General features: G+C 39.4%; 1 protein-coding gene across 4 annotated transcripts; it reads left to right on the forward strand.

The window, feature by feature from the left end:
• Nucleotides 1–2,274: 2,274 nt before the first annotated feature.
• Nucleotides 2,275–48,157, forward strand: uacab (uveal autoantigen with coiled-coil domains and ankyrin repeats b). 4 transcript variants are annotated; one of them, XM_020641206.3, is made up of 19 exons: nt 2,275–2,471; nt 27,762–27,892; nt 32,357–32,445; nt 33,457–33,521; nt 35,031–35,088; nt 35,339–35,409; nt 35,687–35,793; nt 36,599–36,780; nt 37,664–37,701; nt 38,160–38,216; nt 38,481–38,588; nt 39,075–39,107; nt 40,242–40,334; nt 41,008–41,038; nt 41,142–41,191; nt 41,407–44,118; nt 44,353–44,505; nt 44,943–45,008; nt 45,480–48,157. In XM_020641206.3, exons 1-19 carry the CDS (start codon nt 2,424–2,426, stop codon nt 45,549–45,551), a joined length of 4,164 nt encoding a protein of 1,387 aa, XP_020496862.2. In that variant the 5' UTR covers nt 2,275–2,423; the 3' UTR covers nt 45,552–48,157. The 4 variants fall into 4 exon arrangements, with proteins under 4 accessions (XP_020496862.2, XP_065808826.1, XP_065808829.1 ...); XM_065952754.1 differs by lacking the exon at nt 2,275–2,471 and adding an exon at nt 26,292–27,070; XM_065952757.1 differs by lacking the exons at nt 2,275–2,471; nt 40,242–40,334 and adding an exon at nt 26,292–27,070.
• Nucleotides 48,158–72,089: the final 23,932 nt, after the last annotated feature.

The following is a 72,089-nucleotide window of genomic DNA, read 5'->3' on the forward strand; positions in this document are numbered from 1 at the left end:
AGGGAGTTATGACACTCGGCAGCTTTACTGCAGTTTACGTGTTAAGACGGTTTAGATAGAGCGGGGCTCTCAGTGTTATGTGACCCGTGTGTTGGGCTGAATAAAGCGAGGTGTTCAAAGATGTCGAGTCCTGTGAGTCTGTGAATACAACAGTACCTCTCCACATACTGTCACTAGGATTATAATTGATTGATTACAATTTATTGACAATTTAAAAAACATTTCACTTTCACATCTATCTATCTATCTATCTATCTATCTATCTATCTATCTATCCATCCATCCATGTGAACAGGGAGTGGTTAGAACAAAGGCACTATATAAGTGCAGTCCATGTACCACCTCCTCTCTATTCACCATCTTTTCTTTCTAGGGTATCATTTATATATATATATTATATATTTGTTCTGTCTGCATTAATTTTATTTACATTTGAATTTAATTGTGACTACATGTGATATTGAGAACAACAGGAAAACAGTCAAATGTATCTGCAGACATAATGACCAAATTATGTTTAGTCTTTAAAATAAACAACATAACAATTTTGTTTTGTATTTGATATACTCCTTTAAAATGTCTCTGTTCAGTATTTTAAGCTTGGCTGGTGACAAAAACCACCAAATACGATAAATAAACCCAACATAGTAATATATAATTCTATACAATGATTGGTTTGAATGTTTACAAGGATATTTAGAACATATTACATTAAGGTATGAAATTCTGCTCTGGTTGTAAATAACATCTTTTGAGTTGTCTGTGCAGTTTAATGTCATTATGTTTCACAATGATTATTTCTTTTCTGTGTTCTTCTGAACTGACGTCAAATGGAAGGATAAAGAAGTTCAAGGAGAGATCACAGAAAACGCTGAGTCGGAGAATTGTAAAATGTCTTGATGTCCTTGAACACATCACGCACATTCTTCCTTTTAACTTTTTATCTGCTGGTCTTTATCAGTTTGGTATTGTGTGATAAAGGTGGTGGTTTGCAACATGCTTTTGTTGGTAGAAGTGAATATTGAACTGTACAGCCTTTATTGTCAATATTTCTAAACTAAACTAAGAGGGATTTTTTTCTCAGAAAATATTGTACAACTTCTTTCCTGAAGATAAAAGTAGGGTGTGTGAAGAAGTAGATGGCTATTCGATATTTCAGATATTTAATCAATGCAGTGAATGTAGATAAATGATAAATGTTAAGTTATGTAAACCAACAGTTTTTTATATTTAGATGCTGATGAATATGACTGCATATTAAAGGTATTGGATATAGACAGTAAGGAGAGCTTATCATCTGCTTCCCTCTGAATAAAGTAGTATTGGCTCTGCGTAAAAACAGGCTGTTAAATATCAAGAATGTAAAATTCATGAATGTAGAAAATTAATGTCAGTGCTCCCTTATGAATCATTCACATATAGCAATACATGCTGAATCATTTCTTAAATAAATGCACAAGCTTTTCTTTTTAATGTAAACCTGATAATTAGAATAATAACAGTTATTGGTGGCTTTTGGATTTGGATCAGGATTGTATGTTAATAGAATCATTTCTGCAGGTACATCACTAAGTTCACTACACACTGTTAATGAGGGACATGTGATTGTCAAAAGAGTACAAAGTAGAGCAATATAACATGGAAATGTAGCTGTGTGTTGATTATTCTTCTGGCATTCAAGCTGTACGATCCCATATATTCATGAATTACAATAATGTGTAAAGGCAGCGACACTGAAACTGTTAAAAGGGACAAGACAGTGAGGAACTCTAATTAAAGGATTCACAAAGCTAACATGTAAATAACAGGACTAAGTTAGGCTACCTCATGTCATATCATGCCATGTCAACACGTGAAGTCCACGGTACAGGGAACTTGTTCCGTGACGCATGTCAGAAAGAAAACCAACCAACAGTTTAGCTTTTTAAGATAATTTAGTGAAGGCTAAATTACAGGTTATTACAGAAGCCAAAATAAGGCGTTTTTACATTAAACACTTGGGATAGAAAGATGTGTAGCACTTTGTTCACAGACTTGTAGGAAATGAATCCAGGTGTTCTCGGTCTTCAGGTAGCCTAAGCCTGACGTCACGCCAGGTTTTTCCTTCCCTGTCCCAGCATGTCTCCAACTTCTCCCCGCGACCGCCTGGACAAGGAAGTCCCGCCCTCAAACGTTGCCGATTGGATCAAAAATTGAACAGGCCGCGAAGTCTTCGGTTTGACTGGCTTCTACAAGTGTCAATCAAAATGCGAGCAGTGTTTTGCGGTTAGGCGTCAGGTGAAACTCGCTCTGGGAGGAAAAAAAAAGGGGATAGATGAAAACTTACTACGTCGAACTTTCTGGAAAGTTTTTTTTTTTATATACTATTTATGATTTTAATCACCAAAGGAAACTTTTAAAACCACAGACCAACATTTAACAAGATGAAGAGCCTCAAGTATCGATTGAAAAAGCACGAAGTTACGATCACAGTAAGTTTTTTTTTTTTTTTTTTTTTGACAAAGTTTAGCTAATTTCCCCGTCTCTTGCTATTGAAATAACTGCGAGTAACGACATTAGTAATGGTAAGCCCATTCGTTGTGTTTTAACATTGCGGAGGTTCTTGTTAGAAAACCCTGACCTCCTGTCCTTAACAACCACATTAAAGGCGGTCATGTTCCCGCTGAGGCTGCTGCTGTTGTGTGGCTGGAAAAAAAACACACCGCCAGCAAGTTAGGCACCTGCACCTCTGCGCTGGATGTGGCCCAGCAAAGTTACCTACTACACAGCATGCTTTTTTTTGTTTGTTTCACGTTTCCATGGCAGGGTCTAAATCTATATCAGCTGGCCGTGTTATTGTTCTTCCTAAAGCGCGGTCGGGAGGAAAGCAAAATCAGTGCCAGCAGTGTCTGTCTCCTGATTGTAGCGAGGTGGGACAACCATGCTTCCTAAAACACGGACCGAGGTTTTGTTTACGTGTTGTAAAGATCCGAGAGGTTTCGTCTGCAAATGAGCTGCTCACCTCTGGGAAGAGGCTCAGTTGCTATTCATTTGGTAGACTACTCATAGCTAAAAAACAAACAAAAAAAAAAACGTGTGGAGTCTAATACAACAGTTGGAGGATAATGTTTCAGGGAGGGTGCATGCGTTATTGCTTACTCTGAAGGCATTACTCTGAATTGTCAAAATGATGTGAAAAAAAATACATTTACATTTTTCCAGGAGCCCAAAATGTGTCTTGAGATTTCCTCTCCCCCCCCCCCCCCACTGCAGAACAGTCCAAACCCAAAGACTCAACATTAATCTACTGAATGGCAAAGACAAGGAGCAAATCCTACTGAATCTTAAAACGATCCTTAAATGTTATTGGTGAATTTTAGATTGTGAGATGAATTTTGACTGCACTTGTTTTATAAGTTATTCAATATATGTTAAAAAAACATGTTTCTGTTGTTTTCACAGCACCATAACAAACTATAGGATAGTTTCATGATTTGCCTTAACATTAATTGGTGCATCATTTGTGTTAGGGAATGACTTAGACTAATACAACAGCTATTGAAATGCTTACTGATTCATTTTCTACGACTGGTGTTTATAATGGTTAATGTTTGTGTTTTAGATCAGTTTAAAGCAACAGTACTGAACTTTTCCATCTTAAAATGTCAAAGGCGATCTAGTACAACAACTTTCAACAGGCAGAATAGCGTCTCTCCCATGTCCACAGATCGATTGTTGCTTACAGCGCTGTAGAAGTTTGGCAGCAGGCTATGGTTCTCTCACAAGAAGTTCATATAGCTTTACATTTACTAGCCAGTTTGCTCATCTCAGTACTCTTTGATACCATAGCTAAAGCTAAGAGCTAAGCTGAGGCTTAGAGATGGAAGAAAACGGTGACGGATGAAGCCGGAAGAGAAAAAGAGAGCGTGACTGAGTCCCTGCATATATTATTCATAACAGATTGCAATGTAATGTTAGGCTGTATTGGTATCGGTGTCATCGTTGTCTCATGTTTAGCAGCTTTACCGGGTGCAGAAAGTCATCTCACACAAGTTATGTCTCAGGCTCAACAACGGGCTGTAGAGAAGAGTCATATTTGTGCAAAATCTGGTAATATGACTGTATACCTTGTCAATCAACATGGGTCTTTGGCATCTCACAACACAGCCCGTCTGCTTGTCAACACATTTCCGGTTTGTCCATAGCCCTGCCTAATTATGCACCGTAACTAAGCTCAGCCATATCAGATCTTTGCACATTCATATTGATTCCGCTATGGCGTGATATTAGTGTCCCTGTCTGTGCATTCACATTGTGTTTCGGCATTGCTGAAGCATGGCTCAGCAGGAGCTCCACATACACGCCTAGTCAGACTTGCACGCACACACAGCGCTGTGCACTTCCACTGGCTCGGCTCAACACCGTCTCGCCTCTCTTACTACCTCAGAAGACGCTACGGAGGGTTGATCACTTCGTCTTCTGCGTCTTTATTAACGTAATGTCACAAATCAGCTGATGATCTATATCGCCTACAAAGAGAACGTCTTCATACCCTAACTTCCTAAACCACGGCTAATTTAAAGCAGTTTATTGCTTACTTCTCATTGATTTCTAACACACCAGTACGTGCTTTATGCCACTCGCTGGCTCAAAGTGCAGTGACTCCGCCCACCGTGATGTCATGTGTGTTCCCTTTTATTCAGCCTAATACTTAAGATAATCACAGGGCAGGACGTGGCTAAATGGAGAAGGTGTCTTTTGTTTCTTGCTCTTTAGAATGGTAATAAACACCACGCCTTTCACACAGTGAGGTGTCCGAGTGTCACTAGTTTACACCACCTTAGCTGTCTACAAATGTTGCTTTTATTTATGCATCGACAAGCCTGGCATACAACATATTTACTTAGGTATAACAGAAAAGGGCAAGCCTAAGGTTCCCTGTGTTCTAACAACCCTATATTATATAGAGGTAGGTCTTAGGTCTCAATTAGCTTTTGAGGCTGTAGAGCACCATGGATACACTTTGAGTCCCTGCAGGAATGTTACATTTTTTTTTCTGTCTAAGTTAAGAGTGCATACTTAACACCCAAGAGTACTGATTAAACAACACAATACACAATACTGTTTCGAATATTCTTCAGGTCAATGCATTTAAACTATGTTCAGCAAACTCATTGTGGACCTTAATATTGTATTATTTATTCAAAATCTATGAATCTGGCCTTTGAACTTTCCTGAATAGACAGGCATTACAATTCTGCACAGTTCAACATGCAGTGGGTGTTTGGCACTGCACTCTGTTCTCCGCTCCCAGCAATTACCATGAGAAAGGCACAAAGCCAGAGGAACTGTGTGCGGTAAACTATCTGGCCCTTTTCATAGAGAGCCTTTCAGGAGTGAAATTGTATTGTATCTGCATTGATAGTCGCCTCACCCCTACGGCAAGAAGCAGAGACAACCATTCGAATTTCAGGCTGTTGTTGTGCCCTGTGGCAATCTCTGTGCAACTTTCTTTTGTAAAAGTTGCACCAGGAGAGTCTGGAGGAGAGCTGTGAGGAGACAGACAAGACATTTACACAGGTCTGAGTGATGATCCCCACTACATTCCACTGTGCAGGCAGATACCAAATGAAAAGCAGACGGATGGTAGTGCCTTTACGGACACACCAATGTAGGTCACTGCTCATTTATAAAGTAAAAGGTAAAGGCAGATCGATCCTTTTTATAACATTTGAGATCATCAACGCTGCTTCAGTCCTAACTGAAACTGTTGTTTTTAGAAAACAAATCACAGCGTCACAGTGTTTTATTAGAAGATTGAGTCCTAGTTTTGAGCTTTAGATTCATGCCCTTCTCATTGGTATAAATGCCCTGTAGGCAAACTCACTCACTCTTCCTGAGCGGGTAACTGACTCATAATCAAGAAAAATAAACCAGCATTTTTCAAGCAAGGGAAAGGAGAGCGGGAATAATATATGTAAACAAGGTTTAGCTGTCCATAGAAAACAAATCTGCTGAGGAAACGGTATCCTCCTCCACTCTAATAAATGTATTATCTTATCTCCTCAAGCAAGAATTCATTGATTTATTTTTACATTTTTAAGCAAATAATCCATAAACTGACTGTGACATTTTCTGTGTTATCACATGCTGTCATTATTTTTCCAACTATGATAACCATAAAAGTTATTGGCACACGCTTATTTCAGCCAAGGAATGTTAAATAAGCTTGCCAAACAATTTAAGGTATCTGAAAAACAAAGCTGAACGCTTAGAAACCAGGAAACAAAATGCCAGGGCTTTTTTATTCCCTCAACAACAGCAAGGATGGAGTGTTGGCTCGGGTTTGCACCAGGCAGGGCTCCAGTTTTTGTTAAAGTCTTATGTAGCAATTATTTATTCTCTGAAGACTGATTAATGAAAAGGCATATCATTACTGACAATGTCATGATTAATTATGTACAAACAAAGAAGGTTTCATACTAGTTTTTTAAATTAGACAGAGAAAGTATGACTGAACAGCAACTTGTGATTATTTAGTGTTGTATATTTTTAATAGGCCAATACCTTTTGGCCTAACAATAAAGCGGTCCTGCTCTAATTGTTGAGCAACTTGCTGATGATATCTAAATGTATCACATTTCCTCAAAATTTGGTTCATTTTAGTGTAAAGGCCCCAGTTTAGCTCAGGGGATAGAGCCTGCGCCCAAACAATGCGTGGAGGCTTCAGTCCTCACAGGGGTTGACATGCAGCAAAGTCAGACTGAGTCCCCTCGGATTGAGTCTGACTTTTCTGCATGTAAACCCCTACTCTCTGCTCCCAATATTTCCTGTCTCTCTGTCCTGTCAATAAAGGCAGAAATGGTCCAAAATAATAGCAATGAATAAATAAATTGTCAAATTAGTTTTAAAAATAGATAACATGTTTACAGGAAATTACTCTAGTATATTGGCAGCTTGGTTTGATAATTATATTGTTATCAGTATTTATTTTAATTTATCCTTTTCATAGCTTACTCTAGTTATCTAACAGATTTTCAGTGAAATTTTTCAGTTTTTTACAATTCACTGTTGAGTCATACACCACATCTGCCCCAAACAGTTGGGATTCACATATTGTATTTGAAATGTATTATCATGGCAACAGTAGATGCTTTGAGCATCAACCACTGGAGATTCCTTTATCTTTTCTAAACTGGCCAAAAATGTAAATTAAGAAACAAGGCTTTCATTTTAAGCGTTATTATTTATTTGTTGTTGTAGATTTTGGCAACAAATTCCAAGAATGTGATCATTCTATTGTTTGAATTGAAATTGGCATATGTCAGGCTGTTGCTTATCAACAGGAAAGACGTTATTAAAAGACGTAATTGAATATGCCTAAATGTCTTTTCAAGATATCCTCTACACGAATACAATCTGATGTTTTATGTCTGGACTGACATAATTCCAACACCTTAGCTGGACATAAACCCAGATTTCTAAAGGAAATATGCAAAAAAAATGTTTCCACTTCAGCAAAACTTGGCTCTAATACAGAGTTTGTATCTAGAGAGGGGAGAGGACAGGCGAGCTATGGGAGGAAAATGTGAGCAACTGGATTTCCTGGTTAGTATTGGGATTCATCTGAGCTGTCACAGTCACAGTTTGTTGTCACAACAAACATCTGTCCTGTCATACAGGGACTCCACTTTTTTGTACGTGAGGCTCAAGCAGCAAGCTCCAAAGTTGAAAAATGAAGCCATTGCCGAAGGGTAAAAACCTGCAGTTCATTGAGTCTTGTCAAGTGTATAGGCTGGTTGCAGAAGCACCCGAAGTCACATTCACACCCAATAAAAATACCTGTTTTTACAGCAGAAATATAAATGTTAACAGTCAGATGAAATTGGTCTGATTAGATCATGGCTTCACACACTGTACTGGGGGTAATTTATTAATCAGGCGCTTGGCAGACATGACATATGGTTGCTGCAGTGTAGCTGTTTGTCTGGATGTTTTAAACTCGTTTCAGCTCCAACTCTTCGCCTGTTGTTAGGTTGACTAAAAGTAAGGTTGAGACAGAATTTCCAGCATCCACATGCTTCAATATCTGCTTTACAAACAAATGGGTGACCTCAGTGTGACTGTCCATGTCCATGTTTTTTCATGTGATGTGTCTTTCTCAGAAAGCTCTTTTGCTCCATGGGCCTGACAGACCTCAATGAAAAGAAAACAGGTCTGGATTTGCAAGGCTCATCCTCTGTTAATTGATATCTATTTTTATGTGGCTCTCAAAATCCATCTCTCAAGAGTTTACTTAATACATCGGTAATGGGAACAGGAACAAGGAGTTCTGTCTTTTAATGTTCAGCAACAATTCCCTGTAGTATTGATTCACTGTTCATGTCTGTTGTGATAGTGTATTTTAAATTTCACATTTAATCAGATATCTCAGATTTACAGGGCACGGTTGGCCTAGCAGTCGGGTCCAGCCCCGGGTGTGGAGGCCTAGGTCCTCTGGCGGGCGGCCCAGGTTCAGGTCCGGCCTGTGGATTCTTTCCAGTGTGTCGTTCCCAGCTCTCTCCCGCCAGTTTCCCGCTATGTCCACTTTCCTATCAAATGGAGGCAGAAAGCCCAAAAATAAATCTTTAGATGTATGTAATGTGGCCATGGATCAAGAAAAAGTGATCCATTGCAGGGTTTAGATGCTGGTGTGACTCTAAACATTTCCATTTGAGGGCAGTGATTAAATATTTTGTTAGGAGTCGAGAGGTGACTTTGTTTGATAAAAAGAAAAAATCTGATTAGAAAAAAACAGACTGGCTGAATCTAAAGAACGGCAAGTGAATGCTTAGCCCCTTCTTCTGGTGTTGTTGGCACATTGTATAGACTAGTGATTGGCTCTTTGTTTTGTTAAACTGGTGGGTGCATGCACATGGGCACACATGCACTTGCAGCAGACAGACCATGTGATCTAAATTGTGCCTCTGGTTTTTAGCTTCTTAACAGAATGGTGACAGTGTCAACACAGTTTTTTTTTAATAGTTCAGGTACTTTGTCAAAATGTAAAAAGAATAAACTGAACAGTTTTTTTTAAACGCTCAGTAATAAAAAAAGTATGAAAATATTAACACTTCCCAAACAGCTCTTTTTTAAATTTAGAAATGCACTCAACACATTGTTAGGCCTGTCACAGTACATTTTAATTTGTAACACCAATGAAACTCTTTACACAGGAAAACGTTTGAGTCATTTTTAAATGTGACGTGGATTATGCGAGTTGAAATGAAAGTCATCGGGTGCCACACCTCTTAAGACCACAGACATTCAGCGATAATCATCACAGACATGTTGAAGTTTGTGCTTCACTCCCTGTAATGCAAACAAATCTCATTTATGCAGGCTGATTATTTGGATCTTTGATCCCAGATTAAATATAATCTGATTATGGTCAACGGTCAGAGCAGTTAATTCATCCAATAAAGAAGTTTTAATGTTTCTTTACTGACTCATTCTTTTAGTTGTGTCGTTTTTAGAGTGATTTGTGGTAAAAGATGCCTCTCCAAGTTACATAACTCAGTTTACCCCTTGTTTTAATCCACAACCTGATCTTTGATGTGATACTTTGCCATTGTGATGTTGCAAATACTGTTTGCTCTGAGCTGATCACTGTGGCTTTAAGTTATGATAATGTTTCAGACTGAAGAAGTAAAAGATCCTTCCAATTGCTGCTAATGGCACAGGACGTTTTTTTTTTTTTGTAGCAGCTAGAGTCAACTTGCAGAATATTTTCTGCTTTTCGCCCTGCAATTTGTAATTTTCAGAGGATTAAGAATAAATAATGTATTTATGTTGCTGTGAAAGATGTGTCATAAATGACACAAAACTTGCTCACATGCTTTTTCACATTTCTGTCTTATTAGAGTGCATGTAACAGAGCTGTTGTGGGGAAACAATTATTAACAGTTTCATTTTCTGTAACTCAAGTTCTTATTGTTTGATTTCTGTTGTTGCATACTTTCAGAAAGCTAGGAGTTAGGAAGAAGCATTATTGGATTAACAGTATTGCTTGCAGCTTTAAACTTTAAACTCTGCCTTTGAAGTAAACAGGGATCTAATTTCTTGCTAAGGGGCACTTCAGCAGGAAGGACTGTTTGGAGCTAGATCCCTCTGGTTTCATTAAATACCTTGAACCTCACCTTATTATGTATATCACTAGTTATGTCTTTGACTAGGATTTATGTATTAGAGCCTGATTCTTCAACTGATCATCAAATGTTTTTGTTGTTGTTTTTTGCGCTCGTTTATCCATATTTCTCATTTGAGTTTAACCACATCATTTAGCTAATTTGCCCTCTAGATTTGGAATAACAATGTATTCTATGATAAGACGTCATCCATCATTTTTCTCACTCATTAAGGCTGCATTAAGGTGACCATATAATGATAATGCCCTTGCACAACAAAGAAGACACACCCACTTACGGCCCAGTGTGTGCAGATTCAACCACCACAGCAGCAACGATCTACCTATCTATCAGACCACCGATAAACAGACAATGTCATTTGGAGAATTACTGAACTCTCCTGATCATAATAATCCACCGACTACAGGTCCCCATGATTCAATCCAGTAAAAGATTTAATACATTACACATTACAAACACATTACATCCATAAAGATCCGCAGATTGCGTCAAGAAACTCAGCTGTTTTGCTGACCTCTTGCTCAAACCTCATAACAGCCAATATGATATGTTCTGACCAATTGCACACGACTGTGCCGATGACTGACATCTCTTGCAGCCCATGAAATTCTCTAAACATGGATAGGCTGCTTTAATCAATACTTCAGGGTGATTTCTTCATGCATACACTAAGCAGATTGATTCAAAGTGCGAGTGGTTTTCAGAACTGAATTGAAAATATGAATAAAGTGATATTCAAACCAAGATAGGCGTATGAGCCATGACTTATTTGGAGAAACAGGCAACTCTGTGTATAATAATTATCTTTGTGCTCGACTGTGAGACTGGCAGTCGACAGAGGCTCTGTATTCCACAATGGGTCACCCCTCTTAGTTGCACACCGGAGATTTAACTTTGAAAGTCCTGTAGACATCACCTTACAAATCTTAGTAATTTTTTTAATATTTCTTAACTTGATGAAGGGATTAAATCAATTGATGTCTCCCAGTTAAGATCGAAACAAGCTAAATGTGACAGTTCAGATCGAAGCCCCTGTAACACTGTAAAATAATTGCTGATTTTTAAAGCGATACTGCTTTATTTCACATTTTATTTAATCATTTCTGATTATGTTGGATAATGAATAGTGCATGATAATAACAGATTGAGTGAAATTAGATTTGCCATTTTGAGTTCCTACGAGAGTCACTGAGAAATGTTTTTTTTTTTTTCACAGCTACATTTAGGGCTTCTATCATATTGACTTTAAATAAATGAAGTTACAGTCTCAAAATGTGTGAAGTTAAATTTTAGTCAGATTAACCAACCATACTATTACACTAAGGCCTCTAGTTTTTTAAGGTCATTTACAGGACAGTCTTCAAACTTGCAACATTATCGCATTTTATGTTCTGATAAATATTCATACTCAACAACATGTAAAAGTGAATGTAATCATATTTTGCCATACTGTCCGGCCCTGTAAGGGTGTGCCATTGGAAATATTGTTTTGCTGGGCTGCAGCCTGCACTCCATCAGCATATTCTGTGATTGAACCTTTTTTTTTTACTGCTACAGCTGTTATGGTTTAACAACTCCTATTTTTATGTATTTTGTTCTGTTCTCGTTCCCCCTATATATTTTAAAAGTATTTCAGGAAACCTTAGACAGAGAGGCTCAGACTTGTAAGTGTTCTCCTGTTTTGCATGCTTAGTTTGAAAGCAGTCTCAACAAAAAAAAAAAAAAAAACTCATCGTCAAAACAGGTAATTTAGTTTTGCAAAACCTTCATCAGAGAAGGGTTCATACTCATCTAATGAGCAGCTTCCCTCAGACAAAGACGCAGCACAATGCAATGAAAGGGGTGAATCAAAGATAAAGCATTCATTAAAGTATTTGCTGCCTCTCCAGTGTTGACAACATGTATACATACACTTAACTCGATTGTATTAGTGTACGTGTCTCACATCTTACATGGCAGCAAGGCTCTTTATTCATGTGTAACTGAACTGAAACTATTTACTTCTGTATCATCAACTTGTATGAGGTCTGCTTTTGGAGTAGAAATGAACTCACTTTAATGTGTGAGTAAAGTTTGGTGAATGCCTTCATATTTTCCTGCATCTTGGTCCTCATGAAGCCACCCCTCCCCAACCCACACCCCCCCCCCCCCCCCCCCAGGTGTGGAGGAGCTGATGATTGCAGGGGAGGTTAGAGGAACCACATAGAGTTTGACTGTATCGTTTGGAGGTTGAACTCAACTCTGATTTCAGTGTTCTTTTAAAGGAGGGTGGGAATGGGACTCTGAAGCCGCTAAGCACTTATCTCTGCTGTAAGAATTGTGTTGTTGCTTTCAGTGACTCGGTTTTGAAGTAGCAGAAATATTTTTAGGAATTTACCTTACAAAAATATGTTTTTAAAGTGTCTCAGTTTTTGAAAGTGTTGCAATCAACATCATTCATTTTATATAAGAAAGAAAATCTACTTTTTAAAGCTGATTTAAAGACCTCTTTTCCCTTCCAAATTTGTACAAAAAGAAAACCTTTTGTGTAAGATCAATCTTGTTTTTTGAATAACACGACAACAGGAGCTTGCCACAGTTGTGGGTCTCAGGTGTACTCAGACACATTTTGAAAATAAATGTTTTTCAGCTGTTCGCCTTTTTCAAGCTGGTGATGAGTCTTAAGGGCCCTGAGCACCTACTGAACACAATCACCTTGAAACTAACTGCAGAAAGTTTAGTTTGTTCCGACCGGTTGAAAATAAATGTTATTCAGCCTGTTGATGTTTGTTGTTGTCTGAATGCTCTATTGTTGTTAGCTTTCTGAACTGATATGTCTGAACTGTGTATGATCCATTCAAAGCCCTGAACAATAGTTTGCAAGTTATACAACAAATATATATGGTTGTTTTTTTGTTTTGACAAATGCTAACCCCTGCCATTTCCTGTACTGCCCTTGCACCTCAAATGCCACAGGCTTTTAATAATCCCCATTGAGTTGATAAACAGACAACTAGTTGGAACGCCTGTTTTATTCACTTACATTTATATGCATTCTTCATTAAAATGATTTAAGACACTATATATTAATACTGGGCATTTCAAGCAGAAAGCCATTTCAAATTGAGTATTTCTGACATCCTCAATCATATTCAGAATGCTCCAAACTGTGCAAAACTGCAACTTATTTGGTTGGCACAGGAACAGCCGCCAGAAATTATAGTTTACATGCGTCATCAGAAATTGAACCATTACGATAACAAGATTTTCTGATCTTTCAACTGCCTATAATCACATGATGGGGGTTATAAGGCTCAGGGGGCCTTTGTGGCTCTATGGAGAGATTTGTAATTGTCTCCTGCTGCAATTTCAACCCTGGGAGAGAACTCCTATTGCTTTCAATTTTCTGATGAATTGTGTTAAAAAATTGTGCAGAGGCACAATAAAGGATATTCAGTTTATTCTTCCAGCAAGTAGATGTGAAGGCAGCAAACTTCTTGTATCTCTAAAGATGTGAATCAGAATGAATTATTCAAATGTGCATTATTCATTTGCTGATTTAATGATAATTAACACTAGTCCAGAGTTATAATTTGTACTTTGCAGTCTCCTACCTATGGGGAAACCTTCTAAAGATGCTAAGGAGTCTTCCGGGCACTGAGCACCTACTGAACATGAACTAAAAACTTTCATCAGCAAGCTTAGGCTTTAATTCGGAAGGACCCAGCAGGCGTTCTTATTCTTTTGATGATGGTGGTTAAAAGAGTCAGGGTTTATAAAAACCTCTTTCCTCCTGTCTCTCTCCTTTTAAAAATGAGTTTTGTTTACTCTGTGGGTTTCAGTTGGTATTGACTGAATGTTTTTGGTTGTAAAATCTCCCCTGACAATCCTGTCAAATTAAATTACTGGTCTGTCTTTTGTCTTGTCTGGAAAATGTTATTCTTGCTGAACAATGAAGCAAAGATTGCAGTCGCACATGAATGAAGTGGATGTCAAACTTCACAATTTTCTATTTGAAAACATTTTTCCATTGATTTACAGCAGTGAGCTGAAGTGTTGCTGTACTTGATTTTAAAATTGCTCTGTTTTGTCATACTTAATAGCATGGGAGCTAAAGATTTTATTCATGTCTTTTTATCAAGACATAATCACCATGTAGTCTTTTAAAGGACTTCATGGTGGACTTCAGTCCTATGTAGTTAACCTCTGCTGAATTTCGTCACCTGAAAAGCCCCCCTGCAACCCCCGCAGGAGCCCTCCATTAGAAAACAAGTCCTCTTCTCTTACAACAAAAAGGTAGAAAAAAATTTGTATTTATAAAATAAAAAGGACAAATATAAAAATATGAATGGCTCAAAAGATCCTAGAAGGCTTAGCAGTCACTTTTCCATAGCTTGATGGTTTTGTCGTTTTCTAATGCCGCAGTTCAAACTCTGGTTGACTACATACAAGATGCATACCAACGTATAACTTGAGAACAATTTATTGAGGGTTTATAACATGCTCCTTCAGGTGAGCCTGTGGATTGCATTGACTGAAATTGTAGCTGTAACGTTATTAACACCTGAAGTAAAAAGCAATTACTGGCTTGTGAGTAGGCTGAGATGGTGATTAATGTTATTAACGAGATTTGAGAATTCTGCTAGAGGCTCTTTGAGGCGATATTTATGATACCACACAAAAAAAACAAGAAAACCAAGAGACATTTTGTTGAATGTCCAAAAAAAGGTCCTCTGGGTAGCATAATTGTGCTCCATGAAGCTTGCTTATGTGGTTCAATGTTTGATTTACAACTGTTGGATGCCTTTTGGGTTTCCCATTCTAACCAATGACAGAAAGGCTTCACCTTAATTTGTGTTTACCAGAGTGTAGCGTATTCTTGCATAATACAACAATATAAAAATAGTTCAAAGAATCCAGTTCACTCTGGGGGATTCAAATTTTTGCCAGTGACATGAATGTCATGTATGATGCTAATTTGTGTTAATTTGCATATTTACTCAAATTAGCACAATTGTAGCTCTACATTTGAAGGGTGGACATTTGTGGGTCATGTAGCTGCGATTTACTTTAGTTTGGTCTCTTTTTTTAAAATCCCTGTGGTAGGGCTGGGGAATTAATCTAGTTTCAATTTCAAACGACTTTGTCTTCCCACTATAATGAAAACAAGATAATCGAGATTAAAGCATAACTGTGCTGCATGCTGTGTTGAACTTGTTTTGTCATGTGTGGTTAATGTGTTTGTTGTTGGGTTTGGCATTTCTCTGTAATGAAGGAATTTGATGAGATTAAATCTGCATGTTAAAATAGTTTTTGATTGTTTCTTTGATTAAGTTGACAATTTGGTCACCAGAAGTCGTTTAGGGGACCATACTACAGTATACAGCCTACTTATATGGCAGTATGGTTAGCAGTAGCTGATATCTTCGTTCGAGGCAAGGTTTGACTGAGATCTTACTAATAACAAGCGAGTTCTGCATTGCTGTAATATTGCAGATCCCTATTTGTTAACGTTGGTATTAATGTATATTCACTGTAGGAGGCCAGCTCTCAGACAGGATCGACAGCAGTTTGTTTTAGGCTGGATGTTGTGGTGGTTGTAGAGAGTGGGTGGTAGCGTGACGGTCTGTGTTTTTAGGATTAGTGTCTGGCTCCATGGGGGCAGCGGGCAGCCATGAGGTCATCTCAGGGGTGTTATCAGTCTGTGTTCCCATGCTTCACCCGTGACGGTCCCCATGGAGCAGAGAGCTGACTCTGTGGGAGAGCCACGCAGGGGAGATCATGTGTGTCTGTTTGTATCTTTGTTTGTTGAGTGAGTACAGGAGTCTTAGTTCAGATTGTAGGCTGTTTATGTATCATATGAATTTTGTGTATGTTGGGTTTGTGAGGAAGAGATTACCAATGTTGAGGGAGTTAAGCATCTGAGAGGGGGGGGAGATTATTAACTGACTTTGGGTGGGCTGCAGCTGACCTCCCCACACACACACACACACACACACACACACACACACACACACACACACACACACACACACACACACACACACACACACACACACACACACACACACACACACACACACACACACACACACACACAGTCATGCATGCTGGGCAACAGGAGCACAATGATTCTGCTGATGGGGGACAAACTGCTGTGAAATGGCTCAGACTAAGCCTTGTCATGCTGTGCTTTATGTGGGTTTTTTATATTTCTGTCTCCATGCAGATTAAACAGGTGTCTCTGCTTTATCAGAAAGTTAATGCAGTGACATTTGGTAAGTTTATTTCACTCTGTTATGATAGAACAGACAGCGTGAGAAAGGAAGGGGTTGCGCTAATTCTTTTCGTCTTCAACTCCACAGCTGGGTTCAATGCAGTTCACAGGTTACCACTGGTCAAGTGGAAATCTTTCAGGCTTTCGTCTCTTTAAGACTTTTCATTTACTATTGGTTGAGAAATTGCCATATCAAGCTATGTCCCATGAGTCAGTGAGAGCTGGGTAATTAACGTTCAATGTTGTCAGCTGAAACGAACCGCTTTAACGTCACTTTTAATTTCCCCGTTACACCTGGCAAGAACAAAAACACCCCCATTCTGGTCTACGCTATACTTTTCCTGGCAATGACAGCCTAATTTGACCGACAAGTGTGGGTTTAAGAACTTTTTGGCAGCCTTTAATAAAATTACACCTTGCATAGATGTAACTGCTATTACATGATGTAAAAATTAGAGCAAATTGGCAGTGACTGGTGTTCATTTATTTCATATAAGAGCTGGGCTTTATAGTCTCTGACATGAATTGTGTTGTATTGTGTAAAAAATAACATCTTAAACATTGCTGCTTTGGATTTGTCTGTGAGTTCCTGTTTTTGACTGATTGTTATCAACTTTATGGAGCTTGTTACAATCTTTTTTTTTTCATCACCTATCACACAAGTGTTTATTTTGGTTATGAAGCTGCAGAACAGCCATCGTCAACACTTAAGGGAAGTCGAAGCATGAGCAGTTTTCTTATTTCTGCTGTATTAGAGTCCCCCCGTGTTTTCCCAATGACAACCACTCTCACCATGTAACTGCAAGTGCAACAAAAGTCCTACAGGCAAAAAAAAACGCTATAAGAATAAATGATTTATGTAACTCACTCAAAAGATGTGGAGGAACCAGGCATTTGAGATGACAGAGTTTATTTTATTGTTAGTTATTTTGTAAAACAAAAAAAAAGATAAAGGAAAAGCTTGAATGCCTGCATTTTATTGCATTGCAAAGATTTTCAGTTGTCAAGCATATACCTACACTGGATTGATTCTAATATGTTAATTGTATTTAGTGTGCACTGAGAAGCTATCACCCAGTAAAATAGAAGATCTGATTTGGACCCTGTTTTCTGAGAAACTTGCGTTTAACTTTTAAGTGACTCGGATTGAAAGAAACTTGATTGGAACCAGGAAAGATCTGCTTAGTCACAAATTGGTCATTGTAAAGAAAAGGAGGTGGGAGCATTTGACTTTAGGGACAAGTTACTACCTGCTCTGTGACTACCTGCTCCTTATCTCACATGACGGGAGTCTTGTTGTTTTCAGGAGTTGGATCGCCTTTCTGGATTCTCTATAGCAGCTCAAATATCATTCACTACACTAGCATTATGTTTTAAAGCTATTACAGACATCAATTCATTTAGATGGTTTTAGTGCACTTATCAGATGTTTGGTGGGATCAAGCATCAACCTCTGGTGGTGAAAAATTAAGCCAATGTGGAAGTGCAAAAAATCTGCAGTTCTTTTGAGTGTCCCCTTGAGGCTTGCTCTTAAGGCCCTGGAAGTCATATTATTCAACATTTAAAATGCCTATTTTGAAAGCGAAAATAATCACGTTTACAGCCTGGTACAAAAAATAAACAGTTTGTTTTGAAAAGCTCATGCCTTTTTATTGGTTCACACCATTCTAGGGCTGGGTCTTGTCCAGAAATGTACCCTGATCATTCATTACAGTACCCTCTGATAATCGTTAAACAATAATGTGTGCATTATTTGTACTGGCTCCAAAAGTTATTTTACAGATGTTGTTTAGTCGAGTAGGGCCTCTGTACAACCCGACTCACAGGATTACAGTATACACAGTCTCCCCAAAGGAGTTGGGCTTCATCACATAAAACTCTGCTTCAAAAACCTATGCTGTCACTGAGACTACGTCCATGTTTTATACTTTCTATGGCTGGGATGAGTTTTTTGACTGCAGAGTGTTACATAAATTGGCTTTAGGAAAACCTTTTAAAATCTCTAACTGAAACAATGTGTTGTCACATAACAGATAAAAGTTTAACATAGCATTAAGCAACTATTGTTTAATAAATTCTACAAAACAATGTGGAATAGCTTTCAGTATATGCATGAGTACATTTGACCATCCCTGCAGATACATTCCTCGCCTTGCCTGTGTGTGATGACTTGTAGGTGCTGGCCAAGGCATCATCACCATGCATAAACACGGGTGGTAGACTCTGTAATTTTTCAGTTTGTTTCTGTTTCTCATTCCCTCCGGTGTGCATTCCCCTGTTGTTATTCATGGCACATAAATGCTGATGGGTGTTTTTGTAAATATAGTCGCTCTTTACCAAAATTACTAGCTTGTTAATTTACTGCAGTGTTTCTGCATTAGGTGACTTCAGTAGCTCTTTATTGGAAATCATTTAATAGCCCTACGGCTTCTGTCTGCCCTTTGTTTTTCTCTGTTATCGCCACATCATCACACCAGCTGGAATAATATCTCCATTCCACTAAAGCCCATTCCCCTGCATGTTTTGAATTCCCCTGCTTCAGGACATTGTTATTTCAATGATGGCTATTACCATGTGTCAGCTAGGCTGCTGACATTTTAACAGGAAATAGGATTTTTTAACTTCTTTTGCGAAAGCTCTGCAGAACCTGTGCCTTCATGGTCATTCCTGGAATTTTGGACCTGTTGCTTTTAACTTAATTATTTTCTGACATAAGCAAAATGTGACTTTTATTCTATGATACACTCTTTTTAAGGTAGTGCTGTCTATCCTTAATTTATAATATATACATTAATATTTAAGAATACCAGATGTTTTAATTGGCACATTTACCCTAAATATTAATAACAATGTGCCTATACATTAAATAAACAGCCTTTATCATTTCTACTTGGCTTTGTGGTTGTAAACATTCTTTCAAATAGCCTACATATCAGTATTGCCAACTGGTAAACATCGGAAATAACCAACAAATGAGAGCTGTCTTGCTTAGTAACTTTTATGCCTAAAGCTCTGGCTACATTGGACATGAGATGTTTGTGGAGTGGATGTGCAGCAGAATGGATCTTACTTATTAGCTACCTGTAGCACACATACAGCATGGAGTTGTGCAAAGGCATAGCATGTTGTGAGCTTCTGCTTCAGGAACCATCTTTTTATTTTATTTCATTTTGATCATTCATATGTTATTCAGTCTGCTGTTGCAAAGGACACAGGTGGCAAGAAACAATAAATACTGAAATACTGAAAGAAATATACGCCTCAAGCAAAACAGCCCACTAGCTGGAGTCATTTCCTGTTGAAAATAGTTTGAAGATATACACTGGATTTGTTGGCTGAGTGGCTTTAAGTGGTGATTATGCATTGTTTGTCTCATGATAGTTTCATTGATTGTAGTGGAAGTTCCAGCAGCTTCCTTGAAATGTGCTTAAATTACATGTTCAGTGATCCAAAGTGTTCTGGACAATGAAACTGTAGAACAATTTTAGCATTTCTGCTGTGATGTTTTTTTTCCCTACAATTTAATTTATAGCCATCCCCTAAAAGTCACTCAAGCAGCTCTTTTGGACAAAGTGTCTGCTAACTGAACCTGTACCAGTGTCACATTGTTTTTCTAAGGGTCTGCAGGCACAATAGCCAATAAGTGAATTGAGCAAATATCAACATGTGATGATGCGATTAATGAACATATTTTTTTCAGACACTAACAACTCCAAGTGCACCATTTTGACGTCTGTTTTATGAATAACACATTTGTCCTCCGAGAGCTGTCTTGCAGAAACTCTTTTATGTCCTTCCTGTTTATAGTGATCAGTTGAGCCTTTCCTGGGGAGTTGGCAGGGGCAAAGTTCACGTGGTTTGAGCAACTGGAGAGCTGTTCTGCTGCCTTGGCAGCGGGTGTCAGAAGTAAGAGAAAATAGCAAGGAAAAGCTTTGCCCTCTGGGTCATAGGTCATCTAAAATGATGTGACCCAGCAGCTGGAAGGGCTGGTTTCTTTAATTTTGGATCTATGGGGAATACAAGGTGAGACTCTCACTTGGGGGGTCGCCACAAAACTCCAAATTATTCATGTTTCCTTTTTGGATTGGATTTGTTGCAGTTTCAGAAGGCTCAGGCTTGAATTAAAATGACCATAAAACAGAACTGTGATTGCAGCTTTCTCAGTTTGTGGGGTTTCAACTGCTGTAGACAGATTTATACTAAGCCTGCATGATATGGTAAAAATATGCTTTGTACAATTATCCTGAGGGTATGTAATAGCTCGCTTAAGCTTCATCTGACTGCATCAAAACAGTGTGAAAACATGGTGTTATGCACAGGCCTCAAATGAATAGGTAAAATATATATATATATATATATATATATATATATATATATGCACACTGAAAGAGAAACATTGTTTTTTATTAAAATAATTACATTTTCATTGGTATTGATTCAGACTTTTGCTGTGTTCGCAATAACGATGAAATTGTGAATCATTGCGCCGCCTTTATTTACACTCTGCATTTACCTACACAGTTATATTAAGAAACATAGAAATGTTCTTGTATCCTACCACATTGTTTATTTTTCATCCTCTTGACGGTAGTTTCATATTGACAGAGCTATTGGGCAAAAGAAAGAATAAGATTTGATAAAGAAAGTTTCTCTTCCTCTTTGTGCCAGAATACAAAGAAACTTGAGTAAGACCTGTTATTTTTGTCTTCACCACCAGAGGGCGTTTGTGTCTAATGGTCTTCCTGCATCTAGCCCACACTCTGCCCAGCGAGAGTGGTCCTGTGTTTAGAAGCTAGTCCCCAGATATGCAACGAGTGCCTGTGTACATACCAAAAACAGAGTGTCTCTATCTAATGGACACCTGGCCTGAACCATCAGTAAAGGCTCGGCTCGCTCTGAGTGGGACTTTCACTCTGAAGCGTCGAGTTACCTGTTCCATAGTGACAGACAGACCGCAATCACACTGATTCTTGTCACTCCCTCACCTCTTTTACATTTTCATTCACCTCACATATTCTCTGTTTTTCTCTCCTCCTCCGCCCTCTCTGTCTCTGAGGGGTTTCGGTTACACTCTACATGCCCAGACAGTTGCACCAATGCATGTGCAGGTCTGTGGTCGTAGATTAGAGGTGTGTGTGTGTGTGTGTGTGTGTGTGTGTGTGTGTGTGTGTGTGTGTGTGTGTGTGTGTGTGTGTGTGTGTGTGTGTGTGTGTGTGTGTGTGTGTGTGTGTGTGTGTGTGTGTGTGTGTGTGTGTGTGTGTGTGTGTGTGTGTGTGTGTGTGTGTGTGTGTGTGTGTGTGTGTGTGTGTGTGTGTGTGTGTGTGTGTGTGTGTGTGTGTGTGTGTGTGTGTGTGTGTGTGTGTGTGTGTGTGTGTGTGTGTGGTGAGGGTGTAAAACTGCTAGTGCTAATATGATTCCTAGAACTACCTTGATGATTGTGAAAGAGTGGCAGCAGGAATGAGGGAGTTGCATGTTTTAATCAATCAGTGGTTATTTTAGGAATGCTTCGCTCAGACAGTGACAGTCTTTTATAGGAAATCTTGCCTTCATGTTCACACTCACACACTGCATGCAGCTATTTTAGTGTCACAAAGAGCTATCTCTGAGGACAAATGATAAAAATAAACACTGATGTGAAAAAATGTAGTAACAACTTTGTGTTTAAGCTCTTCTGAGTGTATATTGACTGAGGCTATCTACTCAGTCATCCATTCACTTATTTAGCTAGCATTGGTATGTTAACCTCATAACACTCACAACAGGATGGTTCATCCTGATGAGCAAATGTAGTTATTCAGATAATGTGTGATTAGACACGATAATCATCGCAAAATATTATGAAATCAAATAGCGCTGTACAGATAAGCTGCATGAGTCGTGTTGTTACCAATTTCTCGCAAGTTTTGAAATTATTAGATTTTCTGTTGTTTGTCATGAAATGTATCGAAGGGAGAAGGGCTGCTACCTATAAACTGATTATTTGAAACAGTCATTGAAAAGATCTAAAATTGGCTCGCCCTTTGTTAGTCTAATATCTGACCTTCAGATTTAAGCTGCATGATTATACACAGAGCAGTGCAGGCTGAACAATTCAAAGGTTGAATTATATACTTTTGTTTCTTTGATTTTTTTTTTTTGATTGTCACAGGACTTTGTTCATATTTGAAGTGGAGCTGCCACTAGCCTGAATGTATTTCTTCAGCTTGTTTTGAAGTAAGGATTCCTTGTTGTCATTCACAGCAAACAGAGCTGATATTTTAAACATTATAAACACTGAGTAAAGCACTTTCAGGAGAGATATTTGTGTTTCTTCAACACTCTTTGGAGAGCTTTGGTGGGTTTGAGCCTTGTTTAATTTAGCTCACTAGCTGGTCTGAATCTTTTTATCTTGTGATGTTAGCTAGTTTAAAAAACAACAGTGATGTGATTTTAAAGACTAAAAAGGTATTCACCTGGAAATGCTTCATGATCTTCTGACAGACGGCACTCTTAAAAGCTCACATGGGGTGAAATTTGAAGGTAAATCATGACACTCATCTCATGTAGACTTAAAAAATGACAAAACAATTAAAACCCAGATGCACTTCGTTTTGGAGGAACACGTAGAATACAAAGGAGAAATCCTTCCTGCATATTATCCTGTATGCTCTTTTGTAAAGCGTCTCCAGACAATTATGCAAATAAATATTGATTGATTGACTTCTAGTAAGTGCTAATTAGCAAATATTCATATGGGAGGACGATCATGGTTATCATCATATGTGCCACTCACTACTATCACTCACAAGATGTCAAAGGTTTCCTTTACATGTCAGATTGTATTCTCACAGACTTGTCTTACGATCATGTCTCCACACAGTCATAATCTTATGAAAGCCCATCAGTGACTGAAGCTTGGCTTTTGACACGACTATCACTTCACATATTGGTGTATAGTTTTATGTTTATGTGTTGGCACCAGTCTGTTATCAGATGACCAGTCGGGTATTTTCTGCTGCTGATTTCATCTGTGAGGACATTACACGCATTAACGACCCATTAGTCTCGCCAGGGGCAGAGACAGGCAGGAAACTGAGGCGTTGGAATGAATTACAGCCTCTTGACAGCTGTGGAAAACCTGAGTTGAAGATGACAAAGTCTTTAGCCTTAGTATTCTTAGTATTTTCAGACCCAGAATAATCTGCGTGGACAGGTAGAGGTCTGACATGGCTCATCCAGTGTCAGGTGATGTTTTGTCCACAAGATCACTGTGCTAAAATGGAAGCTTTAGGTGTTTGTTTATGTGTTTGTTTCAGTTGCACACAACACGGTTTGGCATCAACATCACTGTGTACCTATACTGTATATGGTCATGTTGTTGAGGATACAGTGCATGAGGAGAGCTGGGTACTTCAAGGTAGTCTGTATGCATTTTAGTACCAATAACCTTACACAAATTGAGTACATTGAAAATTGTGTATTTTTTTTAGCAGTTATTGATCTTTCTCCTTATTGTAACCATATTAAGGCTTGAATAAAAAAATGGAAATGAATCCTGACCACCATTAAATAATAGTAAAACCAGAAAACAACTGCTTTCTATTGAATAGCCATGAAACTTTCATGTATTTTTAAGGAAAAATTGGTAAATCTGGCAATTCATCTAGAACATTCTTAATGTTCTTAACCTTTTTTCCTTGGTGCCCCCCCTACCTGTAACTTTGAAAAGCTCTGAACCCTCCAGGACTTCCACGAAAACAGTGATACATTGCTTTTTTTATAGTTTCCATTGATATAATCCTGTCATGATATGCAAATTTGTTCTAACCAAAACACCATTGCATACATTTCCCAGTTATGTTTTAACATGGTTCTTTCTGATACATGCAAGCTAAACAGAGCCTCACCCCATCCCACACATACACACACACACACACACACACACACACAAAAAAAAAAACAGGCCTTTGGAACCTAAGCACCATCACTTTCACAATTTAATATCAGCATTTCTATCAACCTTAGTTACACTATGTGTTTGGTGCAAACTTAGCATGCCGACAACACCCTACACGATTATTATAGCAATCCTAGGAAAAATTCTTGTTTAAAAAGGGGGGAGGGGCACCTAAAAGCATGGCTGTAAACTCTAACTTCTTGGGTCTATAGACCTCTAAGGGAGTCTGGCTTTTCCAGTGTTTCTGTTTGGAAAAAGAATCAAAAGATGCACATCTGATGAACATTAACAATTATATCTCTGACATGATTTGATCAGTGTACAAGGACACGACAGCGACCTGCCGAGGGACTGCAGATGTAAACTAGCTCTAAGCTAACTTTCATAAAATGCATCAAATGGCAAGATTTGTGTTTAATATTGTATATTGGTCCCTTTACAAATAAAACGGTTAAATAAAAATGTCTGTATCTGCCTTTGAAATGAGTAAATATACAATAAAGAAACATCTGATATTTAAAACCATTATTGCTTTTTAAAACATGGATCAAATACAGGAACATTTAAAGATAAATGTTTGATTCATTTTCAACATCCAGATAAAATAAACACTCCTCTAGCTAAATGTTGTTGAGCTCAGCCATTTATTCCAAACCTCAGACATATTCAGATGCCAAAAAGTTGTTGTCTTTTTTTCAGCAGGGTGCAATTCCATCGTATGAAATTAAAGATGGGAGATATCTTTGCATCATATTGACGTCATGATATGAAACTAGATATCGTCATGAGTTCTGGTCGTTAACTTTCCTCCTCGTAAAGGGTGCAGGATAGTCAAGTGAATTCATCTAGACCATTTAACTTTCAAATAGCCATCACATCCATAAAATATCCCCATTAACCTTATATTCAAAACCATGTATCTTTTAAAAAGGAGTATATAATCAAAATGATTTAAAAACATCAAGTTGTACCTGAAAACCAGTGTATGTACTTTGTTTTATTGGTATTGACCAGTAGTTGACTCTTTCAGTGACTCGCTTACAGCCCTATCATTAACTAGTACATTAACAGACTCCCTAACAAATACACACACACACACACACACACACACACACACACACACACACACACACACACACACACACGCACCAGAGTACCCGTGTGAGATATTTACGTGACCTATGTACAGTATGCTCTGTGGCTAGGTGCCATTTTGGCGCCTTTGTCTCTATGCAAGGCTGAGCAGCTTTCGTAAGTTGACACCTACTTCTTCATATGACATGTCATGTGGACGAGGTCTTTTTGCATGTTTGTGGATATCAGTTCTGCTCTGTTAACGCCAGTCAGGCATTGGCCTGTAACACAAGGCCACAAGAAGCTGATGCCGTGTGTAAATAAAACGGTTCCTTGGATAGCTTTCTCTGCATCTTCTTCTTGACATCTTTCAGCCAGTCAAAGTGAAAGTTCTGCGGTGTTTACAGTCTGGGGATTAGAGGAAGTGTAGTTTTGTGGGGTCGCAGTCTCAGACAGGTGGTTGTAAAAAGGCTGACTTTAACCTTGCTACCACACTGCGAGGATCAGGAGGCTTTGGAGCCACACCACTCTCTTTTAGATGGATGGTTTTACAGCAGCTCTTAACCCAGTGTCCTATGAGGGTCAGAGCCAAGACCACTTCAAATGTGCAAAGCATAATCCCCCCTGACATTAATATTTTCAGATGGAGGCGAGCAGGGAGCACGGTGGGGGGTGGCAATGTAAGCAAGGTCTTTTTGGCTGGCCTTGTTTCATGCTGGCAGTGCCGATAGACACTAAAGCCATTACTCATGGTGCAGGCATGTGCAGAATGTATTCTTAGCCCCTGTCTTCCTATCAGTCACTACATAAAGGTTGGAGGGTCAAAAAATAAAGAGGTAACCAGTCTGCAGTGCTGTCTGCACCACTGCTGTTTACCGGGGAGGGGGTGATATTTTAAACCTGGGAGAGCTCACATATTTACCCCGCTGAGCCTGACTGGCTTGCCATTTGGTGGGGTGAAGACACTGGAGACCACTCATAAAGGACAGAAGAGGCAAAGAGAGAAGTTCCTTAGTTACTGCTCTACTGTGCAGAGAAGAAAAGGAAGAGTATCGCAACAAAAGAAGATTTTGTTTAAAAAGAAGGTTTGAGGATAAAAGCGAGAACAGAAGGGAAGACACTTGGGGGAAGCAGGAGGTAGCCAGGCTGAGCTGACTTTTCCTCCAGAGGAGGAGTTGCAGTTGCCGGCCAGGGCAGGTCCCAAGGCTGGCAGGGCTGGCCCAACTGCTTCTCCACCTCCAATCCTTCCTCCTCTTCCTCCTCCTTCCTCTCCCTTTAACCGTCACTAAACTGCTGTGCAGTGATGAACTTCAAGGCAGAGCCTATGAGCAACTCAGGAATGCTTAGAAAATCCTGCCAAATGAACTTTTCTGCCTTGAGGGAAGGAAACTCCAGAGGTTGATCCTTAAGAGGACCTACAGTGCAGTTTGGACTGTCGCCCTTTTGTCTCCATCTTGTGTTGCACTCACTGGCTGAGAGCACCAAGAGACTTAGGACATTTTTTTGTAAACTTTTCTTCTCTTTTTTTTTGTGGCTTTTTAAAACGAAATCATGGCAACCTTTTCAGTAGCACGGTGCAAGGACCAGCTGCACTCACCCAAGATGAGCCGCTGGCTGAAATGCACTTCCATGCACTTTGTAGGTATTCTTTGTAACTTATATTATTCATCCAAAGCTTGTCTGGTGGTTACTGATCCTTCTTTTTTTTTGGTTTTCATCTTAAATTGCAAGTACATGAAATCTATTTTATAGCAAAGTGGCAAAACAGTGTTGGAATTTTTTCTGAACCTCTTCAGGCTAACAATTATCATCCTTTTAGTGACTCATTAAGGGCTCCATAATTACCTTATATTTAACATATTGTCTGTTATGTACATGTACAGTTTATGTATGGTGTAATTATTATTTTAGCATTTTTTTTTCTTTTAGCTTCCTGCTCGTGTTCTTACAAATGTCCTGTATGTCCAAAGCTGTTATAACAAGTTGTGCCCATGTGATTTGTTTAAATGTTTTTCTTTGAAATCTTGAATTTTCTGTTTCCATACTTGGTAGTCATCACTCATGGGGGGACAGTGGGTTTAGTAAAACTGCAGTGCAGCACATTCTTGGCACATGCTGCCCTATCTGAGGTATGTTATTGTATTAGAAAAAGAACATTTGCGTTGCCATTAGGTCTGTTCTGTTCATGTCAAACATGAACTTTGTGCTGCAAATTGCAAATTGTATTATAGGTTTTACTCTCTGCTGAAGAAACACCTGCTTAGCTGGACTGGAAATTTTAGGAAATACTGTCACTGTATGTCTAATGGTTTACTTTTGTCTTTGTCAGAACACAGACTGGAACAAGTATGACGACCGGCTGATGAAGGCGGTGGAACGTAGCGAGGTGGACAAGGTTGCTGCTGTTCTTAGCAAGAAGGGCATCATCCCCACCAAGCTCGACGTAGAAGGACGTTCTGCGTGAGTAAACTATGACGTACACACATTACACACCAGTTTGTTGATGCTGCTATTCAAAGAGTGACACCCCATTTAACAAACAGATATAGAAATGAACATGTTTAAATTGTACATCGGTAATACTTCTCTGTACTGATGCACACTTAGACAGGATCTATAGATTATATGCCTTTGTAAACAAACACAAAACATATTTCACATTACGAATTCTGAACATTTCAGTTGTCTCCCCACCACACATTGTTGACCTTTTTATTCTAGAAGAAAAGTAAATAAGTGGTGGTGTCGCTGGTAGCCGTTAGTGCACGCGCATCTTGTACAGAGGCTTAGTCCTCGAGAGCAGGCGGCCCGGGTTCATATCCGACCTGTGGCTCCTTCACAGCATGTCGTTCCCCACTCTCTCTCGCCCCGATTTCTTACTCTTTCCACTGTCCTATCTCTAGAATAAGGACAATAAGAACCCCCATAATGTCATTTCTTGAGGTCACATAGTCTGCCAATGTCAAGTCACCCTGTATGGCCATCCAAAAAAAAAAAAAAAAAAGAAAAATATCACTACACTCTCCAAAATGTTCCCATAGAAAATGATTGCTGTGTCAATCAATTATATCTCCATTTTTCTATGCAGAAATTTCCCTTCTAGTGTCCATAAAGAGGTCAGTGTGGGAGTTGGTATAAAGAATGTTTGTGGCAAGTTAAGTCATGACCACATTGTCCAGAGTCTGTTTGTTTAGTCCTGACAGGAAATGACTCCCTGCAGAGTAAGATCATCAACATGTAGTTCCAGCTGCAGGCTATCGTCCAGATCAGTAAACAACTTAAAGGCTATTCCTTATAGATAGGATTTTCAGCAGTGAACTCAGTTTTTTGGGGCTTTTGTTCTGCAAAGAGCTGGTCTTAAACCTTTTTATATGGTTTTAGTTAGAAAACCATATTAAGAAGGATAATGTTGTTTAGAAATGGAAGGTGTAGGGGGGAAAAGTAGGTCAACTTCACTGAAATATGTCCAAGGAATTCTCACATGTTGCATGGTTACCAGGCAAGACCACAGATATTTCAGGTATCTCAATCAGATCCTATTTGTTCCTATTAATGATCATAATGCCCTTGCCTTAAAAAGAATTGCATGAAGCTGTTTTAAAAGAGAACATACTTTGTTTTCTTCCAAAACGAAACTAGATTCCCACTGCAGCACTTTGGGAGGCCAGGCGCCCTCACTTTAATCCCACATATCTGAATAAGTCACTGTCAAAATAAACCTGAAGCACATACCGCAGACCAAAGGCTTTGTTAGAGAATATAAGTATGGAGCACCAGATCCCAGAAGCAGAGATGCCGAGTATTTTCAGCAGTGTGTGAAATTCCCTGGTGCTACCACTGCAAAGACCAATGATTGTATACATGCATACATGTAAGTAAACGGAATTAAACGCACAACTTCATAAATGCCTGGTCTCATAATAAGGTGCTAGAATTTGTCAGAACTAAATCAAGAATGATGGCAGCCATTGTACCACTGACAGACTGTTTAAGGAGGCTGTTGTACCTGAACACAGTCAGCACACTTGTTGTTTAATGAGACCCTGCAGGGCTGACAGTGTAGAACTAGTTAACTATAAAATCAACACTTAGAAAGAGGTCATATTTTTGCCAACTCCAGCCAAAACTAAAGTGTACCACAATCACATGTCTGCTTATAGTTCAGCGGGCCACACACAGACCAGCACATGTCCATGGCTCTCTGACCAACAAAAGAATGCTGCATGGCTACTCCTTGTAATCATGGACCTCTGTGGGGAAACTAATTACAAACGGCTTGCCCCCTTTATATAATTTGCTGTATCCTGGATTAGCATCGCTGTGTTCAGCTAATGAATTCAGCTGTAACTATTTCATTGAGGCTTCCAGCTAAGTAAACAGTTTACATCTCTGCAATGGCATTAGCCTGACCCCAGTGAGGTAAGCCAACCCATCACACCTGCTCATTCTGTGCAGTAGTGATAGCTCGCTGACGAGGGCTTAGCAGCAGAAGTCATCCACATGACAGCAGACCACTATTCAAGGCTGTTGCTTGCTGCAGCCCGCAGCACGATACTGGCACTGACTTTGTCTGGCACATTGTTTGTCAGGATTAGCAGTAATGAATTTTCTGCTCAAGTGTCTTTCAAAGACAACAATAGCAAGCTGCGAGTTTCACAGCTACATGAGGTGGAGCTCTATCTCATTATATATTTGGAACAGACTGAAGATATTGTCTAGACAATCCTAAACAAAAACGGCGTATGTTTTTTAATACTAGAGATGTTCAGGTGAAACATTTTCCTTCCTGATAATATTCTGATGCTTGGTAAGTGTCGGCTGGTACTGAGTATCTCTCAGGATTAAAAAAAAAATCCATATTATTGTTGGGAAAATGCTGATTGCTGATGTTTTACTAGCTTTGGCTAACACTCTCTGCTACCATCACATTGTTTGTTATTATCACATTATAAATTAACTGAAACCAGTTTATATTTTGGGGGCTGATAAATGATGGTATCAGATGGCTACAAGTACTGGCTTAATCACAAAATAATTTTAGGCATAATCAGAGGCTGATGAAGAAACTGGTGTTGTACCAAAACAACTCTTATTGAATACTGGGTCTGAATCCAACTTACAAGACGTCAACATTTTGTCCCGAACACTATAAAGTGTTTTGTATTATATTGACTGACAAAGACTTGGTTCTTGCTCAAGGTTGTAGAAATGATCAAAGAAAATATTGGAAACTACAGCAGCCACAACACTTTGACTGTTGTGCCTCTACAGACGCACAATATTGTATATAGCTTAGCCACCAACATTTACTCTGGGGTCTACTCTTCCCTGTCCTCCCTCTAAAAATAGCAACCCTATCCTGTAGGCTGTCAACCTGAAATCCGCCCAAGGAGCAGGTGTGAAGATGAAATGTCATAGGTGAATGTGCTCCCTTAAAGCCAGATCCATTCGTCTACCTCTAACCACTTTACTAAAATCTATAGAATATATAAATGAACCGAGTCATTGTGTTTGCTCGTCTGACCTTTTTCTGTTATTTTAGGTTTTTCCTGTTTTTGAAGGCAGGGGTAGCTGGGTTGAGTTAGTTTACTTTATAAAGGACTATTTTATTGTAATTAAGTCTATTTAAATGTAACACGTTTTGTTATTGTTGCATACAGTCATGATGTAGTTAATCAGACACGGTTTCCAGTCTTTCTAGTGAAACTCGCTGTCTGAAAGTCAGTGGGGAAATCCACCACCCCAGTTCAAGTTTGCATGTATATATTTTTGACTCTGTTCAGAAGCATTCCTTCAGTCAACCTTTGGAAAGGCTTTTGGCTCATGAACTTGTAGAGTCGCATCTCTTATGTCCCCCTCATTTGGATAGCTCTGGTCTGCTTCCTGTCTCCTGTTTGCCCCGAGAGGTCAGGACCCTCCTCTGCTTCCCCGAGAACCAGCATCTCCTGGCCATCAACACGGCTTTTAATACCCACGCCAGTGTTGAGGTGACAGCCTCGCTGTCTCCTTGGCAGATACCTCAGGGTTAGTGTATAAACGGGCTCAAGCAGCTTGATGGGTGACAGGCAGAGATTGGTTTACACACAAGTGCTTTGCAGACTCTGACAGCCAGCGCCGGCAGAGCTACTGTGGGTTAATTCAGAGAAGGGGAGCAGGAATGTTTCCAGTCAGAAGTGATGATTAAAGACTTGTTGGCAAACGTGCAGTGGGAAACTGCTCAATAGAGTCAGTAGATAACAAGTAAAAGTAGAACTGTTGTGCAATCTTGAAATGATGTCTTTGGCAAAAAAATGTTTTTTCATTAGTTTTCACTTTTGTTATCAATTTAAGGTTAAAAGTTGTGGCCTTAGATTTCAACCAGTGTTTCAATGTGTAATGAACTGAAATAATATTGAGGTCAGTGATTGTGCAAAGGAGTCATATTGTGTGTTATCATTCATGCCATTTACATTACGCAAGCCAAAAAGAGAAAGCAGAGATTAAAGCCCCTGATATGAAAACATTATTCATGAACTTCGAACTCTTTTCACTTTCTGTAGATGTTTCTTCAGTTTGAACAGCGCCAGAGGTGATATCTTCACATCCACATAAAGGAGGAATGGAAAATTAAAAAAAAGGACAGAAAGTTGTTTTGCAACCTCTGTTTTTTTTTTTTTTTTAAATCAATAAATATTACTCAAATCTAAAAATGTGACGCTGGAACAATGAGAAAAGAAAATGCTGTTTTTGTAGCTTTTAATTGCCATGGAAACATCACATGCCCAGTGGTTCCTTAAGTCTAACCCTTTCCCTCTCTTTCTTTACACCCTATCACTGTTGCACATCCTCTAGTATGTACTGAATGCTGTTCAGTCTTTTAATCACATGCCCTCATCTCTGTTTTTCTCTCCTAACATTTTCCATATCTCATCTTTCATTTTTCAGCTTTCATTTGGCCGCAACACGAGGACACCTGGAATGTCTCAATCTCATCCTGGGACACAGTGTTGACATCACTGGGACTGACGCCACTGGTGAGTTAAGGTTAAATGGAAGTCGTCTGCTGGGGTTATTCTCATTATTAGTCTGGGTGTAATATATATTTAAAACATCACGCAGTATAAATAAAATAATTCAACAACAACAACATGCTGTGTGCTGTATGACACCAGAGGTTTGCGTCTGTGTGTTGAGAAAATTATTGTTAATTAAAACATCTTGCAAAATAAAATTAGATAATTTAAGGACACCAGCCCCCACATTGAACATTTTGTTCTGCAGTGAACAAACATAGAAGCACTCTTTCTTTGTTGCTGGTCCATGTTTAAATGAAACTCTTTTCAGACTGCGTTTTCACAAAAGTGCTGTAACTAAGCTCAACCATCATTACGTCCTTGGACATTCATATTGATTCTGAAACAGCGCACTATCTGTGTCTTAGTCTGTGGGATTACATTGTGTTTCAGTATTTTCAGAAGCATGGCACAGCTGGAGCTCCAGCTACACACACAGTCAGACATGTACAAACACACAGTGCTGCCCCCTCTGGCTGGATAAGTTGATCCTGTTTCACCCCTGTAACACCTCTGTTACTACCGCCGAAGACGAGACAGGGCAAAACATCGCAGGGACGTAAATATCATGCCTTGAAAGGCAGTCTGAAGAGGGCTACTGACACAATTTCTATCAAGAGTTTGTGAATAGTTTCTATCCTTATGAAAAGTAAAGCACACTATGAATATTTATCTCATGAGTTTTTATCTCAAAACTTAACAGAAAAAGTTCCCCGTTTCAATTGAGTTGGGAACTAAATTGTTTTGCATAAAGAGTAGACAGAAAGGCGTAGGAGAGCTGAGTCTGTATGTAGAGAAACTGCAGCTGTGAGCTATAGTGAGTCAATTAAATGAGCTATAGAACAAATAACACACCACAGGTACACTGTCTATGTTTACAACGGGTTCAGTATTTCAAATGCAGCTTTCGGCTTTGAAAATACAGACATGCAAAATCTTGACTCTTCACAATTATTGTATTTATCCCTTCAGGTAAAAATGCTCTCCATCTGGCTTGCAGAAATGGACATTCGCTTTGTGTGCAGAAACTCTTGCAGGTAAAAGTGTTGAGATTCTCCCTTTGTTCCTCTCAAACTATCTGATGGTAACTGTGATAAACTGTGGCAGTTTACAAGATAACTTTTCATATTGTGTTCATTTCTATAGTTAAGGGGTTTTTTGGTGTCGTTGCTCCTGCTGGTTTTTGTATCCTCAAACTGCTGTACGCATGACTCACAGAGTCCCTTCCTCGTCATCTTCCAGTCAGAGCAGTTTCCTTTTCATCTCCTTTAAATAATTATGGCCAAACAGCTCTGGCAGCTGAGCCCACTTCTTATCGGTCAACAGTAGGCCCTGTTGAGTCACCATGACCTACTGGAGGGTTTATGTGTTTACAATGAGGCAGCTATCTGCAATATTGTGGTCACACAGCGTGTTAGCCCCCCCCCTCCTCCATCCATGGCATGGCAGTGATCTAACAGGGGTCACAGCTTTTGGCAGGAGGGTTGTCAGCTGTGTTGACAAGCCTTCCCTGCTGCAAACCTGCCGTCCATTCTGGGTGCCGTCATCACACCAGACATAGCAGCTGGACCCCAACACCCCACCCCTACAACCTCCACTAGCCCCCTCTGTCAGGTATAGGATATCCCTCATCCAGGCACCAAGTCAGCTCCTATTGCCACTCTTTTTACCCCTCCCCCGTCTGCGCTTTGTCATTTGAGCGTGTTGCTAATTTTTGGCCCTTGTTGCTAGAGAGAGTTGGGTTTTTATAGTGGGGGGGGCTGAGCTCACTGGCAAGCTTACCCAGCAACACCATGCCCCTGTTAGCATTGAGTCCTCAAGGCTTTCATAACAGGCCCTCATCACCATCCAGGTTGAACCAGCTGACTGACTGTGTAGCGATGTCACAGACATATCAGCGTGGCGCCACTTGGCCTAATATGACCTACCTTCTTGTGCAGCTCAAATTCTACTATCAACCAGTGGAAATAAATGTTTCACGACCCCCTTTCTGTTGCAATTGAATTATAACTTTAAATTCTTACTGAAAGTAAATTTGAGGCAAGAAAGGCAGGAATTAATTATGAAATTCATCATTGTTAAATGATTTTTTTTTTCCATCTAGTTTTAGTCGATGTGAGTGTTAATGAGCTCTACACTTTTTCTAAATAATTTTGGCTTTGAATAACTGAACATTCAGGCTTAAATACTCTGCAGTGAAATCAGACTTACTTCATTATCCACTTTAAAATTTGTTCCCATTTGACCTTTTTTTTTCGCTCAGCTACATGGACAGTAATTTCAGAGAGTATAACACCAGAAGGAAGTGACTCAACAGCATCATCTGTCCTAGCCTATAGAGCCATGAATAATGGCACTGTGTATTTATGCTACGCTAGTTAAATCAACTTTCTCAGTGGTGGAAATTCAAAATACAATATGTTGTTGAATACTTGATTATTTAAAAAATAAATGTATTCTAAAGGGATGAGGATTTTGGAGTTCTAGTAAAATAACGAGCTGCTCTTGAATCTGCCTTGCCAACATGTGCGTGTGATATTTTACAGCACAACTGTCCAGTTGGGAATGTGGACCTACAAGGAAGAACCGCTCTACATGATGCTGGTAAGACATGACTTTGCTGTGCTGCAGTAGTACTGACTCTAAAATCGACCTCATCAACTTAACTTCATTTACTCCCTTCTCTACCCTCGTCTGCTCTCTCCTATAAAACTGAAGAAAACCCTTACATACTACAGAAATGTTGTGTTTGTCATTACATTAAAAGGTCATCCAAAGCTTTAGATTATTGATAATGTCTATCACATCATGATGATTGCAAATTGCGTGATTACCCTTCTTTTTCCCTCCACAGTCATGGCCGGCTGCTCCTCCAGCGTGAAACTTCTCTGTGACAGCGGAGCGTCTGTGAATGCCAGTGATTTTGTATGAATGAAAATTCTACTACTTTCATTTTTTTTCATGTTTTTTTTCCCTCTTCCTCATGCATTGTTATTATTGTAGAAAAGAAAATTGTTACCTTGTGAATCACATTCAACTGCATGTATGATTTGTTTGAGCAGCACAAAAATATTGTCTAGATTGTAGAGGTGGTTATATTATATACTATTATAGCTGTGTCTGTGGATGGATGTATCTGTGTGCCTTCTTTAATCTGTATGCCTTCTTTTATGTTTTATGTCTGGTTTTTTTTCTTCTCCAGGACGGGAGGACACCTCTGGTTCTTGCAACCCAGATGTGTCATCCACGCATCTGTCAGCTGCTGCTGGAGCGAGGGGCTGACATCACCACGAGGGACAAACAAAACAAGTGAGATACATCAACCCGTGTGGTGTTTGTCTGTTGTAGGGCTGGCTACTGTGCACTTTAATAATGCAAAATGTGTGTTATTTACAAAAGGTAGCGTTTGGGTTACAGTGCTGGTTGATGATGTAAAGAAGGTCTAGCTTATTACAATCTAGTTTTTATTTTCTTGTAAAGACTTTACAGTGTCTTCCTGATATTCAGATTAACTCACAGAATATTCTGTGTTCTTATCAGATAAACACAATTATCATACACTAACTCTACAACATTTTAACAAACCTTTTGTTGTGTTGAAGATTAATTCCAAAACAGGAAGAAAAAATGAAAATAGGACAGCATTGAAGTCTCCAACAGTAATAGAAGGTGAATGTGTACAGCACAGTTATAAACTTGCTTTTAAATATGCACTGAAGGATTTAAAAAAGCTTAATTCTGTATGTTGTTAAAAATGTATTTACTTAAATCATTACAAATATAAATTGCTGACAAGGAAAGTCTTACCTTTCCACTATAAATGTAATCATAAAAGTATAATATTTAGTTCAACTATAGTATTGTGGCTTTATAGCAGCATTACACAAATAAATATCATTCTTTAAAATGTAATAAACAAGATAGTCAAACAACTCAACTCAGCTTCCACAGGCCTGAATTATTCAGCATCATTGAAACAAAACTCAGAATTGTTGTTGTTTTGCGTCTCATTGTGATGTTGGAGTCTGTTTTTTTTATAGACACAGTGTTTTTACATAACTAGTCAGTGCTCTTGTTCTTGCTCAGTTCATTAACTGTCTCTGTTGACCCTCAGAACGGCGCTGATCCTGGGTTGTGAGTTTGGCTGTAAGGATGCGGTTGAGGTGTTGCTGAAGAACGGCATTGACGTGAAGGCAGTTGACGGTTTGGGCCACGATGCATTTCACTACGCTCGCCTCAGCAAGAACCAGGAGCTTGCTGCAGTAGTCAAAAGTTATCTCGATAAAGTCTCAAGAGGTGAGAGGAAAAAACAGCAACACATGCATGATAAGTACAATCGCTGTATCCTGTACAACTGATCCTATAATAAGAGACAGCCATCCTCTAAAGCCATGGTCTTGACATAAATATCTCCTGATCTCATATTTCTTATACAAGTTTTCACTTTTGTCTTTCTTGTTTACGTTCCTTTCCTTAATCACATTCTTAAAGGCAGAATGTGTGACATTTTACACAGAAATACAGCAGAAATATCTTCTGTAAATGTCTCTCTGAGTCAAGACTGTCTACACTGAGTGAGAAGCGTGAGTCTCTCTGGCTGTGTTATTGTCTGGCTGTGTTTAAATCATGTTTACATGGACGGGACGAGACTTGTGTATAAAGCTGTGTCAGTCAAGGACTAGAGAAAAGAAGAATAACATACTCTCGGATGTCACATAAGTGTCTTTAGATCATGCCATTCTGTGTCAGTTTATGTGCAATAAGAAGCTATGAGTTATCCAAAGTGTGCTAACATTAACCTGCTGACACAACAATGCAAGACTCAGGCAATTGCAGCTCGAGCAAAGGACACTTTTGTCCACCGCTTTTGCTTAATGGTGCTTAATTATGGTGCTTTCTAATTGATAACTCCTTCATGCGAAAGCGAGTGGAGAAGGGTTGAAGGTGTTTCGCTATCGGAGAGCGGAGTCTTCAGAGCAGCGGAGGCGCCCCAAACAGAAGTTTGTTTTGGTTTCATGCTGGTGCTCAAGGGCGACATCTACTGGATCAAAAAGTTGCACATTCTTCCTTTTAAATAATGCTGCTCTGTAAACATAGCTGTTTGTGTTGAATCTTGATAACACAATGTACGCGGAAAATGAAATCTCAACTCACTGTTTCTGTCCTTTTTTTATTACAGATAAAGAAGCTGCAAAGATGGAACAGTGGAAGCGACAGGTAATCCTGCAGCATTCCGGTTGACCCCATCCATTTAAAATCACAGTAGCGTTACATATTTGTAAGGACCCTCATGTCTATGGACAGCATGATGGGTAAATTGGTCTCGTCCATTCCACTCCTTCTTTGTTAAATATGGCAAAGCTCAAGGTAAAACCACAAAGCCCTCAATGAAATTGTTAAACAACGACCCTTCTGGCATTTAAATGCTAATACACTTTGAAGTGTGTGTCTTAAAATTCTGCCTTTTCATCCCAATGTTCCATATTTCACACATTATTTCTTGGACTTGCTGTTGATGAGTTCAGCCTTATCATATTTCTGAAACTGTTGATTTCTCCCTGGTGCTCGGATGTACATGACTGCCATCTAGTGATTCAAAAGGAGAGTTGTTCCGCACTTCTATAAAGAATATGGTATTGTTATATCTTCATAAAAGGATCCTGTTTTATCTGCAGCATTCAGTGGAGAGATCAGAGGCTGCTGAGGCTTGTAGAAGGGATCAGATCATACATGTAAGTGCTGTATAACTTCAGCCTCCCTTGTCCAATAAAACATCCAGTCACTTATTTTCTTTAATGCAACTTAATGCTTCTTTAAGCAGCTTATATGAAAGACAATTTTGCTTTAATTCCCTTCATTAAGAGTAAAAATGAATCATCACGATATCCAAATCTTTGAAGTACTGATGAACAATACATTTTTTTAGCATTCAGTGACTAGATTTTTGTCTGTTTGCATATTTTCATGGTTTATGCATGAATGTTTTTTTTCTCTAGGATTTAGAGAGGCAGAACGAGACCATGCAGGAGAGTCTCAGAAAGTACCACCAGGAGCAGAGAGTCCTTTTAGATAAGGTCAATATGCTGCAACAACAGCTCACACAGGTAAACAAAACCGGAAGAGAACAAGACAAAGTGACGTTGATGAAACAATGCAATACAGTGGAAAAAAAAACCTCTTGCCATGCTTGCCCTTTACGGGCTCAATTTTGTCAGTGCACATGATTTTCTGTCGGTTGGAAGGCAGTTCTGATTGTCCTCCAAGAGCTTTGAGTGACACATAATTGTGAAGAGTGGAGCTGAGTCCCTCTCTCTCGGCTTGATATCTCATAGTCCTGGGCTCCATTTACATAACAACAGTAAAGCCTTTTAGAGGAGGCTGCCTTTTAATAAAGTGTTCACAAACAGATTGATGATTAACTTTAAAAGGCTACATTAAGTTAATATAAAAATGTCACCATTATCCAACCAGATCCATTATCTATTCACTGCGGGGGGAAAAGACATTTAGTGAATGACTTTCAGTGGCATCTTGTCAATAGTGTATTACTCAATCAACTGATTGTATTTCATCTTTCTTTTCATCGGCAGGAGAAGATTACTGTGGAAGACACTCAGAAAGAGGTAGGAAACCAACATTTATGCGTTTTTATTGTGGGCCTCTTTCAAGCAGGTCTTTAATCTGTTCCTAGACTCTTAAATTGGAAGCATATTATGTTACAGCAGTATAAAGCCTCAGTCTTAAATGAATGTGTGACCGCTGAAACCTTAAAAAAGCAAATGAAAATGAAACTGGAACAAACCTGTGAGGAAGCTGCTGGTTGCTGTTTCGAAGCACATGGGTTGAAGATACAAGTTGCACAGCCTGAAAGTGCCATCAGCTATGACTTATCAGCACCAGATAACATCCTACCAAGTCCCCAAACTCAGGAATCATGGTCAAGTGCTACTGCAGCTCAAGATTTAATAGTTTACAGAAAATAAACATAAAGGAATATATATTTTTTTGAAATTGTACAAAATTTCAGATTTTGAATTTTCAGGAAATTAAACTGAGAGATTTAATTTCCATTAAAGTAACTGATGAAAATGAAGATTACTTGTATTTCCTGTTAACCTTTTATGTTGTGGTATCCTTGTGTTGTTTTTTCTCCCAGTAAATGTTTCAGACACGGTTACTTTGAATGACTGGATCTATATTTGTCAGTATGGTTCAGAACCTTGAATACATATATATGAATACATATCAGACCAACCTGGTGTGTTCTCGTTTGGATTGCCTCGGTGCTTAGGGCACTTTGACGGACTATTTTACTCTCAGTTCCCTCCCTAAGCCCTTTGAAGGATCTGCAGTAGTGACAGAAGTCAGGCTGCAGAGCACTGAATTATTTAGTAGGTGTTTTGGTGTAAGAGTTTAAAAGACAACACATACCAGTGTATGTAATGTACAAGTGAAATAAATTGTTTGAAAGTTCATTAGTTCTCACCAATGCTGCACCAAATGCTTTGAAAATCAAAGCCGTTAGATCTACAAATATTAAGATACAAATGAGTTTTTGTTTAACACGTATATTAACAATTACAGGATTTGTATTCAATTTGCTGGATCATAGAAATAAAGTTACAGTAAGAAGTCAGTACAAAATGTTTCCTGACATGAACTCCCACTAAAGGTGCTAACATCAAGTCATTGAAAGTGCCTCGTTACTCATGACTTGACCTGACCTGTGCCTTTTCCTCTTTTGTCTGTTGACCCAGAGGGAGCAGTTGAAAGTGTTACTCAGTGCCAAAGAAAGAGAGGAAGGGGCTCGAGGCTTGGAGACTGTCAAAGTCCAGCTCCGGAGCACTTTGGTCAGTCACTTAATTCTTACCAGACATGTGCTTAGAGGCTTAACCTCGGGGGAAATCAATGGATTTAGGATTTCTTAATTCCTATTCAGACTTAGAATAAATATTTGAAATGTATATATTTGTATCTTCAAATGCCTCTCAAGCTGTGTTAAATATGTTGCTGACCAGAGAATTAAGGCTTTTTATGGAAAGTCTAAGTGAGTTCTTTATTACATGTACAGTGGTGTAGAATTTAGGAACAAAATTCTAAAATGAAAAATAAAATGCAGCCTAACACGACAGTCCAGCATGACATCCTTTGTACTAAATGTTCAGTTTTAGTGAACCTGGTTCATACCGGCTTTGATTCAGCTGTGAAGTTTTAGAGGATGTTGTCTGTACTGGTGAACTTTTACTACTGAACATTATTCAGAGAGCCTGGTCTGTAATGGGAGGATCGAAATAGAAGCACTTATCAGTACACATCATTTTATGGCAGGCTGCTGTACTTTCTCTAAACCGGATTTACCTGATGAACTGAGTGTCCCTATTATTATTATTTATTATTTTTTTTACATAAATCAATGCATTTAACATTTTAGACGTTAAAGTACTAACATTTAATTGAATTTTAGACTAAAATGTCTTTGATCAATCATTTGTAATGTGTATGTGCATCTATGTGTATTCACAGGGGGATTACTCCGGGCAGTCTGTTATCAAAGGTAATCTTCCATTGATCTTTGAAATGTTGAAGAAAAATCAGAAGCTCTTATCTCTGTCATCAGCAGAGGAATAGAAGCTCTAAATTTTTATTTTTTCATGCAGGTAAAGAGAACTCTTTCATCAAACAAGCTCACAGCCTGGATTCTGATCAGGTATGTTTCTAATATGGAAAAATGTCTCACATTACAAATATCTGAATATAATAAGTGTCAAAAGAGGTGTAAAGATTAACATGCTAAAATAGTCTCCAGAACCTGGTTGGTTTTCTTGCTTGTCCTAGGTAAAAATTGTTCAGAACTCCAATGTATTCAGTCTTTTGTGACTCTTTCGGTGTGATATTCAGTGTGTTTTTCCTCTTTCTCTGCAGACACCTCAGAAAGTTGCAATGATGCGTTCCATGTCCCGACCTCCAGAGAGGAGTCCCACTGCTGTGGCCTGGGACCTCTCTGGTGAACTGGACACACTCCGACATGAGCTCGAGGCCGTTAAGAGAAGACAACAGGCAGCAGATGAAGAGACGGCACGGCTTCAATCTGCCTTGAACCGTAAAACCCGAGAATGCCATGAGCTGGTCCAGAGCCGAGACGCCATCCAGAAGCAGGCAGACCAGCAGGTGCAAGAGCTCGAGGACGCCTTGGGGGATGTCCAGAAGAGGATGCTGGATTCTGAGTGTAAAGTCAAGCAGCTCCAAGCCCATGTGGTCGCCGTTAAGGAACATTTGGGAGGCCAGTCGACTGAGGAACTGCGTTCCCAGCTGCAAGATATCAAAGCCAAGTATGAAGGTGCTTCAGCAGAAGTGGGCCGCGTTCGTAACCGCCTCAAACAGAGTGAGAAGGCCTTAGAAGAGTACAAGAGCAGCGAGAGCCAGCTAGCAGCCGAGGCAGAGAGGCTGAACCAAGACCTGGGAGCTCTGACTGCAGAAAGAGATGAACTAGGCGAAACCCTTTTAGAAATGGAAGACCAGCTGAAGGAGGCCCAGACTAAACATGGCAACACAGTTCCTGCTGAGAAGTTTGACAACATGAAAAACCTGCTGACCAACGCAGTCGATGAAAAAGAACGGCAGATTGCTGAGCTGAGGGAAGACTACGATCGCGTGCTGGAGGAGGTGGCTGAGCTCCATCAAAAGCTGGATGGTCCATCATCACACGGGGGATCAGGGGCGATGTCTGAGGAGCAGCAGAGGATACTGGGAGCTCTGGAAGAGCAAAATGCAACACTGAAAAGAAAACTGGTGGATTTGACTTCAAAAAGTCAGACTCTGATTCAGGAGGTGGAGGAGACTGAAGAGGAAAGAGATATCTTACGAGAGCAGCTGGATGAGTTTAACAGCAGGATCGGGTTCGACCTTATACCCGTTAAAGATCACGATGAAGCTCGGAGGAACATGGTGACTGCGTTGGAGGACCTGGAGGACAAACTGGTGGAGGCCAGTGAACGCTACGGAAAAGCAGAGGCACAAGTACAGCAGCTTCAGGCGGAGAGGACCTCGCTGCAGGAGAATATCAGCAGCCTCAAAATTGCTCGTGAAGAGAAGCAGACCGAGACGGATGATCTGAGATCTCAAAATGCAGACCTGATGAAGAAACTTGAAATTTTGCAGAAGAAATGTGACGATAGAGATAAAGAATGTGTACAACTGAGCACACAGAGCCAGACTCTGAAAGAGAGCTTGGAGGGCGAGTATGTTCCCAGACAGCAGCATGAGCAGGTGAAGGTGGAGTTTAGCTCCACCTTAGAGAGTGTTAAAGCTGAGATGTTGAAGTTGGAGACCAAGGGAAGAGAAAGTGGTGAAGAACTGAAGAATGTGAAAGAAAGAAACGATATGTTGAAAGAAGAGTGGGAAAAAGTCCAGTTGGAGATGAAAACAGACTATATAAGTATTAAGGACCACAAATGTGTCCTAGATAAGTTGAATGCTGCTGTGGTGGAGGCAGAGAATAGAGCAAAGGAAGCGTCTGGGATGCATGTGTCGGCTCAGGAGGAAAACGTCAGACTTACCCAAGAGTTGGAGGCTCAGAAAATAGAACTTGATACCATACAGGAAGCTATTCAGTCTAAGTTTATCCCACTGACAGCAGCCGAGGAGAAAGAAAACTCCTACAGCACCCAGGTGAAGGAGTTGACAGTAAAGCTGTTGGAAATAGAAGAGAAATATAACAAAGAAAGGTCTGCTGGAGAGAGCATCAAACAGGAGAAAGAGAAACTAAAAGTTGAGATGGAATCTGTTCAGCAGAGACTGGACACTGCGATAGTCACCAGTGAGAAGCACAAAGACGTGGAGGGAGAGTTCAAGGGTAAATTTGAAGAATTGACCAAGAAGTTGGTCGACTTAGAGCTGGAGTACGAGGAATTAACACGGCAGAAAGCTGATCTTCAGGAGCAGAATGCCCACTGCAACACACAGATCCAGAACCTCCAGGAGCGTCTGAAATCAGAGTTGACCCGGATTGCAACATATGACACGGAGCTTAAAGCCCTCAACGATGCCATGCAGCAAGCCCAGGCTGACTGCAAGAAAGCGAGAGAGGCTCAGCAGGAGGAGGCTCAAAGGGTTTGTGCCTTACAAAAAGAGCTGCAAGAACGCCGCGGGGATCAGGCTGCTCTGCTGCTCGAACACGCAAAAGCCAATGACGCCCTGGAGGCTGAGGTTGCTAAGCTTCGGCTTGCTCTTCGAGAAGAGGAGGAGAACAACGCCCAGAGAGCCGAAGACGTATCTGCTCTGCAATCTGAGCTCCTTCAAGCCACACAGGCTCTTGAGGAGATTCACTACCCGGAAGACCAAATGAACGAGCTTAAGAAGGAGAAGCGGCAGCTGGAGGAGGAGGCTGCCAACCTGAGCAACAAGCTGCTGAGCTTAGCGGAGGAGTGTGAGGAAGCCCAACGGGGAGCCACGCGAGCAAAAGAGGGGGAGACCAGAGCCAGGGCGGAGATGGAGGCCGTCCAGGAGAAGAGACACGCCATTGAGAGAGAAATCAGAGAGCTTAAAGAGAGATATGATGAGTCTCTCAGCACCATCTGTGACCTCCAGAAGAGAATTCAGACATCAGCTCAGCAGACTGAATCTAAAGACAAGAAGGTAACATGAACATGATATCACAATTCCATTTTTTAATAGATGCCGATGAGCTCAGTCATTGTTATGTTAGTTAAACTGCATCTGTTTGAGGGTTAATCTACTCCAACTCTTCAAGGAAAATGCATGTAGACTTTTAAAGACACAATTTGTTTTTTATTCCTGGGTATGACAAATTTTTTCTTAGAAAAATGTACGGAAATGAATACTTGCTTGTGTTTGGTGTCTCCACGTCAGATCACGGAGCTGCTGACAGATGTTGAGCGATTGAAGCAGGCCCTGAATGGTCTGTCACAGCTGGCCTACACAAGCAACGTGCCCAACAAGAGACAGACGCAGCACATGGACACACTCCAAGCCCAGATCAAGAGCCTACAGCAACAGCTGGCTGTGAGTAGACACAGTAAAATATTTAACACAGAAAATTATACAAATGTACAAATTAGTCTGCTATTCAATGCAGTCATTGTTTTTCTTTGAGTGGGCATAATATCCAGCATGTTATTTCAGAGTCTAGAAAAAGTTAATGCTGCTAACTTTTGGTTTGGTTATCTCTAGATTTAGAAAAGGTGTGCACAGACGAAAGAGATTTGTATTATGGATGACTGACACATTGGTTAGTTCATACAGTGAGCCATACAAACCACATGAAGTAACTGATGTGAGCAGTGATTCTACAGTGTTTGCTGTGCCTCCGTTACATGGGGGAAGAAAAAAATCAACATCTCCATCACTGTAGCTGAAACCCGTCTGCACATATCATAACTCAAAACACATGCTGGCAGATACTAGAGGACTGATATTATTTCTGTCTTCTGCTCCTAAAGGATGCTGAGAGGCAACACAGGGAGGTGGTTTCAATTTATCGAACTCATCTTCTGAGTGCGGCACAGGTAAGTTCATCCTAGAAACCTCTCTTAAAAGACTGATTTGTCTGACCTTCCTGAGCTTTAACACGTTTGACAAGGAAAGTCTGTCTGATGATTTTTTTTCTTCAAATCGTTGAGTTTAAACTCTTTCATAGCAGAGTTGATAAACATTTATTGAACTGTTAGCCTTTAAAATACGTTTTTATTTATTTTTTATTTTTTTAAATACATTCTTGAAAGACTAGTCCGTAATCTGCTTATAAAACATTCATGTGAACCCAAATGTGTTTGGTCTTTTGTCATTAAGCATTTTCATCTAGTAATGAACAGTCCCTGTGTCACACCTGATCCAATCATCACTTCTTAAAGCCTTTCTTCAGCTTTATTAATGACTCATTAAAGATGTTTCAGCGTCAACAGCTGCAGCACATCATAAGTTAGATTTATATAACAACAGAGTGACTGAACTTCATTCTGACCATTCTTCTCTCGTAGGGTCATATGGACGAGGACGTCCAGGCCGCCTTACTGCAGATCATCCGCATGAGACAGGAGTTTGTCTGTTAAAGCTTTCGCCCAACAAAACAAAACGCTACCTGCTGACTCCAACCGTCATTTTCACTTCTTCCACTGCAGATGGTCCCTGCTGTGGCCCCCATGGGTGTCCAGTTTGTGTGTGCGTGTGCGTGTGTGCGTGCGTGTGTGCGTGCGTGCGTGTGTGTGCGTGTGTGTGTGTTTGTGCCTCAGTAAATGTGTCCAATCAGGCTGCTCTGAAACTCATCTCCTTTCATGTAGAATGGCTCCTCTTTGCTACCTGGATTCCAAATCTATGTGTTGTAGTTGAAAGTGAATACCTGTAGATCATAGTTACACAGTCCAGTCTATGCATAAACCATAAATGCACGAAAATTAAACTGATGTTGTATCAATGAAAGTATCAGTCTGACCTCTAAACCTGTTTAATAAACTTCAAGGGAGAAGGAACATTTCTATTGCAAAGCATTAAGTGAAGATGCTGTTCCCTTACATTTCTGAACAATTATATCTATGCATTTAAACCCCCCCCTGTACTCACTGACATGTGATCTAATGAATTGTAGGTCCTTTTCATGGATTAGTTACACCTTTCATTTAATTCAAATTCAATTAAAAAGGCTTTCTGATGATATAATAGTAAGTAAAAAAGAAAAGAAAAAAGTGGATAACTTCTTCAGTTTTGATGGATATTTCCTGCTGTATTTGTATTTTCTAAAGCAGTGCCTCCTTGTTGAGCTGCAGGGACAGTATAGTTACAAAAAGTGAATTTTGTACTAAACAGACTGTAGCATAGTGGGGAAAACATACATTTCAGATAACTTTGCAGTGGATTATCTTAGAGATTGTGGACTGAAGATTTTGTCCCTCATCACTTAGACTAAAGGCGTATAAGGAAGGCACCTTTTAATGCCTAGTTTGAAGAACAAGGGGATTATAACAGACAAAACCTGTTACATGAGATCATTGTTGTAGAACAGACTGGAAGCCCATTTCAATCTACATGAAGGACTCTCCATTTCAGTCTACATGAAGGACTCTCCATTTCAGTCTACATGAAGGACTCTTCGCAAAATGCATTTAACTGTAGCCCTAATGTGTCATCAGTGACCATTAGTCAGATATAGCAGGCGTCTTTCAGTCTCTTCAGTGTGAAATGTTCTCTTTGTGTTTCCTCAGACGGTGTCCTTGCTGAGCCGCCGACATGACATGCAAAAAGAACAAATTCTGCACTAAAATGTCTGCTACCTTGAAAGCTGCCTCCGTGCTTTGGCTAACTTGTGACTCTATAAATGTACATATCGGTATTGGCGTATAAAGGGAGACCTTGAACCTGTCCTTTTTAATATTTTTCATATCAGTTGTGAAACTTCAGCTACTTCTTTGAGGCTAAACATCTCATGGCACATTTCTTCATCTTCAGGTTTTCCAAACTAGCACCTTTATTTTCTAATTACTCCAAATACCAAAGATCTGAAGAAGGGGGGGGGGGGGGACATCCAAATCTTAAACTATTTGCTGTTCTGGTACATAGTAGATAGTACTGTGACAGATTTGGAGAGCTATCAGTTATGTCGCTCACAGAGCATCACACAGAGCATCAAGTCTGGACTTGGGTTGTGCTGGATTTGAGTCGTGGGGCGTGTGGAGTGGAGGTCTCTTGCTGTGTCCTACAGTTTGCAGTGGCACGTCGTCCTTTTGTTGAAACCAGAGTGTCCTCTAGTGGTGAGACTTGGCAGGCCAAGTTGATAGAAATTGTAATAATCAGTGTGGCCCAGGGGTGGGCAGCAGTTGTTTTAGGAAGCTCTTATATCTTCTGCATGCATTCAACCTCAGAAATGTAAACTCAATCTTACAGATAATCAAGAGATACCAAGTAACACTAAACTGAACAAGATGAATCTACTAGATTTGGTATTTTTCACTACTACATTTGAACAAAACACATTATAAAGACTGCATCTGCCCCTACTGAATTTTATCTAAATATAGAAGCTGATTAATGCAGCAGTGAACTTTGCAGCTCTCTTATGACGAGTGCTGCTTACCCCTGAGCCATCTCTTTGTGACTCTTGATGGTGTAGTGTAGTGGTGTTGTGATTGTTGAGCGAGTCTCTCATGCCTTAACACCGTTATATTTTTCATAGATTTGTACTACTTTGATTACTGTACTACAGTGTGACATTTGTGATATTCAGCAGGTCTGGAAGTAGAACGGCACAAACATGGTCAGGGTAACATTTACCGTAGGAAGCCATTCAACAGAAATAGAACACATCCCCTCTTATTTATGTGGACGTACATGTGTTATTCGAAGCACTCCTGTCTTTATGCTCCTGCCATCACATTTTAGAACACACACAGTTAAATGTTTTTTATATTTCGGACAAACTCCGTTTTCACTAACATCTAGTTTAGAAACGTTACCATGGGCATTTTGTGATGCAGATTTCTGGGGATGAAAACTAACTTTCTGAACATTTCTTTCTGTCTTCCCTCTACTGCTAACATTATCTATACATCCAGGTAAATCTCTTAATAAGTAAACGATATACCAATCTGTTTATTTCTTGACAATAATATTTGTGTTTGTGAATCACTAATACAAAAATCAATAAAGTGCCTAACATAGAAAACTACATTTTTGTGCAGAGTATTTTGTCTTAACTAGAGCAAAAAAACATTCTGAAGTCTTCAGCATTGTTGCAGCTGATGAATGAATTTCAAGGGAGACTACATATGTTCGTGGTCCCCAGAGGATGAATCCCTCTGACTTTGAAGATCGCCTGACATTTTCTTTTCTAGTGTCAACAACCATTCTAAGTTTTCACTCGTGCTGTAAAACATGTAAGTATTTATTGGATAGATTAGTAACAGCTTCACTGACTAGAGAGGTACTTATTTATTTATTTATTTATTTATTTATAATACATTTTAAACCTAGATGATTAATTCTTATCACTTTTATGATCCAATGGTTCTTCTTCTAGCACAATCATCAGGTCAATTATCGACTCTGTCTTATGGTCAAATGTCTGTATAGGATCTCAGTCATTCAGGTCATGGTAAACCGGAGCTTGATCCAAAGACAACTGGACTTAGTTAAAGATCTTGAAGATGTTTCACCTCTCCTACAAAAAATTTCTTCAGTTCTTAACAAACTGGTTTAACATGCCAGCTGAGTTGCTTTAGGAGGAGAGGTTAGTCCAGTTACCTTTGGATCAAGCTTCAGTTTGGCCAACTACATAAGATAACCAATTACCGGTACTTCTTCTTACGCTTAAGTTGAACTTTATGCTTTTGCATTTGCATATCGGCATTGTCACTGAATAATAATGATGCACTTTAATGGACTAACAATGCATAATAAAAGCAGCGTATAATCCATGGTCGTTAATGCAACCCTACTCATTCAGGATTGCTTTCGATTTGTGGAGACTGGAAGCCTTTGCATCCTTTCCTTTAGAGACGTTGGAGCATTTTTCCAGGAAGAAAATGTCTAATTTAATATTTATTTTTTAAAAATATTGATTCTGTCTGTGCTACTTCTTTGGTCTTTGCAGAGATACTGTACAAACCTGTACACTTGTTCATACACACAGTGCATGTGTGTACATTTATGTATAATGATACCACTTTATTTGTAATATTCAGCGTCTGTCACTTTGAGTCTTGTTTTTATTATATATATTTATTAGTTTTGTAAGGTGTTCTTTTTTTATTTAAAAAATATTTTTTATGTTTAAGCTTTAAAGGTGCACTATGTAGATTTTGGTTGTGAAATTTGAAAGTCGGAGAAGTGAAACAATTCTATGCTATATTTTCTGAACTAAATACACAAAATGTATTCAAAGGAAAAAAACAGGTCCCTGGAAGACTGGAGCTAAAAAGCTGCCAGGAGAGTTACAGTTTCACTGTTGCGGGCCCACCACCATAACTTCTGGCGTATCATTTTATCTTCAAGCAGTTCCAGGGAACACATTTTCCTCTGAGGACAGTTTGTGTATAGACTTATGAACCTATACCACATAATCTGTACATTTCTCCAACTTTGACATTTCTCTACCAAAACTCCATAGTGCACCTTTAACTTCAACACTTTGATTTATGACAAATTCATGGAAATATAAAGACATTCATAGAGCTTCAGATGTATTTATGTAAACTAGCTAAACCTCAGCTTGTTAAGATTGTCACTGAGATGCTGTTAGCATGAGGATGTTATAGCTTTTTGTTCAAAGAGGCTCGGGAGAAGAAGCATCAGAAAGCTGCTAGCATGCCTGTAAAGTCATCCAGTTATCACAACAGTTTTCTTTAGATTTCCATATTTGCGTTTGTGCTTTTAAAATATGTGGTTACGCAAACTTTAGTGCACCAATATCAACTTGAAAGTATTTGTAATCACATTTGGATCACAGTTGGAAGGTGCGGTTCTTTTGCCAGATCATCGTGATCAGAACTGATGAAACAACACCTGATGATGCAGATTAGCTGAACTTAACCCTCAGTTGTTTCTCATTCAGCTATAGAGATAATGTAACAGTGAAATGCAGAGTTTCCAGGAGCTTGAAGTTGTACCACATATGTGTGCTTTAGCTCCACACACTGTGATTTCCCCTGTGGTTTGGAGCTCCGTTCATGTGGTTTCACTTTAAGGACAATCAACCCAGGAATGAGAGCGAGTATCTCTTTGGCACACAGTGCTCACTTTTATCTTTGAGCCTGTGCCTCTATTGATTTGTCTGTTACTCTTTTTCTTCTTATAAGATTTATTTTTCATTAAAGCTTTTTTGAGCGAGATGCTGAGAACTGAGGTCACGGCTATTTCACTTATCTCATTTCAGATACATTCTTGCATGCACAGGCTCGGCTCTGAGGGGATTTTCCATTTAAGAAGTGTAATGTGGTTGAATTGGTCTTTGAATAAAATCAAGACTACTGATACTTACTAAAAAAATCGTTAATACACGCAACAAGCAGAACTTGAAGTTCATGAGTGTGGGCTAATCCATCCCGTATCCCATCCTCTGTTCACACACACAAACATAACATACACGCTCCCTTTAATTAATGCAAGGCTTGTCCTGGGTTTGATTTCTTTGAGAAAGCTCGCTGGTTTTAAGTGGCAGTCGTCCTTCCTCTCCTCTCCTCCTCCTCCTTCCTTGGTTTTATGATTCTCTTTCTTGTGGTCTGCACTGAATAAGCTGTTCTCAGCAATTATGGCAAATACAATTCAATCTGTTGCTAGATCTCTCTTTAATCTCATTTCCAGCCTCCTAATCAGTCCCATACATCCACTTGCGGCTGTTTGGTTTACCATTGCAACCTCTTTCCTGGCCACAAAGAATCCCATCTTTATGAAAGTCGTCATCCTGAGAAGGATCAGAGACTTTATTTATGTTGGAATAAGCCCTGGCCGTCCGCTGCATGCCTCGTAAGCGGTAAACTGGCTGAGGAAGCAGGCGGGTGGTTATATACACAACAGAAACACGCCCACATCTTTGCTTCCAGTCCCCAGAGCTGTCACGAATGTTTGTTATCTCACACAACAGTGAGCCACCTCCTGGAGGACCTGCTCCACATTGTCAGCCATTCACAAACTCTGACTTTCTTCTTCTTGTGTTTAACAGACACTTGGACATTTCATTGTTATGACTACATGACTCATGAGATTTCATACACCTCTTTTCTCTTCTGTTCTCACTTTGAAGACCATAGAAACCAATTTTAAGAGCCTAAAGCCTACTGTTGGTCTCTTCCCCTCCCCGTGATGGACAGTTTAACAGACAAAGGATCAAACTGGATAATGTAGGTCAGAACATACTGCTTCATGCTTCTCAAATTCTCTTTTCTCTGCCAAACCTGTTGTGTGACTACCAATAATTCAATCATATATTCTGTTCTGTTGTGATAATAGCCAATGTAGCCATAAGCCTCATGAAGAGATGAGTAGAAAGTTACAGAGGTCTAGAAGCTGAGTCGTTAAGACAAATATCAAAAAGAGTCTGCCATAATGCAGGACCCATTTGATATAAACGTCAAAGTTTGTAAAAAGGCACAGGAACAGTTGTTGGCTGTGCTTGGGCATCCTGCCTTGCTGTCCTGTTGTATCATATTTTTTTGTTAACTCCCTTCTTCTTCCTTCCTTCCTTCCTTCCTTCCTGTCTGTCTTCCTTCCTGTCTGTCTTCCTTCCTGGTTAATTCCAGGGGTCAGGTCAGTCAAGAAGTCTGTGCCATATTTGTCTCCCTGATGTAATTGCCAACTATTTCGCTCCCTCTAATAGGCCATTACTCAGCCAGTGCCGGCCAGCCAGCTAGCGAGGCTGCACTGGGGGGGGACGGTGAACACGAGGCCAGGGGCCCCTCTTTTTTCATTAGTCCCCTGCGGCATCGGACCACTCTTGGCTCTGGGCCGAGACAGGCGAGGTCCCTTTAATGTTTTCGCAGCGCTCCAAAGCACTTTGTTGCCTCAATAAAGTTCATTTATGGGATAATAAGGCTCTGGAGGACACATGGTGCTGATTTGAGTTGAATGGTTTCAGCATGGCTCACACTCCCAAAACCAAACACTTCTTATTCTCTCTCTCTCTCTCTCTCTCTCTCTCTTTTCATCTGGATCCTTTTTCTTTACCCACATCTCACCTTCCTCCTGCTCCTCACCCCACATCCCACTGTACTCTTCATCCGCACTCATTTATTATTCCTTTTTCTAACACTATGGCAGTGTAACCGTCTGATCCTGGGGTGACCTGGGATATGCACACCTGGGAATGAGTAGCAGCAAGGGGGCAGGGGGCCCTCTCATTTCCCAGGATTTATTCCAGAGCTTTTGAGGGGGGAGGCAGGGGGCGTTTGTGAGGGAAGAGAGGTGATCAGAGGAATGAAAACCCTCAAGCATCAAACCCTGGCAGCAGGATCAAGCTTTATATGCCAAGGCTACAGCGGAGTAGAGTGCCTTGGACATTGGCTGTATTTAAGGTTGTACATGTATGAGATACACATACAGATTCCTACACTCATTGAGTTAAAGCATGCACACAGATATATTAGAAACAGGACCACTTTTTTTGTTTTTTATCCCTTTGGTTATTACACTAGAGGCTTACGTGAGTGTTGGCCATCTTTCCCTGAAACCCGGTCAGGACATTGCACTCCTCTTAATGCTAAATGTTTTCATCTGAGTTCAATGTTTTTCTTTTCCCCTCATTAGTAGTTGGTTAACCGCTAATGCTTAGAGTATCTGCTCAGCTTTTCTTCCTGCCTTCATTGACTTAGCAAGAACCAGATGGGCCCCAAAACCGCCACATCTCCCTCTCCCCTCTGACTGTCATCCTACCCACCACTTCTTAACTTAAATGTATTGCTCTCTAATGGAAAATGGCCCCCAGTTGTGTCTGTTAGTGGTGCAACACACAAGACGGTTTATGTGGTTTTATAGCATAAGGCTTCTGGGTTTTTTTGGTGCTTGGAAAAATGGTGAAGGCCACCTCTGACTGCTTCAATCATCTTAAAGACATCGGGCCTGAGGGTGTTAGCTCCAGCTTGTTAGTGCGGTTGGAAAACGCTGTGTTTGATATCATGATGAGGCCTGGATGAAAAGACGGGAGTCTGGAGGACTGATTGACTCTGTGTTGGTATTAGGGGGCTGCTCTATTTTCAAACGTGGCGTCTTGTGATGGCATGATGGTTGGGAAGTCAGTTCATCCGAAACAAACCACTGACACTGGGGTGCCACAGAACCACAGTAAAGATTTATTACATGTCAAGGAGGTAACTGTTCAATATTACCCTGGCTCAAGATAAATATATAAAAATAAATGTTGCAAATATTTAGACTTTGACTTTCTACAGAAGGACTCTGTTTGATCACCACACCAGAATCAGAACCAGAACCAGAAACATTTGCTGCATTTTGAATATTTGCAAGGTATGTGATTCAACCAATTAATAATAGGTAATGACTGATGTGGGTTTTTTTAAGGTATATACTGATTAAGGAAGAAAAAAATTCTGATACCATAAATTGGCTGATATCTTACTTAAATCTATCTTCCATCTTTGGTCATTGGAAGATAAATGCACACATTTATTGCGTTGATCCCTCAAATGTTGTTATCAAACACACATTTTTAGTTAATTAAGAATTATGAATACAAAACTATCCACAAAGAAATAATTAACTTCAATTGAATAAACCTTGTTATACAGGTACATTTCAGAGAGAACATTAGAATAAAAAATAAAATAAAGTGCTTTGTTCTTTTGTTGAAGGGTAAAGAGATCAGTACCACTCTCAAGTCAAACACTGAGGGAGACCCCAAACAAGGAGAAAACAATAAACCAGCTGCTAAAGTAATACAATCCAGTATACCTATCTTCATCATTTATGGTTTCCATGAGAGTCATCCCTTTTTTTTACTATATGAAAATGTTGTCATGAACAAACAACTAATAGAAGCTTTGCTAAGCTAAGCTTATCCGTACCAAATACACAGGTAGCCGTAAATCTGTAGGATAAGTCATTTATAATTAGCTAAGCCTTTTAAACAACAGCTGTTAGCAGTGATGCTAAGCTAAGCTTATCGCTCCATGGTTCCAGCTCCAGCACTGTACTTAATGCTCAAGTAAATGAGTTAATTAGTACATTAGTCTCCAACTGGTGTTTCTTTATAAGCAAAAGGCTGACTTATTGTAAGAAATGTCCCAATTAGTTTTTCTCAATTTTTGGGGGGGGAATTAACCATTATAAATCACTGAATAATAGATAATTCTATAATTTCAAAGATAATACAGAAGTCCAGTGGTTTCTAATGGTCACTGTTTGTTTCCATTAAGCGGAGACCAGACTGAGACCAGCTCAGAACTTTGAACTTCTTGGCTTCTTTGCGTCCTCCTTACCAACATGACTTAGCTTGTAGCAGCTTGACGATGATAAAGTGGTTCAGTGGTTCAGGGGTTCATTTCCTCAACAGAGCTGGGACTTCAGTAGCTAAGAGGTTAAAAGGTCAATCACTCAGTCTCAGCTGTGGTTTCAGTTGCTGAGTTATCGTCATGTAGGGTCGTAGATATTAACTCAGTCTGACTGCAAGTCCACTTTATAGGCCTGAGCTGGTGGTTCAGAGTTGGATGAGTTATACAAGTTCATGTTGTCACACCGTCTCATTAGCCACATAAAAGGAAACTCTTTCCTTTGGAGTTCACGAGATGTAAACAGGCTGGAAAGTGCAGACATCTGTGTTCATTTCTTCCACATTTGGTAATCTTTAGTCAGCATGGATCACGATCAAAAACTCTTCAGGGGTAAATTTTGCCAAACAAATGTTTAAATGATCTGTTGTTAAGGTTCAAGTGAAGCTAGTTTTTTTTTTGCCAAGTTTTGATTGGACCTCTCTTCAACAATTGAAAGCATGTGTCAAAAATAAGTCTGTGAATCTGCTCTAGTACATGATCTCTGTCTTTCTGCAAGTGTTAACTTTAATACTTTAAAGTTTGTTATGGTGATGGTATTTTCCTTTGATCTACTGCACGTATCCCTTTTATTGCTGACTTCACACTTTCACTGTGAAACATATCAGAGACAAATACTGTAGTTTTTATTTGATTTAGAGATTAAGTTATGGCTGAATAAAAACTGCCATGCTTATAAAATGATTAGTGCAGCTAGCATTTAGTTACATATACTTTACATGTTTTTTTTGTTTTTTTTTAAGATTTATATTTGGGCTTTTTGCGCCTTTAATGGAGAGATAGGACAGTGGATAGAGCTGGAAATCAGGGAGAGAGAAGATGGAATGACATGCAGGAAAGGAGCCACAGGCTGGATTCAAACCCGGGCGGCCCGCTTTTGAGGACTATAGCCTCCATACATGGGGCGCGCGCACTAACCACTGCGCCACCAGCGCCCCATACTTCACATGTTTTAACTGAGTCGAGCTTCGTAGTGTCTTTTCTCCTACTCACAATGTGTCATAAAATTCTAACTTTCACCCCTGATCAACTCAAACTTTGATCGCAGCAGCCCGATCATCAATACAGTTCTTAGGAAAATTGATCAAGCAGGCTAAGTCAAACCAAGTCTTAGACTAAGATTTTATAGTTTTGATTGTGGCTTTTGTTATTATGTTTATTTATTTTTTCATAAAATGTAAAACAACACAAGTTACATACCTAGTTAATATTTATGACTTTTGAGAATTACGTCTTCTCGGCTTGACTCAAATATTACTCGATTCCAACATCAGCTTTTCTATATCTGTTAAGTAAAGCTGCAAAAATAACTCCAAAATTAAATAAATGATGAAATAATAATTGGTTCTTGTGATGATGCCAGTTAGTGAAAAGCATCCTCTTCTAATCATTGACTCCAACCTTTTGATATTCAGAAAAGGTCTCCTCTCTCCACTCTCATAACATCCACCACCTGCTGTGAAATTACCAGATTTAATTGCTGCCTCTTTTTTCTCTCATTAAACATAACTTCAGGGTTTAAAAACAAAGTCTTTCCAAAATGTCTGTGTCAAAGCAGTTGTCTTTCTATGATCTCAGCCTCATTTGGTGATGACTGCGTCCTTACGTCTTTGATGCAAATTCACAATGGTGGGAGGTTTCCAGCCTTCTAGTATGAAGTCTCATGGGAAGTGCTTTCACCTGGTCAGGGATTTCACATTTGATAGGTTGCAGAGAGGTGCCTGTGTGTTGCACAGTAAAGAAAGAAAGGGTGTGTGTGTGTGTGTGTGTGTGTGTGTGTGTGTGTGTGTGTGTGTGTGTGTGTGTGTGTGTGTGTGTGCGTGCGTGTTTGTTTTTTTGTTTGTGTGTGTGTGTGTGTGTGTGTGTGTTTGTGTGCATGTGCGTGTGTCTGTGTGTGTGTGTGCACGTGTGAGTGCATGTGTGTGTTTGTGTGCATGCTTACGAGTGTGTCACAGACCTCACATTTTGGCCTCACTTCACAGAGAGCTTCCCCCTGCCATGATATGTTGCCCTTGGTGAGACCAAAGGGAAATATTAATAAATCATCACACAACAAATATTGAGCTGGATCTGAGAGGTCAAAACCGTTCGATTCAACACCCTCACCAGAGAAGAGCAAACACACCTCACAGTCCACCGACTGACCTATCAGAGCGTCTCTGGATCCACATGTCTGTCTGACTTTTATGTCACACGCATCGTTCTGATCTGTTAAAACACACACACACACACACACACACACACACACACACACGGCTGTGTCACATGGCTGCCCAACAGTTATTTATAGTATTTATAGTTAAATTGTCATTTAGATTAGAGAGTTATTGACAGAAGATTCTCCTCTAGAGATCTCCAGGGATCTTTTTTTTTTTTTTTTTTTTAACCTGACACCTAAAACTACCAAGCATTATCCCATCTCTCCCCCTATCCCCTTCCAAGCCCGGCGCAGTCTAGGCCCGTGAAGGCTGTTTCGTCATGAGCCGGGGATCCAGCCGAAGATTTCTGCCTTTTAATAAGGCAGTTTTTTTCTTACCACTGTAACTTTTGCTGCTTTGCTAAAGTGCTCATGATGGATAGGCCGGATCTTTGTAATATAGCAATAAGTAAGGTCTTTTACCTGCTTCTTGTAACATAACAATGAGTATTGTCTTTTTACCTGCTCTTTTGTAAAGTGTCTCGAGATAACACTTGTTATGAGTTGACGCTATACAAATAAAAATTGATTGATTGATTGATTGATTGATTGATTAAATAAGGAACTCCAAGACTTAAAGCCATCTCTAAAGATGCATTGAATTATTTATACTCAAAAACAGGAACTGAAGATTTGATAAAGGATGAAGGTGTAGGATCAGCCAGAACATGGCTGAGATTGTAGGAGCTGTGCATAGTTTTAAAGAAATGCAGACACTTTTGTATTTAGTGTTTTCACATATGAGAACATTTCGTTCATTTTGTTAAAACAGAGCTCAAACCTTTTAACTCACTGACTGTTAAGATTGTATTTCAAAGAACATCCTGAAAAGACAGTTGTAATATTTAATGCTTATTTTTTTTTAATAGTATTTCTGTATTCCCATGTTTAAAATAGTGCTGATTTTTATCTATGGTTATCCAAAAACAAATTTTAAAGGCATCTAAAGTAAGTTGAATAAAGAGAGAGCTGAATAAAGCCTGATGTGCTGAAAGAGAAAAGTTATGTAACATTTGAAGATGTCCAAAGTCCCTTTAGTTCTCCACTACTAGAATTGTTTTTTATTCAACAACACTGACAAAGTAAAGTAAGAATTTTATGATTGTAACAAAAAACTATTGAAAGTATCATCAGAACACTTTTCCAAAACTAAGTCCTTATTCCGGCTTATTGGACTCTAAATGTGTCAAACGGTTAATAAGAGGATTTAAAAACTATTTTCCATGAAAACATCAAAGTTATTCCAACACCTGAAAGATATATCAGAAACAAATATGAACACAAGTGAGAAAATGCAAAGATTCAGCTGGCCATGCAGCATTGGAGGTTTTTACTCTACATCTGTAGGTTTAGTTTTAGTTTTGTTTTTAGTGAGCATGTAATATTTTGTAAGTTAAGTCATAGCAGCTGCAGCATCAGTTTTCACCAGCAGAGGTCAGCATATCCTCATCTGTGTAGTGCTTAATTCAGCGTAGAGCTCTTCCTGAAGCAGCAAAATGAGCTCGTATAGTTAACAATGCCACTCCCCACAGAGAAGATTGTTTTATTGTGATGAAGTCAATATCCCAGTGTCAACAACCATCCATCCAACCAACCAATCACCATGCTGCTGTGAGCATTATACTTTTTTAAATACTTTTTTATTCACAACAGCATTCATGAATATAGCATCATTTTTAGGCAGCATGTCTGGCTTTTTGCATGAATGCTGTTCATAAACCTGTGACTTTAATGTAAAGTTCTAAATATTTCCATTCAAGATTTGGTTTTTGACCTTGATTCAATCGGAAAGTGTCACAAAGACACTGACATGTATAGTAGATGTACCAAACTAGGCCACCTGTGAAAAAGAATTCACTTGTAATATAATTTCTGGATTCAGGAAGGAAAGGAGAGGGGTTGTGGGTAGAGGAAAAAGGTAGCAGCTGAAGAGAGAAAATGAAAGAGAGCTCTTGTTATTGCAGCCTGTTCTGGCTGTCAGAGGACCTGACTGAACCCTGACCTCTCTGCCAGCAGCATGAGGAAGTGGTTAGACAGACTCATAACAAGACGTGCTGCAGCTGAGTACTGAGAATCTGAAGCAGAAGGGGAAAGAAGTGCATGTTCCCTTTCGAGTTTTTCTTTGGTTTTTTTTTGCACGGCAGCTCAGGCCGCATGTTTGTGTGTCAACTAAACCGCATCTCCTCTTTCTCAAACAGCCACTGGCCTCTTTTTCTGTCTCGAAACCAAGCTCTCATGAGAAAAAAAACACAAAAAAATAAGCAAATATCTCCCCCCCACAATCCCATTAATTCAAACACTCTCCACTGACCATGTGGGTGAAGTGCGGATGGATAAACCAGGCTGCTGCTCCATTGCACCCGGGCAGTTTCACGCTCATAAACGCAGTCAGGGCTCAGTAAAAGCACACTCATCGTTGAACTCCCGCCCTTCCAATCCCTTCATGTTGTCGTACCAAATTATCTCTCTTGCTCTGTGTGTGTGTGTGTGTGTGTGTGTGTGTGTGTATATAGAGCACACACACACACACACACACACACACACACACACCCAGACAGACACACTCAGCAGTCTGGAGGGGGCATGCCAGATGTCAGTGCTCGTCTTGGAGCAATTAAACAGGTTGTTATGATGGAAGAATTTATTTGCCATTTGTTTCTCCTGCTCGAGTCTAATTGAGTGATTGAGATCTTAATGAGCATGGCTCTCATTATTCACCTCCATTGTTTCTCAGCGTCTTTAATCCCTCATTTGTGTTTTTACTGTTGAAGTTATACCTCTGTGTTGAAACATTTTTTTTGCAGCGCTGGAAAGCAGATAATTACTGCAAAAGCACAGCAATTACAGGAGCTTGTGGCACGGTAGTGCTGTTTTTTTTTTTTCTGTATATTTAAATAGCTTTTTCCTCTACTTAGGTGCATTAAAATGATCTGTGCATCACACATTTTACTTTTTAGATTCTTATCAACTTAAAATTCTTAACACTCAATTTGTTTTCACAATAAATCACATGACTTCATGTAAAAGGGGTCACTGTTTGACAAACCCACAGAAAAAAATCCCCACACTCTCAGTTCCCTTCAGCACTATTGAGCACCTCAGCATCCTTCACCTTGTTGTTTTGGTTTTCCTGCCTTCAGCTTTACTGTTTTGATTCTGTTTCACTGCTCTAAACATTTTCCCAGCTGCAAAATGAGCTCTAGTAAACCAACTGTGCTGTACCTGTACAGCACAAATAAGCAGGAAGCCAAAGTGAGCGATTAGATGGGGCACATAGTGAGGTGTTAAAGGAACATTCTTGAGGGATTCGGTTTTGTGTGCCTTGGTGCCCACCGAAGTTCTCAGATTGCAACTGCACTATCGTAAAAAACAAACACAAAGTATGAACATAGCCAGCTTGCTTCACACAGCTCTTGCTTCAGCCTGTCAGATATTTAGTCCAGTCTTGTTTCTTATTCAGTCAATCTCTCTTTTTCTCTTTAAAGGCTGAATATGCAACACTTTACACTTACATGTAGCAGAAATCAAGTATATCCTCTGAAAATAACTCAGAAAATAACTGAGTCATGACTGTCTACAATGAGTGTGTCACTTTGGGGCAGCTCATGACTAACCCCAAGTGGGAAAAACTGTTATTGCAGCTTAAATAACAGCAAAAAGTTATTCATATTAATTAGATATTTATGTAACTTTTTCTACATATAAAAACAAATGAGTAAAGAAGAAAAGATAATGTATTTATTAAACACTTGCAGTTATGAAATATAATGCAGAGTAGAACACATTTATATTGAATTGCATATAGAATAGGAACATGACAATATCTGCCTGTGTGTTTTATATATTGCATTGTTGGGAGAATTTCAAGTTATTCACAAAATCATGAATTTAAATTGCACTTTTCCCTCCAAGTTTTGCATTATTTAAAGTTGGACAGCACTAATCTCACTTTTTCCATCCCTTTTCGATACCCTATGAATACCCTACCTATACTTGAATAATCAGCTGTATGCCACACTGTGTGAAAGAGACACGGCTTTCTTAGGTCAATCAAACTGAAAATATTGCCGGTAGTTTGAGATGCTGAGGACTGATTGTTGGCATATCAAGCATGAAATACACGTATAAACAGTTGACACTCAAGTACACTCCTTCCTTCAACACATTTCCCTTTGGCATGTTGCTGACTCTGCCCCAGTATAGAACTGATGTTATCTATCAGAATGTGAACATGGATCTATAATAAAAAAAATGAATTTAACATTGTAAACAGACATTAGGACAGAGAGAGGGGTCAAGGTCGTTGAACAGGAGCCACCAAAATCATATGTGAGCAGAAAACAGAGACGTAAAAACTGCTACCAGAGCTGTTTTTTTATTTCTTTTGTCAAACATCCAAGTGTTTTCGCTCAAAAACTAACCAGCACTTTTTCTGTTTATGCTTATTTTTTGATTCCTGGCCTCCTGACAGATACTGTACACTTAATTTCCAAATTGTGGTTTGGAATAACATAATATCACATATTGGCAGAATTTAGTGTCACATACTAATCATTGCTTTGGGTTTTAGTTGACTGATGATTCACCAGCACAGCTTGCATCAGTCTTGGCAAAGGAGGGAGTCATGTTCATAAAATCAGTCCACAATGCCTCAGCTTCCTGTCCCACAACATCTGCTTAAATGATTGTGAAAAATAGTCAGCTCAGTGCCTTGTGGATTAGAGCATCCATATGTCGATCAAGATGGAAGTTAACACTGTTTGTGAAATGATACTGCCCTTGGAAGATCCTGAGATGGCCATCAGGACAATATTTTTTGCATATGTGTTGATGGTGCACAGTGTTGTCCTCACTGTGACACGTTATTAAATGCTTAAAATATTCTCTGAGCTCTTACAAATCTGAATTCTTGCTCTTGTTGTCTGTAAATGGCTGCCTGAGCCTTGCAGGGACCAGCCAGCTTGTTTTGCATTCTTGTTGTTGGCGAGGCAGCAGTGGGTAAAAGCTATAAATTATTTATCCATTGGTTGTTAGCAGAGATACTCTGGATGCTAATAAACTCCTGGGATGTTTGATCTCTTCGGTAGCTTCGTGCTGAAAATAGTTGATTGTGGCTGAGCTGCATTTCAAAGGAGCTCCTGCATGTTATATCTGTTTATTGATGTGTATGGGCAACTGGTGCATGTTTGGTTTGATGGAACGTTAATGAAACCTTCAGATATGAGAGATGGATGAGTCAACTGTGATTTTATCAACATATGGGTTTCATAACGTGTATTCATGGGTAAAGATCATAATATGTTAAATAGTTCTGCAAATGAATTGTTGTAATAACAACAAAAGCACACGTTTGTTCTTCAGATCTTTAGTGAGACTTATTTGCGTTATTCTTTAGTAATTCTTGTGTGTATTACATTCTTATGACAATGCATGCATTAGATTGAGCTTCATATCACCTGTGTTGAATCGTGACCAGCGGAGGTACCAGAATATAAAAAAAGTTTATAAAAAAAAAATCATTAAGTTTCATAAATATTGCCTGATGTTAAAAACACATAAATGACTTATATCAGGCTATTCTTTACATGGCCTTAGGTGTTTGCACTTTACTTTAGGGATGTTTATGTTTCACCATCTTGGTCCAGCAAATTATTGTTTAGCTTGAGAGGCTAGTCTCCCCTTGAGAGGCTAGTTTCCCCCGTTATTTTATCATCTTAACCATAGACTGTAAATCTTTATATATCTGTAAATCTCTATGTATATATATTCTTAACAAATAAAAATGTTTTCTTTGCCACACCACGTTTAGGACCTACTACGCTGTCACAGACGTGCTCCGTTAATTTTAGAGTGTCATTTGTGTAGGTGAAACAGCGCCCCCTAGATTGGTACAGCCGCTCTAACGTTGATTTTCGTGGTGAAAAGGAGTACTGCACTATTACCGTTCGCTCTGTGTCGGTTGGACTAGTTACTAGAAAGTAGTGCAGGGCTACTAACGGCTGAGTGCTGCACGACCTGCGTTGGCTAACTAGCTAGTTTTTGCAGTGTTAGCTAGCAGCATTATAGAGTAAGGTATAGCCACCCTGAAACCTAACTTCTGATGATTTTAAAGAAGAAACGGGTGTGAAATACAGGTGAATATGTGACAACTAACCTAGCCAAATATCAAGGTAACCGTCAACCATGAAAAACACAAGGTCCAAGTGAAATGTACTTTACACAACAAGGACACAAACAGGCGGCTGCCCACCATGAGGGATGCATAAATCATTTATTAGTACATTCAGTTATTGCTGTACTTGTGCCTGAATTTAACAATTAGTATGTACTTTAGGCCTACTCCACCAACTTATTGTTTAATAACTACTCTGTTGATTGATAATAACATACTTTATTTACTTCAAAGGATGGGATTTACAAGTTATGGGTCAGTTTAAATATTGAGCAGATCATTACACCATGAGATAATATCAACAGTCGAGTCTGTCAGATTGGTTGTGTTTAAAATAAAATACTGCGCCATTAATCCAAATATGCTAATAGGACGATTTGTTAAGATGCTAATTTTCTAGGCTGTTAGCTACACCCAGTAAAAACTAGTGGATTCAATGTTGAATATATGTTTGAGTTTAGTAGTGTTTAGTTTGAGTTTTGTTTAATTTATTGTGTTATTAATTATTTTGACATACACTGAGACGTGATTCTAATTTTCTGTTTACCTGTTTGTTGTTTAAAGGCTAATGCTTTAATGCTAGTGATGTAAAAATTGGGGAAATGTGGCTAGCTGGAGTTCAGTACAAGCCTGAATTTGTTTTGTTGGATGAGTCCTCCTTGGTCATTGCTGTAGTTTTGGGATTTCTATCTCTGGATTAAAAAAATGAATGCTGTAAAATGTTGCTTAATGGGAAACTTTAATTAGTTTGGGATTTTCAAAAAGCGTAGGCAAATTAAGATTTAGGCTGCAATGGTTAGTCAATTAATCAATCACATTTATTAGTGATTGGTTTGTTAAATATGAGAATTTGTTTGTCTTTCATTATAGTGAAGAACAGTCATTGTCGACTCACTTCCCTTTCTTTGCTGCTCGACTTGAGTGTTGAGGCTGGATCCTGGACTCCTGAGACCAACCCTACTTATTAATGTATTATACTGTAGTTTTTCACTGAGGATATTTTTCTTAGTGTGTGATAACATTGTACCACTCCATCTTGAAATGATTTCCGTCTGTGCTGTCACTCCAGACTGTGGGGAAACACTCAATCAGACAGACATTTGATGTCAGTGCTGGAGGTTAATGTCACTCTGGGCCAGGTTTCAAAAATAGCAGGTTGCCTCTGGCTGTGGATGAATTTGTCAGTGGAAACCACATGCTTAGTGAAGCACGTCTTTATAATTGCCCACTGACACTGACAAACTGCCTGTTGATGAACTCTTTGCACTTACCACAAGATTTGAACAGGAAATTTGGAAAAAATGAAAATGAATATACTTTCAGATAAGTTGGTCAACATTCAATCATGTATAGGGTAAGAAAAACAGCATCATTTTGGGTGGGAATGCCAGGTATTGCCAGCACTTGTGATTTGTTATAGTAATCATGTCAACAAATTATCACCCTAGCTACACACACACACACACACACACACACACACACACACACACACACAGACTCCCATTACGTACATACGCCACCCTCCTCTTATAATCAAACAAACATTCACTTTCAGCCCAGTCAGATTGGTGTAATGCATCCACTAACTCCAAGGGGAAATTACTTGCAAGTTATTTTTCTTCAGCAGAGTATTGGCAGACCTCCATGAACAGCGTTTTCCTCTTAAATATGTATTACTTATGAATCAGAGGAAAGAAAGAGGGAAATAACTGTTATTATAAAGAGTGAAAGTTATTAGAAAAAACTAAAGGGGAACATTACTGCTGTGAAGGGGTGCTATGAGACTTGTAAAATCTATTCAGCTTTTTTTTTAGCAAGGTCAGAGGTTTTTAACAGCAGAACTAGACAGTAGCACAGGCTGTGCCACCTCCACTATAATACATGTTAACACCTCTGCAAACACATGATAGAACACAATGAAATGACTCTGTAGGTTCTGGGTTGTGTCAGAGTTTCATGAGGTGTGTGGCAAAGTTTCTGTAGCGTGCTGAAAATTATCTGAAGGCCTCCGAGGCCCTTGAGAACATTATATCGTGTAGCAAAGTTGTCTGAGGAAGTTGATTCTAAAATTAAATGAACAAATGTGTTAGAAAATATACCTTTACTATTATAGAAAATTCCAGTGACTGCTTAAAAGAAGTGGATGTAGCTAGAGCCCTGCACAGGAATGTTTTCCTAATCACTCCCGGCTGCTCCCGCTGGATTTCTCACTATTACTGCCTGTTCCCGCAGTGTGTGTCATCCACTCCCGTCCGCATCATGTATGTTTAATCCAGCCCCCACCTGCACAAATTCTGAGCATTCACGTTAATCATTCAGAATAACAAACACTGTGCTCTGTCAAAGGAATGATAATACCACACCTGACAAGTACCGGTAACTTTTTCCATCCGTTTAAACAAAGCTTCCTCCATGAATGAATCAAGCAACGACAACTCGAAGAAAAGCAACATCCCCAGACTGATTTAACCTTGGTTATATTAATAACAGTCATTTCAAAGTAACATTATCCAAACTTTTTTAGTGCATTTACACAAATGGATTTGAATAGTAGATGGTGATTGTATACAGATTAAAAAAAAAGAAAAATGCAAACATGGTCAGTATGAAAGTTTCACCTTTTGAATTAAATTACAGAGAAGAAACAAACTTTTTCACAGCTTTTTTATCAACCAACTTTTTTTTTCACTCTTTCTACCTGTTGAAATGAGACATTATGAGGATTATATTTTTCGTCTGTTTCACTAATGCGTGTGTTGTAAACCATTTTATTTGTTGTCCTAACTCTCTAGAAAGGAGAATGGAGAGAAACAGTTTGCTATGAAACATCTTTTCTTACTCCCCTGCAACTGTCTACATGACAGCTTGCACTGTTAAACCTAATCCCTCTCTCTGACTGTGTGTGTATGTATGTGTGTGTGTGTGTGTGTGTTTGTAGTGAATTTGCATGCCAAGTTTAGTCTGGGGAGAGCCTTCCCTTATCCCTGGTTCCTGATGTGACCCATAAGTACCGGTATATTACAGATGCAAAACTATTTCTGTCAAAAATCACTGGGAAAACAGGATAGAATATGAGACATGCGCTATTTGGTTTCTTACCACACACATTCTCAGTTATGAGGGAAAGAACTGTAAGAAATAAGTATTTGTTTTACCTATGAACTTAATGAAAAGAAAGCAATTCTCAATAATGAATCCTTTTTAATCAATCAATGTGTTGAGTGTTTATGAAAATGAAAACAAATATCAAATGATGAAAATGGATTTAACATGTATAAAATCAACGAAAACAGAAATATGTAAAGAATTAGATGTTTGCAGGGTTACTTCTTTCATCATGGCCCATGTTGCAACAAGAATTACAAAGTAAGCACCCAGTACCACATCTCTTGTGTAAAACTTTATTTCACTATCAGCGCTTTCTCATGCTTGTTGTTAAACTTTAAGGCCATGTAGTGCTCACATCTTAAAACTGAACTGAAAGGTTGGTACAGCTTGATGTGTACATACCTTGAAAAAGATTACAAGTACATTAATGGTAATGCTGAACTGTGTTTACGTCTTTAACTGTTGTGTCAACATAGACTGATACTTGCAGTTTCTTTCAACATAGTAATTTGACACAAAAGGTTATTTAGCAATCACCTTCGTAGGAAGTTGTACTTCTGAAAGGGATCTAATGATGACACAAACAGCTTGAGGTGATTTGACTCTCAACTCTCTGTTCCATAAAAGAACTCAGCCTGATTAAAGGGAGGAAGCCTGAGCAAGTCTGGGAGTCTGGGCGGCAGGCAGCTGAAGAGGTCCAGTAATTCTCATGTTATTGATTTGTATAAACCCTGATATGTTACTCCTCTTGTACCACAGGGGGATTTTTTTGTTTATGACCCATCCTGAGTAGACCACCAAGTGGTTTTTGTCAAGCTCTTTCCTTCATGGGAGCTGTTGCAGGCCAAAGCCGCTCCAGAGAAGTTTCTGTCGTGTGTTGAGGCCCAGACAGAGAACAGCACTCCGGGGAACCACAGGCATCCATAAATATTCAAGCCCAGAGAAGTTTATAGAGTTTGTCGTTAAGGATTTATGGTGGGCTGCAGAAGTGGTCATGGAGAGGGAGAGGGGGCTTGGGATTGTGGTTCCAGTCCCTGCTTAGGGGAGGGCCTGTGCTGCAGAATCCTCAGAGAACAAGTGCTCGTGTTAAAGAACCAAAAGATGTGTTAGGATTCACTGATACAAACATCACAACCCACCAGTCGGAGAGTAATTTGTTTTGGTGTTGTTTGGAGGGTTTCGTATTCCTGTTGAGTTGTTGCGTCAGAGTGTTGGCCAACTTTTATTGTTCGCAATGCTCTCTTTTGTGAGGAAAACAATTTTGTGGATTGCCATCTGTTCAGTGGTTTAAGGGGTTTGGAGAAAAACCCCAGGACAATAGGCTTTCATGTTTTTGCAGTAAACATTATATCATTGCATTTTGGCATCATAATCTTATATCTGCTCCCTATCAACTATGCATCAATGAAAACATTGTCTCTAGAATGTAAGAGTTAGAAATGTCTTTGGCTGAGTTGGAGGTAGGATGAATCTATATTATAAAAGAAAAACAGCCACACGCTGCAAGTGTTACTTTTTTGTATGAGGTTTAAAAAGAGGAACATGACATGCCTAAGTTAGTCAACTTGAATTTTCAGCTCTTGCTTTCGTAGATTTTTGTGTCAACATGAAACCACTCCTCACTTTTTGCGGAACACGGTTGGTGTGGGTCAGCATATTTGTCTTTCACAACCTGCTAGCCGGATGCCTGTCTGAAAACACCACAACCACATGATGTTTCAACCGATACCCAACATAATGAGTACTTTATGTTGTATTTCATACCAACCTTTTTCCCTTAACCTTTTACTTCCCCGATGTTATACTTTTTGCTGTCATGTTTGACCTTTCCCCCTACTCAACCTGCTGTAGTTAATCTCTCTCCCCCACTTGCTTTACTTTCTCCATCATTTCTGCTCTCAAAGTTACTTTTAGAGGTCTTTGCAACCTCTGCTTCCCTTTTTCTATTCACCTGCTTCTGTGTAATTTCAGTAAAACTCAAGGACACATAACCAAACTTAGTTGCAACAGCACCATTTCACATTAAAAACCCTGTGTCCTTGGTGTCACCACACCGAGATAAAAGGAATCTCAAATTTTAAGGTCATGGTGACGTCGTGCTATCCAAAAAAGGGTTGTTCTCTGTTGTTGTTGTTGTTGTTGTTGTTGTTGTTGTTGTTGTTGTTGTTGTTGTATAGTTTTCAAAGCCTTCAGGGAAACCTTCACAGATGCTGACTATGGAGCGCTTTCTGGCACATTGTTACCATCTCTGTGAATGTTGGTGAATTAACTGTTCTCTAAATTGAAAATAGTTTACTTGACCTGGATTGACAGCCTGCCTGACCTCTGTTAACTGTTACTGCAGTATATTATGTTTGTGTGTGTAAATGTTTTACTAGTTATGTTTGCACGTGTTTCTTAAGGTGTTTTCCAAAAATACAAAAGTCCATCACAATTCAGCAGAGGCCATGGCATAAATGTTACTTCTTTGGTCAATCCAACAGTCCAATGAGGAGGAAATCTATACATTTGAGGGGCTAGAACAAAATACATGAAAGTACAGTATGTCTTTTGCTTTAAATTTTCTGCATTTATACTTTAAAATGGTATAAGATAAAAAAAAATAAACCCTTGTTACTAATTCCTGTCTGTGCTCTATGCATGTTGCGGTTAACCGGTTACACTATCTACAGCGGCTTAAAAAGATGTTAAGAAGTTAATTGATCAGATTTATAGCTTTATTACTATCCTGCATTTTATTGTCTGCTTTTTTTCTTTTTCAGTATCCTCGGGAATGGATTTGTTTAAAATCTAAAATCTTGAGTGATTGGTTTAAATTCAAAATTCACATTGTTGAAATGCAACAGATTTTACTTGATGTTGGAGCAGGGAACATTTCAAAACACACCCAGATAGCCTAGACGTTATGTAGTGTTATTTGGCCAGAGTTCACTTCTTCTTCCCACAAGCCATCCCCTGCAGTGTCACGTGATCCCACCAGCATCCCAATAAAAAGCAGGAAGCTTCATTTCCTATCCTGCCAACAAATTGCTCATCCATGCCCCCCTATCTTCACAGGCACTCAGATTTAGATAAAAGAAGACAGTGAAACAAGGCTGGTGTTACGAGAGAGTAAACAAGGCTGCCATGTGAGGAATCCAGCTGCATTTTTGCAATATATAAAGGGGAATTGTTGATGTCTATCTCTCTGTGACAGATGGGGTTACAATAAAAGCAGGGCCAAGGTAGATGGGGTGATTTGATATCCGCAAAGACATAAGTAAACTATTTGAGAACGCGACAGGCATGAGCTGCTGCAGACATTGCTTTTTATGAAATGTGGGGCATCTTAAGTGCAGATTTCTCAACATTTATATTGGCAGAAAACTCTGAAAATGGGGATGGTGCACTATCATTTTTCGGGGATTTTAATAACTAGACTTTCCCCACATTTATCAATACGTCCCATCTTTGACTTATTAAAAGAGTTCTTTGTGTCTGTCACATGCCATGGCTGGTAGCAGTGTTGGTCTGGCACTCATTAGTTCTTGTGTAGATATTTTTGCATTGGAAGTATGTGCACACATGTGGGAGCATGTTTGTTAGTCCTTGTGTGTGCATGCATTAATGGGTGAAATCATTTAATCCCCTCTAATGTGTGTTCGATTATTTTTTTAACTGCCAATTTGTTAAAAAGGAGCATTGGTTTTAAATAATCCAGTATTTATGACACAAGGGGGGGAGCTGGTACTGTAGACACTTAATGGGTTAGCATTATGCACAGCAAAATTGCCCTTAGCACCCTGAGCTAAAGGGATTTTAAACTGCTGTGTGAAAGGTCTCAGAGTTCATTATTATTAAAAGCTAATAGGACTAACTAGAGGGCTGTTTTCTCATCTGTATCATTAGTTCCTCTTACACAAACCCTCAATGTCTGTTCGCAGGAGTACTGTCTGAAAGTAGGCCTCTTCTGCTCTTCATTATTTCTTCTTTTGTCTGGCAGCCCACGATAGAAAACAAGATATTTGATGTTGTTTGCTGTCTGTCTTTCCTGCACCCACTCCTCCATCACTTCTTTCACACTCTGCCATATCTCAATGATGCACATATACAAATGTGCACCCACATGCTTTTTCTAACTCAAACACACAAATAAACACTCACACACACACACACACACACACACACACACACACACACACACACAGGCACACGCACAACCAAGGGGAAATCAGGCAAACCGCCCTCATGAATTCTTATTAAAGTGAGATTATTGAAATGCCAGTTCTTGCGTTTCGATGTCAATCATTCACATTTCGCTGGTAGCGATAAAAGCTTTTATTTTCCATCTGACTCAAGGTGCAATTACTCCTGCCGTTTAACGTTCACACAGCAGGAAAATTCCACTTCTTGGACCAATCTGGTCAACAACATGTTGTGCTGTCTATCAAGATTTAATATGGGGTGTCAATTAGGACCCGCAGGAGTTTGACTCATATCTCAGACTGATAGCACCAGATGCCTTCTGCTCCTGACAGGATATTAATTTCTACAGAGATGTATGTACAGTACTTATTGCTTTCTACATTTCTTGACCACCTGCTTCCTATTATCAAAATATCACATTTTGAAAATTCCACGTTTTAATATGTACAATGTATTTATGGTAGGTTGTTTTTAATATGTACAATGTATTTATGGTAGGTTGTTAAGGGCTCGACCACTCCACCTGATGTGATTAAAAATACATCCCCATTCACTGTGTATTGATAACGGATTGCACGCTGTGCTGGGAAAGACAGAGACACAGACCTGAATGGCTACGGACTGTTTCACACATTTTCCCCTTTACGAGGTCATAATCATGCATTTACAGAAAACGTTGGTATATTGTTCAGTAAATAAACCTTGTTGAGTGCTCTTTTGATTGAAAGAGTCCTATATTAAAGTTAAAAAGCGACCAGTCGGGCAGAGAGCACGCAAGCTAGGGGTCTGTGCTTCACAACCTTCACTGCAGACTGTGAGCTCAACTATCGTACTGTAGCTAGTAAGAGGACAAACTCCACAAAGCAAAAACAAAAGGAACTAAAAGAGCGACACAGCTGCACAGAAACTGCACGTTGTAGACTTAACTGAAAACAATAGAAGTCTCTGGGAGACCTTCAAAAACACAGTGCGTCTTACATACCGGTGCGACTTACAGTATATTCCGGATTTCACAGCACCTGTATGCAAGGGAGTGTACCTATTAACATAAATGATTGTGTAATATTTCCATTTTTGTCTTCATAGTGTGTGCTCACTGGAGGCCGATGAAGACAAATTAAGATTACTTCAATCGCATTAGAAACTCCAGGTAAGTGTTTTGTGAATTTGTAAACCAATAGAAGTGGGACTAAAACTAATTTTGAAATGATACGCTTTGTCATTTACCTTTGAAACATCCAAATGTCATTCATAGTATTGGCTGGGCAGATAAGACCTGGGAAGATGACAGCTGTAGAGATGAAAGCTGGTATCCAGACAAGAGATTGCTCCACAGTCTGTAAGCCGGACTAAAGACTGATAGACAGGTATGTTGACGACGACATGCTTCATATCGACTGTTGAATCTGTTGCCTTCAAAATTCAATTGGTAAAATACCTACTAACTGAAAATGACTTCAGTGTTATTTGAAATGTGCGAGTCGACACCGCACAAGTCTGCCACAGCAACACTAAATAATGTGAATATAACGCAGAATATCCGTTAGTAACTCAGTTACTTTTTAATAGTAGTAACTGTAACTAGTTACTAATTTTCAGTAACGTGCACAACACTGTGTATGAGTTATTGTTGGATTTTAGTTTAAGTATTTTCTGATGTCATAACTCCTCAACTGTTATGCTTGGATCGCCTCTCTCACAGGATTGTGGGAGAGAGCGGAGAGCGAGGCTGGTGTGGAGGGGCATTGTTGACCTGAAGTGATATTTACTAAAAAGTTACCAGCTGCCCCTTAAAAGCTTGTTTCTAAGCTGTAGGATTAAAGTGCAATGCTCTGTCACATCTTCATACTTCCATCAAGCTTCATCAATTCTACAATTCACCTAGCAGATGCTTTTATCCAAAGTGACGTACATCAGAGAGTAAGTACAACACAAGCAAGGA

The sequence above is a fragment of the Labrus bergylta genome, chromosome 3 (genome assembly GCF_963930695.1).
Source record: "Labrus bergylta chromosome 3, fLabBer1.1, whole genome shotgun sequence".
NCBI lineage: Eukaryota > Metazoa > Chordata > Actinopteri > Labriformes > Labridae > Labrus > Labrus bergylta.

Excerpts from the sequence above, each read along its gene's own strand:
- uacab (XM_065952754.1), top strand. The coding sequence starts at position 26,984 with ATGGCAACCTTTTCAGTAGCACGGTGCAAGGACCAGCTGCACTCACCC. Across the intron at positions 38,217-38,480 it reads GAAGGGATCAGATCATACAT|GATTTAGAGAGGCAGAACGA; the intron begins GTAAGTGCTGTA and ends TTTTTTCTCTAG. Across the intron at positions 41,192-41,406 it reads ACAGCCTGGATTCTGATCAG|ACACCTCAGAAAGTTGCAAT; the intron begins GTATGTTTCTAA and ends CTTTCTCTGCAG.